General features: G+C 48.0%; 1 protein-coding gene across 3 annotated transcripts; it reads right to left on the reverse strand.

Moving 5' to 3' along the window:
- Positions 1–887: 887 nt before the first annotated feature.
- On the reverse strand, positions 888–50300 carry B4GALT1 (beta-1,4-galactosyltransferase 1; the record flags this gene model as incomplete). 3 transcript variants are annotated; one of them, XM_082656555.1, is made up of 6 exons in its annotated part: positions 888–3820; positions 4057–4161; positions 6780–6902; positions 9342–9529; positions 23131–23366; positions 49877–50300. In XM_082656555.1, the coding sequence occupies 6 exons, from the start codon at positions 50298–50300 to the stop codon at positions 3688–3690; spliced, it is 1209 nt and encodes a 402-aa protein (XP_082512681.1). In that variant the 3' UTR covers positions 888–3687. The 3 variants fall into 3 exon arrangements, with proteins under 3 accessions (XP_082512681.1, XP_082512682.1, XP_082512683.1); XM_082656556.1 differs by lacking the exons at positions 888–3820; positions 4057–4161; positions 6780–6902 and adding an exon at positions 16848–16926 and having other exon boundaries at positions 9348–9529; XM_082656557.1 differs by lacking the exons at positions 888–3820; positions 4057–4161; positions 6780–6902; positions 9342–9529 and adding an exon at positions 21234–21458.
- Positions 50301–72089: the final 21789 nt, after the last annotated feature.

Here is a 72089-nt window from a genome sequence, read left to right on the forward strand (position 1 = left end):
GGGTGGAGACAGCCAGATGGCCCTGGTGGGGCTACAAGGGGCTGCCCTTCCTGCTCTGTTTCCCAACCGGTCCCACAAGCACAGCTCCATCCCAGCAGGGCCTGCAGCCCCCTCAGCCTGGACGGCGGGAGTGACCTCTCCTGCACACTGGTTTCCTCCGGCCCATTTCTTCCAGATGCCAATTCAATCGAAGCAGCATGTCAGAGGCTGCTGATGCCTGACCCCAGGGGCGCTGCAGAGGAGGAGCAGGTGGTGCCCAGGGTACTTACTGTCTCAAGTCCTTGGATCACAGCTAAGACCTTTGAGAGCGTCTGGTTAAATTTCCTGGGGCTGACAAGAAAGCTTATTTATCTAAGCTACCCTGTGAACACCTTGTGTAAGTGGCTCTGAGAACTATCTCAGAACCATGCTGGCGTTGGTGGAAAACAGCAGAATGTGGCCGGAGAACTGCTAGGGAAACTTCTACTCTGAAGTGGCACCAGCTGCTGCATAGTGAGTACCTGTGAGGTGTCAGTCATTGTGTTTCAGACACATCATCCCTTTTAAGCCTCAAAAAGTCTCTACGTGTTATTATTCCCATTTTACAGATATGAATATGAGGCTCAGATGGGGGAACGGCTGATCCCAGTGAGGTGCGTGCACCCTGTGTGATCCCAGTGAGGTGCGTGCACCCTGTGTGATCCCAGGCAGGGCTGTGGAGCGTGGCCAGGTGAGGCGCCACCTCCTCCCCCCACCCAATCCCCCAGCCTCCCACATGAGGCAGGCACAGGAGGCAGACCTCTGCTTTCCTCACATCCTCCCAGCAGGCAGCCCCAGTCACTGCCCTCCAGCTCTGGGAGAACCCAAACCCCTTACATCAGAAGAGAAACCACCTGCCGTTACAAAGATAGGGTCATTTATTCACGTTATATTACTGGCTTTTAAAGGCAAAAATACAGTTCTGTTTTGAACACCAAGGTCAGACATTCCTCCACTTACAATGGTAAATACATACATTTGCATACACGGGAAATCGAAATACACAGCACAACAGGTCTCTAGGACAGGGACGCTCCCCTCCCAGCCGTGTGGGGTGGACGCTCCCCTCCCAGCCGTGTGGGGTGCCCCACATCCAGCCCTCAGGTCAGCAGAGATCCTGCCCAGGCTGAGTCAGCACCAGCATTTCCTTTACCCTCTTATGCCACCTCTGCCCTCCGATCTTTCCCAAAGGCCACTTTACAGGGTCACCAGCAACAGAATGGACAGAAATAGAGAAAGTCACAGCACATGACAACTTCATGGTGACAACTTCCAGGTGAAGGAAATGGTCCCTGAACCCTCAGCCCTGAACTCCCCAGTGAGGAAACAGGACCTGCAGCATCTCATGAACCAAGCAAGGTCCAGGCCTAACCTTGGGACCCCATTAGCGCACCGGAAGATCAGCAAATGGGGAAGAGGTGCAGCAGGATTTCCCTTGGTCCTGAGAATGAACCACATACTTGACTATTACAATGGAAGATGAAAGAAAATGCAATAGGAAAACAAAAAAGAAAAAAAAGTCAGAATTTTGTTTTAAGAGTAAAGTAAGTAACAAAGAGGTTACCACCCAGGATATTTGTCTCCTCTCTTCTAAGGCACTTTGGAAAAGTCAGGATCTGGGGATAGAAAAAGAGGCCTTCATTCTTTGCACTTCCCAAAACTCCCTGACAGTACATTCCTGGCTTTATCAACATCACTGTTAAGGAGTGGGGAACTGACAGAAGGAACACTCTTTGCATAGCCCAGCTGCTTCTGCAGTGGAAAATAATTTGTAACCAATACAAAGGCTTCTGGAAAAAGAACCACATTAGCATCTGAGATGCTCAAAGTGATAAAGGCACAGGTTCAGACTGGGGCCAGGCATCAGCTCAGCCTCTACACTGAGGGCTGGTTTCCAGGCTGCCACCAGCTGTAAGGTCCACTCTGAGGTTAGAAAGCTGAATTTTAAGCCCTCAGCCCAGGCTGGACCCAGCAAGGGCACCCAGTGGCAGGAACTGCCTTGTGCATCTCAACCCAGGCCGGCTAAAACCTCTGGCAGCAGAGGTGGGCTTGGGGAAGATACCGCTGTGGGTCAGCCTCCCAGAAGTGGGAGCACCTGCTAAAAACCTGAGGGGGAATGGGAGGCTTTAGGCACCAGAGTGGTCGTGGGGGACTGTGGGTGGTTTCAGCCGAACTTCTTTCTAGATCTCTAATGAAAAGGCACATTCACGCTGGAGAATGAATGTTTGACCCTGAGCGCCACAGGCCAGTTTTAGGGAACAGGCAAGAGGCAAAGGAACAAAAAGGGGGAGGGAGGGAAGAGAGAGGCAGCAGAAGGGAGGAAGGAGAAAGAGGAAGGAGAACCGGTCTTGCAAGGTGGGCCAGGCAGCGTGGCCATCAGAGCCCAGGAGGCAGCACCCAGGGGCCAGAGGGAGGCTTCCTCCTCCTGCCTTGGCTAAGGGCCAGTGAACAACCTCATGGCTGTCATTTACAGCTCCACAGCCTAGGGCCCTAGCGGGAGGTCTTGGGGTCAGTCTGAGGAGGTGAGGGTTCCCTCAGCCCTGCCCACCGGGGGGAGGGGAAGGAGGTGGAGAGGTCAGCCAGGCAGGCCGAGGCTTCTGTCTCCCCCAGGAGTCCAGCTCAGTAGTGCTGATGTGGAGGCCTAGCTCTCATCAAGGGGCCCAAAGATGACTCTGCTCTTCAGAAAACCTGGCCTGCCAGCTACATCAGGGCCCATGTGTGGCCACTATAGCATACATCATTTTTTCCCTTAAAAAATGCTCAGTCCCCTCCCCACATTTAAAACACCACAATAAAAATACATGGGAAATTCAAGTTTATATAGCATGCTCAGAAAAATAAATTGCCACGGCTAAACACTATGCAATTCTGGATCAACACAAAATCAAGCTAGCTCGTAATTAGAACCTGATTTGTTCTTTCTTTAAAATATTACAAACTGCTATTTAAAAAAAGGATTTACATTCAGGAATCAGACAATCTGGAGAAAGGCCACTGAATGTGAGAACACCCAAGGCTTTTGCTCTGGTGGCTAAAGTCGCCTTGGAATTTACACGTTAGCAGGGTGAAAGGTCCAAGGCTCAAGTTTTAAAATTCTTTTGCTAAGGAAAGACACACACACACACAGTGATTGTAACAGTTGCATACCACGGAAAGAGGGTGGGGAGAAGGGGGTAAAATGAGAATGGTTGAAATCGTGTGTTTTTCTGTTATAATGTGACTCCGAAAAAACATCACAGCAATCCAATTTCAGCAGCACTCTCCAATTTTTCATAAAGTAATAATACCACAATTTAAAGCAAAATTCTTACCTATATCACGACAAATTAGCAGTTTTTCACAGGGAATGAGTCCCACAGTCACCAAATTTGGGGCTGTGTATAGCTCTGATTCTTTGGGGTGACACTGTGAACATGTTGAGAACCCCCCAAAGGCTGACAGTTGCTATGCTTACATACACCTCGTGGGGCTAAGAAGTCACATGCTGAGCCAAGTTGGGGGCAAAATATCCCACTCGTCCTGGTCGTCTGGAAAGGCGTCTGAATGATGAGCCGAGAGGGTCTATCACTCTGATTGGTAAGAATGAGAGGGACCAGCCCAGCAGGTTGGCAGAGACACACAGCAGAGGTCCCTGGCCATTTTCAGGTCTCTTATCATTGCACCAAAATGCTAGCTCGGTGTCCCGATGTCCACTGTGATTTTGGTATACAACGGGTATCTCTGCACGTCCAACACCAGGTAGGTGAGTGTGTTCAAACCGTCGGAGAGCATTGTCTCCTTTGTGTGTGCAATTCGGTCGAACCTACAAGGAACAAACGGGCAAAGGGTTGAAGCCAAAACAAAAATCTTAAAAAAAAAAAAAACTTTAAACATTTGTACTTTTTGGCCCCTCCTCCCCACTCCTACTCCAATCCTGTCCCGTGGATTGAACCCTCAAGGCATGAAGCCCATTCCAGAGCTTCATTCCTACAGCCTGCCCCACCTGAAAGGGGAAAGAAGGAAACACACACAGGGGAGAGAATAAAACACAGAACACACCTCTGAGGATTAGGTTCATTTTTCTTGTCTCTTGAGTGGCGGATCATCCGACACTTGCCGATCACAGCACTTGGGCGAGATACAGACATGCCTTTAAAAGCTAATCTGTAAGGCGTAAAGAGACAAGTCGTCATTACAGAGCTTCCATAAGGCTCGGGTCCCACAGTCCCAGCTGCAAGACTCTTGTCCTGTCCACCATCCTGTCAGCTGTTCTCACCCAGCCCACGGCCCAGCCCAGTGTACAGGCATTGCTTAAAACTCACATGCCTTTCCCATAACATTTTACCACTGGTTCTAGATCGTGTTGGTGACCACCCTGTGCCAAGCACTGGGGGTGTCTGCCCTCACGGACTTTATAATGTGGGTGTGCTTAGAACACAGGGCCATCGGTGCCAGTACGGAGGGGACGAGGGAAGGGTGGCGATGCGCGCAACAGAGGGAGAAGCAACCGACTCTACCTGAACAAGACTAGGCACAGCCAAATCTTGAAGATGAGTGGGTGCTTTTGCCAGAGCATTTCGGGCAGTCAGGACAGCACAGGCAAAGGCAGGGAGGCGAGAGCAAGCACAGTGCCCTCAGGGAGTACCACAAGCTTCTGGGGACTGGTGAACAGGGTCTGGGGTAGGAAGTGGCCGGAGATGAAGCCGGAAGGAAGGGCAAAGACGACATCATGGAGGCCTCCTTAGAGCTTTTAGCATCCCCAAGAACAGTGCCAGTGTCGGACAGGGATATAACAGTCATCCCTCGGTATCCGCGGGGGACTGGTTCCAGGAAAACACCCCCCCTTCACAGTGGATGCTCAAGTCCCTTATATAAAATGGTGTAGCATTTGCATATAACCTATGCACATCCTCACCCTCCCATATACTTTTCTTTAAGCCTTATGTATTTATTTAATTTTTATTGGGGTATAGCTCCCATATACTTTAAATCACCTCTAGATTACTTATAATACCTAACACAGGGACTTATCTGGTGGCGCAGTGGTTAAGAATCTGCCTGGCAATGCAGGGGACACGGGTTTGAGCCCTGGTCCGGGAAGATCCCACGTGCCGCGGAGCGGCTGGGCCCGTGAGCCATGGCCACTGAGCCTGCGCGTCCGGAGCCTGTGCTCCGCAACGGGAGAGGCCACAACAGTGAGAGGCCCGCATACCGAAAAAAAAGAAAAAAAATTGTGAATCACTATGGTACACCTGAAACATATACACTGTACATCAACTATACCTCAACTTAAAAAATAAAAAAAATTGAAAAAGGAAGAGAAGAAAGCTCCCCCACAGACCACTCATCTTCTAGTCCCTCCACCCTCGGAAGTCCGTCCTCGGGGCTCGCTCCTGCCAGCCTTTCTGATCACTCAGGTCTGTGCATCACAGCAGCCCTGTACACCATCATACGGGCCCAGCTGCCAGGTGTGGTGCTGTGAAAGCAGCTTTGTTTCTGTCTGGACTCCCTGCTCAGGGCTTCAGTGTCCTCCTCCTCACTGGGCCTTCCTGGCCCAGTGCTCTGCGTACTGATAACAAATCTGGACACTCCAAAACGTTTTCTTCAAGGCCTGTATTAAAGACTTGGGTTGATGTCAAGTTCCCACACGAAGCTAACCTTAAATGACTTTGGGTGCTGCTCTGACAGACACCTTCCGTTAATTATCCAATTAACGTACTCCAATTCAGAAAGGCACTAGGGTGTATTCTGATATCAAACTCAGTGACAAGTTCAGACTGGCTCCCAGAGGGAGAAGGTGCTTTCTGCCTGCAGCTAGCAGGGTTGAAAATTCCATTGCCAGGAAGAAGTGAGCAGAATGTGGTTTCAAATGCCACGGACAAATGGTTTTTTACCATCTGTGATGACAACTCACATGATAAAGGTTTACCAGCTTACAAAGAGGCCCAGGGTGTGGACGGCCATATAGCATGAGTCAAAGTAAATTCACCCCTTCACATGGTTCTTATTGTACATTTTCCAAAAGGGTAATGCAAAAATCACAGAAGCTACTTTTCCTAAAGACACTTTTTCAATTTATTTTGGCTGCGTTGGGTTTTCATTGCTGGGCGTGAGCTTTCTCTAATTGCGGAGAGCGGGGGCTACTCTTCGTTGCGGTGCGCAGGCTTCTCATTACGGTGGCTTCTCTTGTTGTGGAGCACAGGCTCTAGGCACGCGGGCTTCAGTAGTTGTGGCTCGCAGGCTCTAGAGCGCAGGCTCAATAGTTGCGGCGCACGGGCTTAGTTGCTCCGCGGCATGTGGGATCTTCCCGAACCAAGGCTCGAACCCGTGTTCCCTGCATTGGCAGGCGGATTTTTTTTTTTTTTTTTTTTTGCGGTACGCGGGCCTCTCACTGTTGTGGCCTCTCCCGTCGAGGAGCACAGGCTCCAGACGCGCAGGCTCAGCGGCCATGGCTCACGGGCCCAGCCGCTCTGCGGCATGTGGGATCCTTCTGGACTGGGGCACAAACCCGCGTCCCCTGCATCGGCAGGCGGACTCTCAACCACTGCGCCACCAGGGAAGCCCAGCAGGCAGATTCTTAACCACTGCGCCACCAGGGAAGTCCCACCTAAAGACACTCTTTATCACCTATAGCACCTAGAGCAGGGCACACCTAAGAATTTGGGCTGGGCGGGAGCTGCATTCCTCCTGAGGGTCAATCCTTGCAGAATAACCAAGCACTGGTAGAGAGACCAGAAGTGAAGGGAGACACGGAAGAAAGAGATCTAATTCGTGACCATTACCTGTTAAAAATGTCATCATCTTCACCTCCCCAGCCCCAGTAGTTATTAGGAAATCCATTGATGGTGAGAAACTGTTGTTTACTTAGAGCAGAGACACCTCCAAAATACTGCACATAAGGTAGGCTGGGGGAAAAAAACAAAAACCAAAACACACACACACACACACACACACACACACGACCAGTGGTTAGTAAGTTTTGACTTTTTGAAATAAAGCTTGTTCAAAATAGAAACACTTCTAAAGTTATTTTTATTCTCTGGAACTTTTAAATTAGGGATTTATGCGGGTTCTCCTTGTTTGTTTTGTTTTCAGATCAGACTCAAGATTATCTTAGAGAAGACACAGATACCAGAAAGTAGAATCTTGCTCTTTCTAAGAACATTGTGTTGCCCCTGTGGTTATCTAGAAAATCAGTCTGTGACAAGAACATAAGCCCAGTTCTGTTGCACCACTCAGGAACCTGCTTCCCATGTGTCTTGCTTGCTCCTGCACAGGAAATCCTTGTCCAGAAGGTCCTAGAAACTGCAACTGCTTTAGAGTCTCCTGTGCCCACCCTGCCAACCCCCCCTTTCCACCCCCAGCCCATCTACAGTCTAGCTTTCATTCTTCCAGAGATATACTGGCTTCAACACTGACCCCAACAGTCAAGACAGCATTTCTGAAAATTTGCTAAAATAAAATTTTCTTGGAAAATTCTACCATATCCTGACTTAGCAAAATGTATAATGGTGAATCTATTTTGACACATTTTCAAGGAGTAGGGCATCTGGGCTCTCATCCTTCCAAACCTTTTTGTATTTCAATGTTTTAGTGGTTATGAATTGTGGACTCCTGAGGGACGCAGAGGAAGAACTGACAAGAAATGTTAAGAACCTGGACATGCCTAGAGGCCAAGTAAAGGCCTTCCTGTGGGTCTTTTAAAGCTTGCTGTTTTGTGACAACCCTGTGTGCAGCTCCAAACCACACTTGGGCTCTTACTGTAATCCAAAGAGACCAAAACCCATCACACTAATGAAGGAAAACTCTAACTCAGACTTTGAGGGGGAAGTCAGCCAAACCATATAGAACATATGAAAAAAAGATGCAATTATTATTTTCAAATATATTCCGGAATTCTGACTGTAAGCATACACAAGCAAAGATCCCTGGGAGCCTGCTTTAACAAATCAAAAATAATCTACTTGTAAATAGGTGTCATCATTTAAGTGCCAAGTCATCCCCCTTTGGCATACCGCACATTACAGTCTGCACTTGTAATGTGAGGGTTTGAACCAGAGGTAGCCAGGCCATTAAGGCTTCTTCATAATCAGTGTTCTTATAGAAATGGACTCTTAGCCACTGCAAGGGGGAAGTATATGCTATTTTGACAAGGTTTGGTTTTCTTGTCTCTGCTGCTTTCTCTTATCTACCTGCCCCGTCTCCCAAGCCTAACTAGTTCTGGGTAAAACAAACACGATGCTGTGGTAAAGAATTAGGTAAGCACCACCACGCTTCAAGGGAGGAACTCAGAAGAGCTGGTGTATCTCAAAGGGAAGAAGATACACAAACAGGGAGGGAGAGAGGGAAGATAGGAGGGTACAGAGTGCCGTTTGTAGTCAAATTTCCCCCCTTTAAGACAGTAAGTTTATGGTCTGAATGCCTTTAATTTGGAGGAAGGACTTCAGAGCATACCTACATTCATCTCACAGCTCTCATGCTCCCAGCAAGGGAGGACAGAAAGGAACGATGAGAATAAATGAGTCTGAAAGAAGTTGTTGTATCTAAACCAAGGCATTGCTGGGTGGCAGAGGCCCGCCACACTGCGGTAGTCAGCCAAGGCCAGGGATGCCTAGCACACGGGTACCCGCAGCGCAGCTTCCCAGAGCTCCCGTGTTGACTCAGAACAGGGAGGGAGAGCTCAGGGTTCTCAACTGACAGGTGACTTAAAACAATTTTGTGTTGATACAAACGTGGCTAAATTATGGAACAAAACGCAAATTTCTTTTTTAAGATTAAAAAAAAAAAATGGACTACCAGGCTATTTTCCACCTGTGACAATGTGCTTTAGATAACACTGCTGCTCCTGGGGACAGGCTTCAGCCAGCTTCCTCACAAGAGGCATTTTGGTGGAGAAGTTTGAGCCCCAGTGTTTGAGCAGAAGCCTGTGCTTTGCAGGGACACCAAACCATGTTCCTTCTTAAAGTGCCAAGGAACATCTACTGAAGTATCCAAGCCCAAGAATTTACTGGGGGAAGATGATTCCAATTTGTTTCCCAAACTGTGTGGGGAAGGGGAGAGAAGAAAGTGAGGTAATACAGCTGCTGTTTGGAGCCTAAAGACGAACACCATCCCAAATATAAAAACTCTTCTTGCCTGGATGTGCAGAGGTATGGGCGTTTCTGGACTCCATTTTCCTCCTTAAATAATAACTGACTATGGGCTTAAAAAGCACCCAGTTCTCAGAGGAGGCATTCTCCTCCAGAGCCTAAGAGGCACTCCTCCTGGGCTGGAGGAATTGCGTTCCCTAGTTGTCACATAAGAGACAAATGTGTTTTCTGCAGATTCCGGTGAACATCTCTTACCTAAATCCAAACTTATCCATTGCTACAGAAATGTGCCGTGGCTGTGAAAAACACCTGTAGGTGTTATGGTCGTTCATTGGAATGAGGTCCACGTCACTAAACACAAAGCAGTTGTAGCCATAGTCCTTCAAGGCCTCTTTAAAGCCAACGTTGAGGAGCTTCGCACGGTTGAACATGGATTCTCCAGCCTGGTGCAGAAACAAAAAAAGTGGTATCAGATGCTATAAGGCCTTTGAGCAGAACGCTCATGGGGACTGGTGACTTGTCCACTCCATGTGGTCATTAGACCAATCTTGGGCCTCATTTTCTGCCCTCACTTTACAACTCAATACCAAATGGCATTCCCTGAATCAGCAATCCCACTTCTAGGAGTTATCCTGTAGGACTTGCAAGTGTGCAAATGACAGGTGAACGTGTTCACTCTGTTCATCACACGTTCACCAACACAAAAGATTGCAAGCAATGACGTAAGCATGACCAGGAAACTGCTTAAATAAACCATGGTACAGCCATACAATGGAATAGAGCTGTTTACAAAAAATAAGGAGGCTCTAAAAGGAAATGATCATCAAGATGGTATTGTTAGGTGAAAGGCATTTAAAGATACATGTCATTTATTCATATAGTATATAGAAGCTAATTGTGGGTCACTCAGGTAACTGGTGACCATGGGTCTTTTTCACTTCTACCTGCTTTGTGTGGTTGACTATGGTTTGATCACCACATTGTGTGCCTTCCAGGTGTTTGTCACTAAACTAGGTACCAGAGAAATACGGCAAACCCAAATCAATCTCTGCCCTCGCAGTGCTCAAAGTGTAGAGTGGGGAGCAGTGTGATCCTCGGCACGATAGACACAGTGTGTACGAGCGAGGAGGACACCTGCTTCAGGGTGCCAACCATCGGGTCCCCCAGAATCAAGTGTGTTGGTGCAAAGGTACTTCACATTTTATTTAATTCTCTTGTTTATTTCCAGTCTCCCCCTACTAGAACATAAGGTCAATGAAGGCTGGAATTTTTTACTTTTTATTCACCCACTGCCTAGAATACTGCCTGGCATAGAATAATATCTCAGTAAATAACCACTGGATGGATGGATGGATGGATGGATGGACGGATGGATGAGTAGACCAAAGATGGACTTCAACATACAATGGCAGATGGCAATCCTTTTGGGAGACTCCGACCTAAGGGGTCCCTCAGGGTCACCACCATGGGTCTCTGTGCTCTTACCAATTACCAATTCCCATGACCCCAGGTTAGTAAGGATAGTAACAGCATCGACACAGCCACCCTTACACTTAGTTCACAAGCCCTTCCATACCCATGCTCTCATTCTGGCCAGAATTCTCCCAATGTTGCCATGAAGAAACTAAGGCCACATAAATGACACAGCTGGTGCTGGAGCCCAACACCCTGGAATCCTCACTGAGTGCTCGTTCCCAATATCTCTTGGGATCAACAAGATCAGGGCCCTCTACTTTGAGGAAAAAATGTGCCCCAGAAGGGCCTGCAGTAGCTATACAGTCTCAAAGGTAGAATGCTGAATATCCTCTCTCCAGGACTCCACCAGGCTGCCTGTGTGAGTATGGAGAGCACAGACAGTGCCACAGCCCCCTGTCTCAGGAGGGTGACTCAGGGAAACAAACCACTTGAGAAAGACAAGTACCAGAAAGTCAGAAAAAGCAGCCCAGAAGAGTAAATGAAACATCTTACACAAGAGCTCCTTTCTTCAGTCTGTGACAAAGCTTTCTCACCATGCGTGGTAAAGGGAGAAGGCTGTGCCCTGTGGCACTCAGGGTGTTCTCTGGCTGCCTCACCAGTTAAGAATCATTTAGAATTCTGCCTTCAGCTAATTCTGTGTAAGTCATGAGGTCAAAAAAAAAAAAAAAAAAAAAACAGCCGAAGTTTAGGAAGTGCATATGAAGAATATGAAGTTGTTGGAATTATTACAATAACACATTGCTAATATTCTCTGGGGGATATGATACACCAGGCACAGGTAAGTACTTTTCAAGCATGGTGCATCACTTAATCATCTCAACAGTCTTGTAACAACCTTCATCCCAAATCAGATTAACTTCATTCCTCCCACACCCTTCTACCTCCCAGCGATGGGAGAGAGGCCTGTACCATCTTCCTCCTGCTGCCCCATAAAGACTCTAAAAGAGATAGCGTTCTCTAACATTGTGAGATAAAATTCAGCCCCATTGAACATTCTTCCAACAAGTGAAAAGGCAATATTCCAACAAAGCCTTTTCCCAGCTGTGTAGCAGGGCCCCAAGGGTGGCTGCCCAACGCTCCCTTCTCTTGGTCCACTCCCCAATAACAGGAGCAGGGTGTTGGTGGCCATGTCTGAACCACAGGACCTGGCCTACTGGCCACGACTGTTTGATCTAAGCAGATGCCTGAATGAGACTACGCTAAGCATTCTCCTCTCTCGGGAACTAGAAATATGGAACTATGAGTGGGCACCTCTGGTGCCAAACCCCAAGACCAGTGGAAGCCTGGAAGAGAAACCTAAGGAGCAGACCTGTTCTACCCCTTTCCACGTGTGTGGCGTAACAACTCCTTCAGCTCAATAAGGTGCTGCAGTGTCTGGCCCACACTTACAACTAGTGAGGCAGTTTTCCAAAATACTCAAAACTATACATCATTCCTCCCATCCTCCCTCTTAGCCTAGCCTCACCTGTGGGATCCTGGGAGCTGGAAACGGCAGGGTACACTTTTGCAGGTGTACCTACCAGGGCCCCTAGGAACACCAGAGCAGCAGAACGGTAGATTAGGAAAGTGTGTGTGTGTGTGTGTGTGTGTGTGTGTGTGTGTGTGTGTGTGTGTGTGTGTGTGTGTGTGTGTGTGTGTGTGTGTTTCTCTTCCTCCCCTGGGATTATAGAAAAGTCAGTTCTAGGCTTCTTTGGATGAAATGGTACAACACCTTGGGTAACTTTCTGGATAAGAAAGGCCCTGGGCAGTCTGCCAATCACCACGATTAACAGGAGGTTCTCGTTCCTCTCCAGGGAATAGGAAGACACCCAGCTCTCATTCCTGCCCCTCTTCATCGGGCACATTCATCCAGTGCAGCCACTACTTTATGCACTCAGGGAAACACTGGTCAAGCACCTACTGTCTGGCAAAGCCAAATACACAATTGTGACAGACACATGCACTCTTATCCCAGGAATGCCAGCTTCTTCACTTATTAGCTATACGACTTTGGGACTAGGCCTCCATTTCCTCATTTGGGCACAGGGATGAAAACAGATGAGTTGTGTTCAAAGGGACAATGCATGAAAAGGCTTTAGCACACTGCCTGGCAATGAACGAATGGCAGCTACTCTCATTATCACAGGAGTAGGTTTTCCCATCCACCTTGAACAGTCAGACCTTTTCAGATCCAACCTGGAGACTCCTCCTTCTCTCATGTTTGTATGTGTCCCTCCTAATCAGCTTTAAGATTCCTCCCAAATCCTGCTTCTCTGATGGGGGAATGGGTTTTTAAAAAGGATTAAGGCTCAAGTGAGTTAGCCTGTGGCTCATATGATCAGGACCTCTATAGCAGCAGAAAAAAGTCAGAGAGACCTTGAGAGATGTGTGATAAGCTTGGGAAGTCATACTCAGCATAGAGAAGTTGGTGCACTGGGAGCAGGTGTCCCTCTGAAAGGCCGAGCTTTTTAAGTGCAGGCTTCATCTTACACTGATAGACAAGAGTTAGTTATACTTATCCATTCCTTCTAGGAATGGCCCCGCTTAACAGAGGGAGAGAACAGGGAGAAAAAAGAAAGGCAAAAAAACAATATGACATTCCCACAGCTGGACAGGGCAACTATCTCACTGACCAAAGCGCGCAGAAAAGCCTGTAAACTGTTTATGACGGGGCACACAATCCTGACAGTGGGTGTATCAGTCAAGCGAAGCCAACAACGATCAATCCAGAGAGGACAGAAGCCTGGGCCTGGTCAGGCGTGCTGGCCTGGGGTAGAGGGAGGAGGCGTGAGGTGGGAAGCCTGGCAGGGTCTACACCCTTAGACTCTTCACGCAGCAAACCCAGTGCCCTTCTGGCACATCTGGGCGGCAGGGACAAACGTCTTAAAAAACATCAGATGGGGCTTCCCTATTGGCACAGTGGTTAAGAATCTGCCTGCCAATGCAGGGGACAGGGGTTCGAGCCCTGGTCCGGGAAGATCCACATGCCACGGAGCAACAAAGCCCGTGCGCCACAACCACTGAGCCTGTGCTCTGGAGCCCCTGAGCCACAACTACTGAAGCCCACGCGCCTAGAGCCCGCGCTCCGCAACAAGGGAAGCCACCACAATGAGAAGCCCACGCACCGCAACGAAGAGTAGCCCCCCCCCCTCGCCGCAACTAGAGAAAGCCCGTGCGCAGCAACGAAGACCCAACAAAGCCAAAAATAAATAAATAAATAAATTTTTAAAAAGCATCAGATGGCTCTCCAGGGCATTAAAACCTTTTTCTAGAGCCCTCATTTATACTAAACATAAGGGAAGGCAAGTAGTATGTCCACTGAAAACAGAATCCTCATACACTGCTAGTGGGAATATAAAATGGTGCCGCCATCTTGGAAAACAGTCTGGAGTTCCTCAGATGGATAAACAAAGAGTCACCATATGATCCAGCAATTCTACTCCCAGGTATATACCCAAGAGAAATGAAAACACATCCACCAAAAAATTTTAAACACCATGCTAAGTGAAAGAAACCAGTCACAAAGGATCACATATAAGATTCCATTTATATGAAATGTCCACAACGGGCAAATCCATAGAGACAGAATGTAGATTAGTGGCCACTAGGGCTGGAAGGAATGGAGGAATTGGTAGCTAAGAAGTACAGGGTGTTTTTTGGTTTTTTTTTTTGGCTTAATGAAAATGTTCTAAAACTGATTGTGGTGACAGATGCACAATTCTGAGTATACTAAAAAGCCACTGAGTTATATACTTTAAATAGGTAAATTGTATGGTATATCTCAATTAAGTGATTATCAAAAAAGAAAGAAAAGCCAGCTCCAGAGACAGGAGAGGACCAGAGGGTCCTGTTTCTCCCTCTTTCTCATATATCATTCTTGTCATTTATTGGGTGTCTAGTCCATGCTTAGCAGTAGGGAGACAGAAAAAGAAAAGACACAAGCCTTGCTTTCGAGGAGTTCCAAGTTAAACAGGCAATTGTTATGGGGCGATGAGCTCTTTAGGGTGGACAGTTACCCGAGAGGGAAAAGAAGGAGCTCTGAAGCCCGGCACATATGGAGAAGTGGAGGTGGAAACACAAACCCAATTCTAGAAAATCAGAGAAGGCCTCGAAGAAGTTAGCCAAGTTTAGTTGGGTGGCATGAGAAGAATATTCCTAGAAGAGCGAGCAGCATTTGTAAAGGCTGTTAGGAAAAGAGAGCATTCAAGGAACTACAAGAAATACAGACTGAGAAAGCCAGAATAAGACATGAAGGTGGACGTGGACCAAAACATGGTGGGGGAGAGGGAGGCTGGGAACTCTGCTAAAATACTCAAGGTTTCATCTTTTATTCAGGAGCCCTTGAGGTTTTAAACAAGAATTATGCTTTGTGCGTCAAGGAGGGATTTGTGCCCTACTCCCCAAATGAGGGCAGTTTGGAAGCTGTTGCATGATTCATGTGAGAGACATCGGAGACGAGGCAATGGCATTGGGCAAGCAGAGAACGCCTCCCTGGAAGGGCTAAGGCAAGGATTCCACTTCCCCATTTCATGCGTCACCTGCTCCCTCGGCCTGTGTACTGCACCTGCAAGCAGCCTTTGTGGGGTTTTCAGAAAAGGTAGCAGAATCTGGTCTAATCCCCAGGCAAATCTTGTGGTTACGGCAAGAGCAGCCTTTCCCTGATTGCAACAGGAGACAGATGACCAACTACAGAAAACCACAGCCCCAATTGTGCAAGTTCTAACAGTCTCTAGAAGATCCACCAAACCACCCTGGCCTCCCTGGATGTCAGGCCCCAGTGTGTACACCAGCACACATATCCCCCGACCATGATGGCTTGGGGGCTGACTATACCTGGCCCCTCCTCCACCAAGAGACACAGCAGCAGTGAGGTTGGAAACATCAACCGGAAGCCCAGGGTCTCAAAGAATCAGAATTTCTATGTGATGGGAGAGACAATTTTGCTGCTGTACACGTGCCCTGCCCATCACAAAGCCACCCCCGCAACACCGACAGTAACCCACAGGCTCTCAAGCCCACAGATCCAGAGGCAGGTCTGCAGGCAGTGCAAATGTTTGCAGAAATACCCTCTTTCATACTTTTCTGTGCCCACTCAGATGCCAAAAGGAAAGACCTAGGCCGAATGGGTGGTAGGAAAGCAGAGGAAGCTCTGGCTGGGCAGCCCTGCGGCAGGACTGACCTGCAGGCCTTGGGATGGTAGACAGGCTGGCTGAGAGGTGATCTCCAGAGAATTACTGGGATTATACAAATGCTGAGTTTGTGGAGGGCAAATATCCACTCACCCAGGATTTCACAACAGCTGGGTCTCTGGCTTTGAACCATAATAATATGGTAGCCCTGAGCTTGGACAGGGCCCTCAGTAAAACCTGATCTGAGACTTAAGCTCTTCTCCCAGCAAGTGAAGGAAACGGGCCCTTTCAGGTTCAGGGTGCTGAGGGGGTGGTTCTCTGTTTGCCAAAGTAATTAGTCCCAAGAGTGAGCACACCCTTGGCCTCTCCTGGACTAGGACACACGTCAGAGCCATAAGGTACCTTCAGAAAGAACTGAGCTAATAGAACAGCTTAGCAGGGATTCTGGGCAAGGTAAACACAGAGAACAGTTTTAAAACCCCAGCTCAACAGCAGCCACAGCAGGATGCCTGCCTCTCTCCCAGGGCGCAAGGCACTGAGACGATATTTTCTGCAGAAAAACACTTAGAAAATAAAGACTTCTTTTTCAGAAAGCAATTTGGCCACTTATGTTACGAACCAGAAAAATGTTTAAACCATTTCTGAACCCATAGTCTCGTATCTGAAATCTAGCCTGGGGAAATGAATCTAAATGTGGAAGAAGCAAACACAGAATAAGCTGCAGACTGAAAGATGTTCATTACAGTATTATTTACACTAGTGAGAAAGTGGAAATTATCTAAATGTCTTCTAATATAGGAATGCCTATGTTAATTATGGTAGCACTACATGTTCAACTACTATGACGGCATGGAAAGTGATGATTATGAAGACTATGAAATAACATGGGAAGATGCTGATGATATAGGATTTAAGAAAAAGAGCAAGATACAAAAGTATATACACATACAGTATGAGCACAACTGTGGCTTGATTTTAAGGCAAAGTCTCTTCGACCTCTGCACAACAGGCTGGCTCCCACCAGCCTCAGCATTTCTGAGTGAGCCCACAGAGGCCGTGGCCTTGCCCGGGAGACCCCAGGGCTCGAGACGGCATCCTCTCAGGATTATTTACACAGCTTCCCCCTGACCAGCAGGGCCTGGGCTCTGGGTTGGATTTGGGGGCATGTGGACATTACCAGGGTGGCAGCAGTGGTGGCAGCAGCAGCAGCAGTCACAGCAGTAGTTAGGTCGGCATTCCTCTCTTTCTTTCTCTCTCTAGGAGGTGAAGGGCACAGAAGAGGAAGTAGGTGGAGAGCAAGAAGCAGATCACAGAGAGGAGGTCCTCCTTCAGCTTGCTTTGCTACAAACAGGATTAACAAATAAAAGCAAAAGGCCCCCACTAGAAGGAAAAAAAAAGAAAAAGAACAAAGAGACAAAGATGGCTGCAAGGGAGAGACGTAAGGAGGAGAGGCAAACGTCTAGGCTGTGACCACCCTTGTTCCAGGGCAAAGGCAAATTCCTAATAAGCTGTCATTCCCTGTCACGAAGTCAACGGTGAACAGAGAAAATGACATTTCCCAGAACAATGCCCAGGGAGGCAATTCCCCAGCTCTGCGAGTACCTGAAAGTGCTTCTACACATTCCCCAGGAGACTGGAACGAGCCACACGACAGAGAGAGGGGAAAAAACACAGCAAAGGAAACGACCAATCACTGGGGCAGCAAGCAAGCAGGTAGGGTACAGATATCCGCAGCAGGGGCTGCTACAGAACAGGACTGGCCTCACCCCTCCCGAGCCCCACTCCTGCACACATCAATCTGGGTGCTACCAGCTCGGGCAGGAAATGGAAGGGGTGATGGTAAATAGACACAGTCAAGATGAAACCAAACCAGGGGGGCCTCAGGACCAGGCAGCTGTCCTCACGAGCCTGCGTCACTCTAATTCGTCTTGGCCTCATTTAGGAACCAGCTGCCTGGCCCAGTGACAGAGGTAAGCTGCTGAGGGGTGGTGACAGATGCTCTCACTCACTGAGCGTGCAAAGGGTGGTCTCCAAACCTGCCCAAACCTGGTCTCAGACGAGCAGCCTAGAATCACCTCACGACAGTGCACAGATGAAAAGGAAGAGGGAAAAAATTCCAAAGCTAGACGGAGACTCCTCAGGTGCGAGCTGGGGCTCCCTTTCAGGCCAGGTTTTACCTGTAAGCATGACAATTGCACAAGCCTTCCAGAAGGTTCTGAGGCTGCTACTCCAAAGCTGCTGCCCCCCCTCTCGTGACCCAGTGGCACTCATGGGGGCATTGCCAAGTGGATGTGGAGCTGTTCCCCAGTGAGGGGAATACACGTGGCAAGGTGAAGCATTCCTTAGGCCTCGGGTGATTTCTGTCCAAATCTTAGCTCTGCCACCCAGCCGTCACGGGACCCCCAGCAACCTGCTCGCCTCCGAAGCCTTCCCTCAGCAGGGACGGTGGGGGTACCCTTTGCCTCACTGAGGGGCTGTTAGGGTCAAAATTCAAAGTGAGACCGTGAAAGAGGTTCAGTCCCAAAGACCACAAAGTTTTATGACCATCAAATACCATAGGGCTTAGAGTAGGTTCTCTGCATTTTTCCTGAAAAGGGAGGTCACCCCTGGTCCACTAGGGACAGGAAGCTTTGGGGAGAGGCCCGGGGGAGGGAGCAGAGGGAGAAGGCTGTGCAGGTTCCCAAGGGTCATGACCCGGCCTGGAGGGGAAAGGAGGCTTGACTTCTAAGAGACACAGACCTCTCCAGAGAACCCAGAGCAAGGGGTCCTGAGAGCAGGTGTAAGTAAAAGGGCAGGAGCCATAGGAAGCAACTCCGTGCTCCAAACCCTGACCCTGCGGTGGACCGTGCATGGAGCTGCGTGGTCAGGGAGACGAGCAAGTCAGACCTGAGGGTCTAGGGGCCGCTGGGCGGGGAGAGCACGCACACAGGGAATCATCCCTCCACTCTCCCCGCCTCACTAGAAAGCACAACGTGGCCTGGGACAGCTCGGATGGAGAAGTCGGCTCCACTCCAGGCCTTCACAGAGCTAATAAGGCTGGGGAGGGCCTCCCATAGTGGCCAGAAAGAGAGCAACCAGAGGAGGGAAGGGGAGGCATGCAGGGGGAAGGTGGACGGTGCAGCATAAGCAAAGGGGCAGGAGGGCAGCTGGGCGTGTCTCGGGGATGGTGGCGAGTCCAGCGTGGCTGTGGCCTAAAGGTGTGAAGGAGGCCTGAGAGGAGGTGGCCGGAGGTCGGTCAGGGTGGGCTGCAGAGGGCCTCCCTCAGATGCCAAGCTCAGGCCTTCAGGCCCTTTAGACCCTCGCCTGTGGACAGCAGGGACATACTAAAGAGTTTAGAGAGGGCATGACACGGCCGGAACTAGAAAAATTGTAGGCAGCTGAGTGAGATCAGAGGCACCAGGGGATACACAAACAGAATCAGAGAGACAGATCCTGGGCACTGCTTCTGGGGCAAAGGGCTGCCATGGTTATTACGAGCCCACCTGGTCAGCTGGCCTGCATTCCTCACCTGTTTGTTAATTCCCATGGCAGCTAATCCCACAAACATCCTGTATTTCTTATTGAGGGCTAGTGCTGCTGGGGTGACAACCTGCCTTCCCCTTACCTTTGGTGGTTTTATGGTTTCCTTTCCCAATTAAAGTATGAAGGAGTGTAGTGTGCACCCCACCTCCCATCTGCTACGACGTCTTGATGTCCTCCTCCGCACCAAGGTCCCAGTGCTGGATCTTGGGCAGGACACCTGTGCCTCAGAGAAGCACCCTTGGCTCCGAGAGGCTGGACCTGCCAGAACGCTAATGGGATGTTCAGATGCCAGCCGGCTAGGGCAGGAAGAGAGCTGGACACAGAACCAAAAGCAATGCTGCTGCTTCTCCAGGTTTACTCAACCGGTAAAGCACACCACCCACCTCTACCCCGCTTATTGTGAGATGGAAGTTATTACGGTGATTGGAGGGGACTAAGCCAAACGAAAGTGGTTAATAGCTTAGTACGGACAGGGTAGGAGCCACAAAAGCCCATGAAAGCTCACCCCTGTGTGTGGAGCTTGAGACAACCCTTCTCTGAAGAAGCTGGTGGGCTTGCCGTGGGCCCTAAGTCCACTATCTGACCCCACGGAAGCCACACAAGTGGGAGGGAGGGTCTCAACGCAGGTATTGAGTGGGGGTGAAGCAGGAGGCGGGGAGAGAGCAGTAAAGAGTTTATCACCACAGTCCTGGGCAGAGAAAATAGGCAGGAAGAAGGGGACAGGATGGGGCGGGGGGGGTGGGGGTGGGAGAAGGAACTCAAATCAGCTAATGTTTACCAAGGGTTCACTGTGTGCCAGGTGCGCCACAGCCCTGTGTGCTAAGGAGTAAAACCTTGCCTTCCCACTACTGAGGAAACCAAGGTGTGAAGGACTCAAGCCCAAGGTCACTGAGCTGGCAAGGAGCAGAGCCGGAACCCAGGCAGCCTGAGCCTTGTGCTCACTCCCAGCCCTGGACACCCAGCTTTGAGAAGGAGGGACTAAATGGCCTGGAGGAGGGAGTTAGTGCTGATGCACTGAGAGGGCACTAGGAGACGGGGACTGGCCTCTGAGCTGCAGCCCTACTGTGGCTTATGTGGCTTCCTACCCATCACTTCCCCTCTCTGAGCCTCAGTTTCCTCACCTGCAAAATAGAACAGTTTTCACACTATCTGGCCTCAGGGGTACACATGAATCCCAGCAAAGACTGAAGGGGAAGTCAGGGGACAGAGATGGGGACATGGCCCCCACTGCAAGTAGAATAGCACCATTGTGACCCACTGTGGATGGGGGCTGTGGAGGATTTTAAAGTGGCAGGAAGAGGTTTTGTTCTTAAAAACCTGTCTGAGAACCCCTGGACTAGATGTCTCAGGGGCCCCTCCTATTTTAAGCACTTTCTTATCTTAAATGGGGTATGTGTTGGGGGTGGTGGTGAATGAAGCATCAAAATGACAGCAGGGTGTCTGAGACAGGAAGACGCTGAGAAGCCTATTTGCTCAACAAATGGTACATAAAGCCCAAGCCAGATGCTATGAACTCCCTTTCCCTCACTATAACAGTAAAACAGAGAACACAGGAAGGTCCTAATTTGTAGACGGGGCACGCTCCAAATGTTTCCCCTTCCACCTCTTTCTTTTCAAGGCTTAGGGTTCTTTATACAAAGATATTCTTCACTGGAAAGGCAGAGCAGACTTCAAGTTTCTTTATGACTTGGTTACCTGGAAGTCAGATCATATTTTCCCCAAGAAATAATCAGGGCGGAGCTGGAGCAGAAGAAGTTAGATTAACTGGGGGAGAGGGAGATAAAGAGGAAATTATTCACCAAAGGTGAAAAGTTAACCCTTGGAAGAGAAGGAAAAGATGAAGAAGCAAAAAGACATGCACCGGGGCAGGGGTAGGGGGGATGGGGTGGGGGAGAGATGACAATACAGACAAGACTAAAGGAAAAAAAGAAGTAAATGTTACAATGCTTTTCTCTTGTAAAAATAAAATACAGTGTGTGTGTGAAAAATAATAATAAAGTTAGATGTTGACAAAACTAAACTCTTTTGTTAGGGATGCATGCAGGTTAAAGGAAATGATTGTCAAGAAGTGAGGATGGTGTTTAACCGGGAAGAGAGAAGGAGCTTTTGATGAGAAAAGGAGATGGGAGGTTTTTAAGATGCTGACAAGTATCAATACTTTCAGATTCGAGTAGTGGTTATGTAAGTGTCCTCTTTTTATTTGTTACATTGACAGTTTTGTTCTGTGCACTTCTCAGTAGGCATATCGTATTTTACAATTAAAAACCTGCATAAAGAAGAAGAAGAAAAAAAAGACGTAAATGTTTGAAAAACGAAAAATAAAATACTTCCGATGCTGAGATACATGTGGGAAAAGATAGGAATTGGGGGTGTTTCTCAGTATCCTAGGGAAAGTAAGAAGGTGGGAGGGGAGGAGGTGTTAATGTAGGCCTGCTTTCCCCAACGTTCAATTCACGGAACACTCTTCGCTTGAGATGGTTCTTGGAAAACGGCTCTCCAGTCAGATGAGCTCAGGAAACACTATGTGCGGAGTCCTTCTGGAGGCTGTAATGTACACCAGTACTGAAGGCTCTGCAGGAACGAAACCTGCTTCATGTTGTTCAGTCCAGCATTCCTCAGATGCATTTGGCCTCAGATCTCCGTTTCGGAAAGCACACTTTGGGAGAAGCCCCATCTTAGGCAGTGTCCAGTGTCAGCCGGCACAGCGGGGCCACTGGTCCAAGCTGGCTTGCTTAGTTGTTCTGCCAGCTTGGACTGGGGCGGGCAGGAGCAAAGAGCTGGTATAGGACATTTGGAAATCTGTTATTGGAAACGTGGGGAATATCTATATAAGCATGTCATAGGAATTTAAGATAGTGGCTAAATTTCACTGGTCCAATATTTGTTTTGACTTCATAATCGAAGGGAAATCTCACATTCACCTAAAATACAAGCTTTCTATAGATTCGCGTTCTCCCCCCGGGCGCCCACACCAAGTCTTCCTTGACCACAATCACCTAAATTCAAAAACTTGGCATCATCACTAACTATCTTTTACACTCTTTACCCAAGTATATATTTTAATCTAGTTTATATGCCATCCAGACCACAGCTGTCTCTCCTCTGCTCAGGCAGATTTGTGGGAGGCCACCAGATGCCTTGATGAATAAGATCTGACACGGTGTCTACAGTGTATCATTCATCTACTGGTAAAACAACTGTCAAAGGCGGAAAGGGGATGCAGCTGGCGTGGCCTGTTCCTCGTAATCTCTGCTGGCCCCTGGTGCTGGTGGCTTCCTCTCCCAGGCGCTCACTGCCGTTGCTTTAATAACGGGCTCCTGAATCTTGCCATGGTCAACACGTGCTCACTGGCATCAGACAAGTGTTCCTTGATGGCAGGGTTTCTCTTAAGCAAGTCTTCTGGTCCAAGGAAGGCCCACCAAGTCCCTCAACTTTGATGGAAGCTGTCAACTGCTAGTAATCTTACTACTCAAGCTAACTTACTACAAGCAGACCCAGAGTTTAACTTGAAATGAAATGGACACTGGACCTTTTAGAAATGGAAATGCATCCTGTCTCTTCAGATGAATTTCAAGGGAATTTGGTATACAGATAAGTTAGATGTGTTATTCCAACTGGGAGGTTATAGTCTAAAGATAGGAATTTAGGTATTCAGGATAAACTTGAAACACCAAAGTTATACTCTTGGGAAAAAACAAAACAAAACAACACTGTATGGCATTTAGCTCATTTGCACCAAGATAAGGAGGGGGGTGGGGGTGGTAGTGGAGTTGCAAAATGCCAGATGTCTAAAAAATCACTTCCATTCCTTCACCCCTCATTACTCACATATTTGAGTACACAAGCACGCGCATGCACGCGTGCACACACACACACGCACGCACATGCACACACGTGTACACTCCTTCCCTTCCTCCCTCCACCTTCCCAGACCTCACCTGGTTGATAACATAGATGCCATAGTCCAACTGCTGACGCTGTAGGATTGGGTGCAAATAATACAGCCAGTACTTGAGGTGTTCCTGCCGGTTGCGGAACGGAATGATGATGGCCACCTTGTGAGGAGAGATGCAGTCCTTGGGGGTATAGCGACCACCCACCTTCACCTTTGGGTTCTGTTCCTCCACAAGCTTCAGGTCCACAGCTTTGTTAAACTCAATCAGCATGGGGCCAACTAGAGAGGTGGAGGGAAGGAGAAGATATCAGGCCACGGGACTCTGCAGGTGGCCAGGCTGCTACCGCTGGAAGCATCTCCTCCTGGGAGGCAGTGTGGCTGTGGAAAAGGCACTCAGGCCCAGCACTGGGTACCATGTCCAGAACTAGCATGACTGACCATCCCAGGAAACCCTTCAGTATCAGGCAAACCCAGACAGCTGGTCACCCTGAAGCACTTCACCTTCCTAGGACCCACTCCTCTCAGATTATGTTGCTCAACTGAAAAATGGAAATGGAGTAATTCCTGCTCAGACTTCCTGACAAGCTGTAGTAAGGATCAGAAAGCATGGCTGAGAAAGCACTTTGTCAGAAATCCTGAGGTTGAAACTCTGCCACCTCCCAGCTGTGTGGCCTTGGACAAATGACTTACATCATCTCTCTGAACCTAACCTAGTCGGGGGAAAGTGTGCGTGTGTGTTGGGGAGGTCCCTGTGGAGGAAATGAGCCTGAAATTACAAGGCGGCAGAGAGTGGCATGAGTAACCCATGTCTCAGGAAGGGAAGTGATGCACAGATGAAACAAACTCGACGGGTAGGGACTGGAGGAACTAAGGGGAAGCAGAGAGAAGAAACAGCCAGAACAAACATCAAAGAAGAGTGCTTAGAATAAGCAGGGGATGAAGAAGGGAGGAAAAGTCAGGGGCAACTCCAAAGTTTCTGGCCTAGAAGAACATGGCTCCAAATGAGAGAACTAAGTTAGTAAGAGAGCTCTGGGCTCAGAAGACAAATTGATGAGATGTGGGTGGTGGCTTGTGAAGTAGTAGCAGGTTAGGAGTAGAGGAAAAGGCAAGGGTGAAGATCCAGATACAGGCATGAAAGTCCCCGTCTCCCAAGTAGAAACAGGTGGAGCTGAGAGAGGACCTCACTCCTCCAAGTCTGACAACCACCCCTGCCACAGCACACGTGGGGAGGGCAGGAGAAAGATGACTAGCCTAGGGACACACAGGGAATTGGGAACAGAGTCAACACTTGAACCCAGGTCCCCAGTATTCCCTGTAGGCCAGACTTTCTCAAAGTGGGTTCCAGGAAACACTAGTCCCAGTGAGATGCTCAATGGAAGAACACGTCCCCTGGTCAAATAAGTTTGGGAACGCTGCATACTAAATCTTGCTTCTGGGAAGTCATAATGCATACCAAAAGCTCTGAGAAGCTGTGCAGTCAAGAAGTTCACTTTATCTATCTCACCACTTCCTAAACTTATTTGGCCATAGAATCATTTTATCAGGGAACATACTTTAGGAACCGTTACTCTAGCATAACCAGCTTTACCTATGGAGAAAACTATCCACAGGAACAAAGGAAGGAACCTAAACACTACAGAACAGAAGCCAGACCCAGGCCACAAACTCAGAGCAAGTTCACCTGAAACATGCTGGTGAGAACCACCCAGGGTCCAGTGTGCAGCCCTCTGTCGCCCTGTTTGTTTGTCAACAGTATGTAGCTCTCCAAGCACCTCTTGTCTTCAGGGATCACTCACCCTCCTGAAATGAGGCAGCCCAAGAAAAGGAAGCTGTGACTCTCGCTCCCCTTGCCTATCAGCAGGTATGGACCTGCATCTCCTCCTCTTCTCCCCTCTCCTGGATCCCCAGGACTCCTCACACCTTCCCTGCCACTGACGCTGACCCAGTTCTATCATCACAGCACCCGCTCACGTTAGTTCATTTTCTTCTGAGACACAGCTCTGATCCTATCACTTTCCTGCTAAAACCCTCTGATGGCTCTAAGGCTATAGCCTTGGACAAGGTAGGGCTAAGCCTCTTAGCTTGGCAACAAGGCCCTTCAGTCTCAGCTCTACCCTCCTTCCCGTTCCAATAAACTGTGCCTATGCCCACACTTTTCCCTTCGCCAGAAACGCTCTTCCCTCTTCCCTCTAACGTCATTGAGAGACTAGGATCTTAAAATCAAAGCCCCAGTCTGGCCTTGTCCTTTTGCTCTCCTCATTCCCACAGAGCTCAGACGGCAGACCCCGTGCGGCAGGAAGGGGGTCTTCAGGGATCAAAAGCCCTAGTCTCTGCCTGGCCGTGCACCTCGGTCTCTGGAGGAACAGAGGCCTCACAGATCAGTCCCTCACGTGACTGCCTGCTGACCCAGCTCCAACCTCCCAGGGTGCCCTCAGGTGAGTAGGTACTATGTCCCAGAACCAAGTAAGGGGTCAGCCTGGCCATTGTCTCTACAGAAAAATGTGAGGAGTGTGAACACATTCTATCATCAGAATCATGTGAAGTAATCAGTAAAAATATGGAATCTCAGGCCTCTCCCCTAGAGAACCTGACTCGGTAGATCTTGGGAAGGACCCACGTAAATAACAAGGAGCCCAAGGGATTCTTATCGGGCAAGATGGGCAGAGGGGAGCCGGACCGCCCATCTTCACAAGCCTTGGGGCTTTCATGGAGGGAGCCCTTTCCCACAGGGTCCAGCAGGCCTGGGTTGCTCTACTCCCCAACCTTGGGCAAAGCCTTTTGGGAGACCCTGCTGCACAGGGTGCTTGTGAAAAACATGAAAAGAAGACCTGTCATTGGGCTCTTCTCACTTCAGAAGGCCCCACGACATCTGCACCCCATCCCCAGCCTGCCCCACCTTTGGTTCTGAAGATGCTGCTAAACATAGCTCCATTTTGGGGAACTCAAGAGGCATCTGGACTGTCACCCCACCAAACTTCTCACAACTTCTGAAACCAACCCAGAAAACAGGAATTCACACTTGGTCTGCCCACCCTCCCTGGAGCAGACACCTGCAGGCTAGAAGCGTCTTAATTTCGCCCCTTCAGCAGTTCCAGAAAGATGGTCCTGAGGTAGTTTCCTGGTCAGGAGAAAGGCTGCCTGGGTCCTAGTTCAGCTCTACAAGTGACTTGTTGGATGATCTTTGGGCGACTACCAGCCAGCCGCTCTCAGGATACTGGCTTCCGTTTGCAAACTGCAGGGACTGGAACTCACATGAACACTTATTTAACCTCACCACCACCACCACCACCACCACCACCTATGGCCAATCCGCTTCTGCTCCAGAGTTCCTTCAGCAACTGATAACACTGTCTACCCAATTATGGGAGCTGATAACCTGGGTGGTCCATCTTCTATCCCCCTCCTCTTCCTTCAGCCCCCGCATAGGGGTTAACAGCATGTGACCGTCCATCCACGGGAGCCTACTCAACCATCAAGCCAGAAGAGTTTGTTTAACATAAACGTTTTCTGTGGTGTGTCAAGGCCGCTTTCAATTCGTTTCAAACAATACTTTCTGGACACCTACTGTGTGCCAGGTCAGGGAGGCGGGAGGTGATGGGATGGACAGGACAGTTCCTGACTTCAAGGAGCCCCCTGCTGAGCGTGGCAGGACCCACGTGAAAACCACCCTGGTTCAAGGCTGTCCGAGGGACTTGCTGCCCCAGTGGCTCCATGCAGAGCTTGATCACCAAACAGCCTCTTTCTCACTCCCCTACTCCTCCCTGTGCCCTCTCACAACCCTGCCCTGTCTCCCACACATCTAGAGCACCCTGACCCCCATCTTGCCCTTCTGGCCCAATCTGGCAATTCTTTTCCCTGCCTGCTCCCCTGGAAGCTGCCACCGCTCTGAGAACCGCCCCTCCCCGTTCACACCCCTGAGACGGGTCAGTGCTTGGCAGCTGTGGTGGCTCCAGATCCGGGGCTGAATGTTTTCCTGGAGCCGGCGCTAGCCGGGAGGCCTCCCTGCATGCCCAGCACACCTCCTGCCACGAGGCAGGGGACGTCCTTCATGGCACACCTGGCTTTGCCCTAATTAGAAAGTCCAAAGAGCTCAGACTCCAAGAGGGCAGTGACCAGCTCTGCCTAGAACCACACTGACCTGCCAGCAGGTCTCAGAGCCACCGTGGGGGCCTCGGGAGAGGCGTGGGGGAGGAAGCAGAGGGCTGAGGCTTCCTGACGGTCCTCGGGCCGAGCCAAGGCCCCCTTGCTGTGCAGCGCGTGGCGCGTGCTACCACAAGCCCTCGGCCCTGCTGGGCCGGCTTGTGTGTTTTCTTGGCTCTAAGAGCTGGGAAGCAGGGTTACGTAAGCAGATGAGCAGATGTGAGCCTGTCCTCGGCTCCCCCCACTAAAGCCCTGCCACGTGGGCCTCTCAGCTGGGAGTCTAGGTCACAGCCTTGCATGTAAGTCGCTCAATAACTTCAATGTGTGAACTCAACTCAGACAGATTCCACTGCTCCCTCGCCCAGCACGGCAAACCCAAACACACATATGCCCCTCCATCAAAAGCCCTGTGAATCCAGAGCCAGCCCAGCACAGACTCCCTGCCTCACTTCCAGGCTGGCTGAACCACTCGTTCATTCCTCTAGCCTCAGCCAAAGAGGCTGGAACGTCTAGCCACTGCTTCCCAACTGACCAGCCAATGGGTCAAGACAGTCCTTGGCCTGTTGTGGAGTGGTGACAATGTTTCATGAGCCTGAGACAAAATGGTCAAAGATAATGTAAGTGGTCCTTCATTAAGCTCAATGTAATCAATATATCAGAATGCCCATTCTTCCAAGATGAAGTGCTTCTTACTCTTTAAATGTTAAAATCCCCTTTCTTTTATGAAATGATCACAGTGGATTTTGATGCTGGATTGATCTTTTTTAATTTAATTTTTTAAAAAACCCTTACTTGCAGCCATGGGTCAGGCCTCCAAGTTTAAAAACAATTTTTTTCTTGAGCAATGAAATTCACTGATTTGGGAACTAGCTTTGTGGTTCAACAAGCTGAGATGTTGGAATCTCTTCCTTGGTCAAGCCTCAGACCTAACAGTATGGCATAGCCCCCCTTCAAGCCATTCCTCCCACTGCCCACCCCTCAGCCCCACTACAGTGTTGTTCCTCAGGCTCTTGTGGGTGAGCCATTTTTCTCTGTACCAGTCTTCCGGCGGCCAGATGTATGCTGGAAGCCAAGCCAGGCACTACTAAATCCCCAGATTTGGGAATGACAGTTGTCTGCATTGGTCCCACCAACTCATGATGCCCCTTGTAACCCCTTACACTAAAAATGAGAAGCACTGTCTACTGCATGGGGCTCATTCCAAATCTTCTCCCCAGTCCTTCAGGGAAGAGAAGCTCTCCAGAATTCTCCAAGGACTTCCTTATCACCAATCCAACAGCTGCCTGGCCTCAGCTCAAACATCACCTCCCCTAGGAAGCCTTCTCAGACCACTCAAGGTTGGTTCTTACTTTTCCTCTGCCTTCTTTAAACACTCATAGCACCACATCCATTCAACCATGCACCTGGTTAGCACACACCACATGCCAGTTGGTGCCAGGCATGCAGCAGTGGGGCTGGGTTAAGAACAGGTCTTTGCCCTTGGCAGGGGGGAGACCAGCAAAGCAAACAATGACATGAGGGTGACAGTGGTGAGAACAGCTGAAATGGCACAAAGGAAGGGGAGTCAACTCCGGGGCCAGGGAACAGAGTCAAGAAAAGCTTTGCAGAGAAGCAGTTGACTCCACTGGGCCCCTCAGCTCCTCTCTGGGAGAAGAGTTGTGAGTGTCCACTTGGCTGCCATGGACACGGAGTACGCCAACAACTCTGAGCTGAGTGAATGGTGCACAGCTATTCTCCCTGCCACCAATGCAAGCAACCAAGAGGATTTCAATAAATCTCAAGAAAACCTGATGGAGGAGCGCAGGACAGAGAGCCACCAGATGGGACTGCTCAAGGCTCACGTTAATCATGTCTTATTGGGTTTTAAAATCTAAATCACAAAGGCTTCAAAAGTACTGGAAATGATTTATTTCTTAAACCAGATGTTCAGGGTATTTTTCTTTATACCTTTCGGTATATCTTTAAAATTGAAAAATAAATATTTAAAAATATAACCCAAGGACAACAATTGTGACCCCTCCTTCATCCCTTTCTCAATGAAGAAGTATCTTCCAAAATAAAGACTTCAAAACATACAACTCCGTGACCAGAAAACAGGAATAATCTATTCCAAAGGCTGACTTGATATGTCTTGGGCACAGTGCGTGCAGAATACAATTTCAACACCCACTGTTCTTTCTGCCAACTCACCATCCAAGCCACTATTAGACCCTGGGGGGAAAAACACTTTTTCAACAGGAAGCAGAGCACATTTGTGGTCTCAGAACCCTGCATTTGGGGGCACAGAGAAAAACAAAATATTTGTTCAAAAAATAAAAGATCCTGCCAGAGGAAGGCTGCAGAGCAGAACCCAGGTGGCCAAGGGGAAGCTGGGCCAATAGGGCATAGTGGGGCCAGCTGCTCCTTCATCCATCTCTGCGCTGAGGCGTGGCCCTGCCGTGTGCCTGGACTGCCACACTGTGTAGGTCTTCCAAAATATGACCTGCAAGTGACCTGGCGAGGGATGAACCTCAGGGGAACTGCCTTTTCTTGTGCACTGCTCTCGCTCCCATTAAATTCTCACCTGGCCTTCAAACAAGGGCCAAGCACCCTCACTCGCTTTATTGCATTTGCTTTCAAGATACTGTTGAGGTTTCCATCTATTGCAGAGGTTCTCAAATTGTGCAGTACACAGAGAATCATCTGGGGAAGCGTGTAAAACTGCAGATTCTTGGATCCTCCTCCCCAGAGCTTTTGACGTGCAAAGTCTGGGGCTGGGGTCCCAGAGAAAACCACGTTAAAACAAGAGCTTACCCAGGGACTTCCCTGGTGGTCCAGTGGTCCAGTGCCTTTTTACAAGTACTCTGTGTAGCTTTAATGCAGGTCCCTAGAGTATATTTTGAGAAACACTGGTTTACAGGCTCACCTGTTCACCACCACCTCCCTCCCACCCCCATGAAGCTCTTTAAGAGTGAGGCACCAAGAAAAACAACTTACTGTGTATGGCTGCTCTCTGACAATGTTTCACTTTTGGCTTTTGCAAAGGGACAGATGTAATAGCTATTCTGGGCTGCAGAGCCTGAATATCTACATTTTAACTCTTCCCGAATCTTAACTTTTTAAGCCACATTTTCGCTTTCTCTTGTTTTAATTTATTTATGTTGACCCTTTTTATGGTGTGTATTCTTATAAGTTACCTCAAAAACCTTTGTGAAGTAGGTAAGGGAACAGTCCTTCAAAGTTCAGACTTTGAACTTCAAAGCTTCCCCCAACTCCCTCAGGCCAACTGGTCCCTGCTCCAGTTGCCTACAAACACCCCTTACGTACCAACATCACAACCTTCACAAGCACGCATCCAAACCCCCCCCCAGGGGGCGGGTGCCAGTCTACCTCCCTGCTTCTTCCAGCAGACCCTCGTCTCCTTGAGGGCAGGAGTTGTACACCATTCCTTTTTGTACTTGGGACAGTTTCTGGCAGAACAGGCTGCACAAACGTGTGGTGACCCCACAGCACTTATTCAACTACGAGGTAAGAATGTGAACTAGCAGAGTAGGGAACCATCTTGCCTATGTGATGCTTGAGAATCTAGAGTGCTGTCCTAAGTACACACCTACACCCAAGGCGACCAAGGGCAAGAACATTCTCCTTTCCGGGCTCCAAAGATGCCTTTGGTTTCCAGGTATAGCACCTGATTCATGATCTACAGGCACATCTCCTGCCCTCAATTTTAAATGAGTTTCCTCCAGATTCTAGACCTATAATTTGAGACTGTGTAGCAGTGGACAGCCTAACCTCCTAATGAAAATGTTGCTATTTCCTCACCTAAACCTCACACTGCCAGAGCAAACAGGCATTTCACCAAATACCACTTGTTCCTTGAGAGAATAACCCCAAAGCTCAGTCTAATATGGGTCATTAAGATCACCAGAAAAGCCTTGGGTGGTCACTCAGTCCAGGATCCTGTTACCAAGGGTACCAAGGCCTAAACCTAAGGGAGCAAAGTCAAGGTCAGATTCCATCACCTCGAAGGGTCAGGATCCACCTTGAAACAGACCTGTGGATAATCCTGTCAGATCAGGGCTGGAGTGACCTCGAGAATTATATTTCAACCCCAGCATTACACATAAGGGAAACTGAAGGCCAGAGAGACTAACAGCCTTCCTCAAGGACACTCTTGGATTTGCAAAAAAGCCATCCTTATTTTTTCCTTATTAATCCTTTAGGGTTCTGATGTTCATGGATGCATCTACACAGCAGACAAGATTACAGCTCATGTGCCCCTCCACTCTCCCTCCACTGTGCCCATGGGGATTCTATCTCAGAATCCTAGGGTTCAGAATCCATGGGGATTCCAGCAAACCACCAACTGATCCAAGGAGCCTAAAAGTGAACCTGATGTGACATCACTGATCTAAACCCTTCTCAAGTGCATTTCTATACATACATGGTCATGGCTCAGAATTCAAGGGGGCAGTAGAAACAAGGATAGAGCACTGGGAAACCCTGGGAAACCCCAGAACTCGGGGCATAACAGTACACGTCTGTCCTGGGGTGACCCAAGGAGGTTTCCACCAGCAGTGGAACCACAGAGATGCAAGGCCTAAAGTCAAGAAGCAGTGCCCAGGGATCAAGGCTTTTAAAGCCCAGTAAACAGGCTTCCCAGTGTTTGTCCTCTGGGGAAAAACTGTCCCAGGAGGAATTTCTGCTTTGTTTGGTTACGGCCCAAACGCAGATTTCCTCCTCACCCAGCACTTCTCCAGACTGGCTGCCCTCCCTCCACTGGAATTTGTGAAAACTGCGCCTGCCCACAGTTATCACTACCAGGAAAGGCTCGGGAGGCCAACTTGCCTGGAAATTAGCCCCAGGATGATCGTGCTGTATCTCTCGCCCCTTAGAACTAGAGCACTTCTGGAAAGGATGATTTGAGCTTCTCAGGAAGGATTAGATGATACAGGCCTGGGAGTTATTTAAAGACCTTCCTCTGCAGGCTGAGGCAGCCTCCCAGTCTCCTCCGGGTCTTGCACTCTCAGCCTGGGGTCAGTCACCAGCAGGTAGGCCCCGGGCCTGCCAGGCCCAGGATGGCCAGAGCCACATTTACCTCCATTCCTTTCCTGATTTTCCCCTCCTCAGGATGCTGCGGGAGAACACTTTGCCCTGCACCTTCTTAGGCCATTTGTTAGAAAAGATGTAGAAATTTGACACACAGTTCTACAGGAACCAAATGCAATTTGCAAGGGAAGCAGCATGGTAGGAAAGGTCACAGACCAGGATTCAAATCCCGGCTCCACCTCTGAAAAGCCACAGGCACGTTTCATAACCTCTAAACCTTGTCTGTAATATAGCACAGTGCCTAACACACAGTAGGTCTACAACATGTATTTGCTGAGTAAATATATGAATAATACTTGCGTGCGGGCCTTACACTCTAAGAGGCAAAGTCATTCTTAATAGAATTTAATAGAGGCTAAAAGTCATAAGACAGACTGCTGAGGAGAATCAGCAGAGTTAAATTATACCAGCACATTTAAAATGCAGAGGGACTAAGGGTATTAACATAGTTACAGAAAAAGAGTACTGGTGAGAGAATGCACAAAACAATGGGGAAAAGTCTTCTGTTCAAACAAAAGATAGCGTGGGCAAAGCAAACAGAGAGCTGACAGATTGAGAGAAGAGGTCTGCAGTGTCTGAGACCCGCAAGGGATCAGTATCCAGGATGTATAAGGAAACCTCCCATGTCATCAAGAAAAATATGAGTCCCTGTGAAAAAACAGCCAAAGAATTATTACGAATAAACAATTTACCAAAGAAGAATCCCAAAGGCCATCAAGCATATGAAAAGATGCTCCAGCTCATTTGAAATCAGAGAAAACCACGTTAAAACAAGAGCTTACCCAGGGACTTCCCTGGTGGTCCAGTGGTTAAGAATCTGCCTTCCCATGCAGGGAACACAGGTTTGATCCCTGGTCGGGGAACTAAGATCCCACATGCCGCTGGGCAACTAAGCCCGCGCGCTCCAGAGCCCGCGTGCCACAACTAGAGAGAGAGGCCTGCGCACCGCAATGAAAGATCCTGTGTGCTGCAACTAAGACTCAACGCAGTCAAGTAAATTAATTAATTAATTAATTAATTTTTTTAAAAAAGAGCTCACCCATTGTATCTACGCGTTTGGCAAAAATTAGGAAGTTGGTTAATGCCAAGTATTTGTAGAGTCGCTCTTGCTCTGTTGGTGGAAACATAAATGGGGGCAGCCATTCTGGACCCATATCTGGCACCCTCGAAGCAGCATAAATACACACATAGGTCCATAAAGGACATGTAGAAGGCCATTCCTTACAGCATTATGTGTGAAGGCAGTGTTGAAGGCAGTGTGGGAGTCTACCATTAATGGAGAGAGAAAATTGGTATGAACACCACAGACACTAGATTACACACAGCAATGTGGATGGACCTTATAATCAAGGGTGAGCATCTGCAGCCCAGCTCTTAGTTTCTAAATACCATTATCTACTAAAAAGAAATAGTGCTCATCGGAGAAGTGGCTGATTCCAGGGCTGGGTCAGAGAATTAACAAGAGGAGCCTGGAACATCTTGATTTGCCTAAAAGAAAGGAAATGCTCAAAGAATGAAGGGATATGCCAAAATGACACAGAAGCCAGCTCGAAGGGGATCTCATTGGCCAAAGCTGGGACAGTCTGAGCATCAAAATAAATAATGTTAGTAAAGGATTATGAACTATTGAATAAAGTAAGAATCCACAACTCTGTACTAATATATGAAAATAGGGAAATGGGAAAACTCTTCCTCACAGGAAAATGCCAACTAATAAATGTAGAAGCAATGATAGATCACCAACCACCATGATAATAATAATTCAGGTAAGAATCATCAATAGGCACTAAAAATCAATGGATGAAAGTATGAGGAATAATAAGGTATTTACATAATCTCAAAGTAAATGCCCATAAGACACATTTTAATTAAAAGGGGTAAAATAGGGCTTCCCTGGTGGCGCAGTGGTTGAGAGTCCGCCTGCCGATGCAGGGGACGTGGGTTCATGCCCCGGTCCGGGGGGATCCCGCATGCCGCGGAGCGGCTGGGCCCATGAGCCATGACCGCTGAGCCTGCGTGTCCGGAGCCTGTGCTCTGCAACGAGAGAGGCCACAGCAGTGAGAGGCCCGTGTACCGCAAAAAAAAAAAAAAAAAAGGGGGGGGTAAAATAGCAAACTTGATAATGGAGAAACAGCAGGCACCACCATAATGAAATGATCAAAGTTCACATGGCCAGTAAGGAACGAATTAACAGCATGTGCCTCCAGATATTATGTACCGAGAAGAACTCAGCGTCGTTCACTGGTATTCTTATTCAAGGCATAACCTGAACCTCATCACAAGGAAACATCAGACAGACTCAGACTGAGGGGCCTTTACAGAACAACTGGCCCACACTCTTCAATATTTTCAGTGTCATGTAATACAAAGAAGTGTCAGGCATTGTTCCAGATTAAGAGCCGAAAGAGACATGATGACTGAATAAAATGCGTGCTCTTCAATTTTCTTTTACTACAAGGACATTCTTGGGACAACTGACAAAATCTTCATAAGGTCTGTAGATGAGATAATAGAAAATTTTCAATGTTGATTTCCTGATTTGATCATTATACTATGGTTATATAAAAAATCCTTGTTTTTAGGAAATACATACTGAATAATTAGGGGTAAAGGGGCATGATTTGGAATATCACACAGGCACAACCGTGGAGAGAGAGAAGAAAAAGCAAATATAGTAAAATGTTAACGTTTTGGGAATTTAGGGGGATCCAGGGATATCCAGAAACTCTTTGTATAATTTTAGCAACTTTTCTGTAAGTTTGCAGTTATGTCAAATTTTTAAAAATTGAAAAAAAAAGAAAAAGCAGATCTGGGTTAAAAAAAATAGAATCAAAATGAGCTATAAAAAATACCGTTTACATAAGTTAAAAATACGTATATACATATACTGTATGATCCATTTATATGGCCTTCTCAAAAAGACAAAACAACAGTAATGATCAGTGGTTAACAGGGGTGAAGGGTGAGAGGAAAATGTGACTACAGGGGGATTTTGGGGGGTGATAGAACTATTCTGCATCTGGATTGTGGCGGTAGTTTTATATATATGTATATATACACACATATATATAAATTCATAGAACCAAAAAAGGGCCAATTTTACTGTATGTTAATCTAAAAAATTGAATTTAAATTAAAAATTGCATATATATGAAGCAGTGGCTCCCATTTAGCAAGAGCAAAAACAGATACACATTAAACACTTTAGAATCGCTGCCCATGGTGGGGTTGGGAAATGGAAGGGGGAATGAGGATAAAATAAAACAAGAAAATAAGGCAAGAGAGTCCTTGATGATAATAGGCATGAAATAAAAAGTTGGATGGCTGGATGGAAAGGAAGAAAAGAAGGAAGAAAGTACACAAGGAAATAAATAGAGGAGTGGTGGAGGCTGGAGCTGGATGTGTCCTTCCAGGGGTGTACAAGGGAGAAAGGAACCCTGACCTCTGGATCAGACCAAGGTCCCTGAAGGAGTTCTGCAACACTGTGGGGATGGGTTCATCAGCCTGACAGCCTGACACCATCCAACATTAGAGTACAACTCACCTCCCTGCTGTGACTTCTGACTTAGCAGCTGCCCTGATTATACTATGGCTTCCCTTATAGTGCTGCCAGCAGCCAGAGAATTCTAAGCCACCTGACAGTTCCAATCTTGCAGTAGTGCAGAGATTTAGCATTCCAGCATGTAAATAAGTTTTATTACTGAGTCAGCTGACCCTCTGATCAGTTTTGGAGCCCTGACTGCATTTCTGGATCTGCAATGCTGGTTCCAAGTACATCCTTCTCTCTCCCACTAGACCCAGACCTTGCACTGTGGAAAGCCTGCTGCCCTATAGGCCACCTGGGCAGTCAGCCAGCCATGCACTCCTAGCAATACCTCTCTGGCATCAAGACCTCTTTAAATGCAGCCAGTTCCAATTTCTTCCTCTAAGGACTGGAGATAATAATGTGTTCTCTTTACATGGTAAATGAGATAACACATATACATTCCTATCACAGTGCTTAGCACTAACAGATGTTCAATAAGCATTACGTTGTACTAATAGATGTTCAATAAATACTACTCCGCCTTCTCCCCTGATTCCCTAGAACTTCAAAGCCTACAGATTATTACAACTCTATAATCACAAGCAGCTAAAATTTCACATTTCTATTCTAAGCCACCAGCGTAAGTGATAGATTTGGAAAAAGAGTCCGGGACCTCAAAGGGTCCTGTGGGTATGATACAAGGTTTCTTACAACATATGAGGGTTGAACAGTGATTCTGTTCATCTTTTACTGTCAGGGACAAGTACTAAAATGTTAAAGAACCAGCTTAGAAAAGAATACAGGGCTTTCCTGGTGGCGCAGTGGTTAAGAATCTGCCTGCCAACACAGGGGACACGGGTTCGAGCCCTGGTCCGGGAAGATCCCACATGCCATGGAGCAACTAAGCCCGTGCGTCATAACTACTGAGCCTGCGCTCTAGAACCCATGGGCCACAACTACTGAAGCCCGCACGCTTAGAGCCTGTGCTCCACAACAAGAGAAGCTACCTCGATGAGAAGCCTGCACACAATGAAGAGTAGCGCCTGCTCACCGCAACTAGAGAAAGCCCGCACACAGAAACGAAGACCCAACGCAGCCAAAAATAAATAAATTTTTTTTAAAAAAAGAAAAGAATATAAAAGAAAATTTTTACAATCTTGGGATGATGAAGACCTTCCTAAGTGCAAAACAACCTGAAGTCATAAAGGAAAAGACAGACTTAAATACATAAAACTTTTGTATGATCGAAGATACCAGAGGTAAAATTAAAAGACACGTGACACATGGAGATCATATTTGCAAATGATATATAATAAGGGAGTAATATCCATAGTATTAAAAACTCCTATAAACTTATTTCAAAAAATAATAGAAAAATGGGTAAAAATATTAACAAGTAATTTACAGAAGAAATACGAATGGCCAACTAACACATGAAATTTGCTCAACACCATCAGTAATCAGAGAAACAAACTAAAACAAGATGCCACATTTGACCATCATATTGACAAATGTAAAAAGACTGATAACATCCTGTGTGGGAAACAGGCACCTCTCATACACTGCTGATGAGGCTAAATTGGAGGGCAATTTGACAGTATGTATTAAAATGTTAAAAGTATGTGATCTTTAGATCCCAAATCAATAACCTAAACTTCCACCCTAAAAAGGGTTTTAAGAAAAAGAAAAGCAAACTACACCCAAAGCTAAAGCAAAACAGAAGGAAGAAGATAATAAAGATTAGAGCAGAAATTAATGAAATAGAGAACAGAAAAATAATAGAGAACATCCATGAACCCAAACTTGGTTCTTTGAAAAGATCAACAAAAATGCCATACTTTTGGCTAGACTGACCAAGAAAAAAAAAAGAGAGAAGACCAAATTATCAAAGTTGGGAATGAAAGCAGAAATATTCCTAACAACCTTAGAGTAATAAAAAGGATTATAGGGAATACTATGAATAACTGTATGCCAACAAATTCGATGACTTAGATGAAGTAGACAAATTCCTAGGAAGACACAAACTACCAAAACTGACTTAGGAATAAAAAGGAAATCTGAATAGACCTGTAACAAATAAAGAAATTGAATCAGTAATCAAAAAGCTTCCCACAAATAAAAGCCCAGGCCCAGATGGTCTCACTAGTGAATTCTACCAGAAATTTAAAGAAGAATTAATACAACCCTCACAAACTCTCCCCAAAACTGAAGAGGAGGGAACACATCCCTACTTATTCTGTGAGGCTGTGTTACCTTGATACCAAATTCAGACAAAGACATCATGAGAAGGATGAGAAGGAAAACTACAGATTTATTTGCCAATTATACCTCAATAAAGCCGGAAAAAAATCCCTATAGTTCAATGTCTCTTATGAATAAGAATTCTCAACAAAAATATTAGGAAACTGAAGCAAGCAGCATAGAAAAAGGATGACACACCACAACCAAGTGGGATTTATCCCAGGGATTCAAGTGTGATGTATACCTGAGAAACACCGTATCAATAGAATGACAAAAACCACATGACCATCTCAACAGACACAGAAAAGCATGTGACAAAACACATCAACACCTATGCATGATAAAAAAAAAAAACACTCAACAAACTAGGAATAGAAGGGAACTTCCTCACCTGATAAAGAGCATCTGCAAAAATCCCACTGCTAACATCATACTTAAAGACTGAATGTGAAAGACTGAATGTTTTCCCCCTAAGATCAGAAACAAGACAAGGATGTCCTCTCTTACTGCATCTATTCAACAATGTGCTGGAAGGTCTAACCAGGTCAATTAGGCAAGAAAAAGTGTTGCTGTGAGAGTTACTGAAAATAATGCATATGTAGTACTTTTCCCACACTTGGCATGTCAGTAAGTGCTGAGTAAGCATTACCTGTTGTGGGAGTGGTTGGTATGATTATTGCTGGAGCCTAGAACCCAAGATTCACAGCAGCTCCCACTGATTGGGTTTTCAAGCTGACCAATTTACTTGTGACTTGGGGCCTAGAAACTGGAATTGCTGGAAGGGTCAGCTGGGTGTGGATTTGTCCAGTAACTGACTCAATCCTGGCTCAGGGTGCACTGACAGTCACCCAGCTCTACACGGCTGGCCCACCTGCGGCCAAGACATTAAGCTGTATTAGGCAGGAGTACAAGGCTACATCAGAATTCCCAGGCAGGAAGAGACTCCAGAGAATATCCAGGCCAACCCCCTCATCTCGTTTTATAGATGCGCAAAGTGAGGCCCAGTGAGAGAACGTGACTTCTTTCAGATCACTCAGTAGGTTGATGTCAAAACTGAACTTCAGGGCTTGGCATCGTGGCTTCCATCACCAGCCCCTGGGTAGAGTAAAGACAGGTGATCTACAGGCCTGTGTCTTAGGTTTTCTAACAACACCGGTATAGGCCACTGGGCAGCCCAGCCTAAGCCCACCTATGTCCAGCCCTCATTTTTTTTTTTTTAACACAGCCCTTTTCTTACCCCCTGAGACTCCATCAAATATCCAATGCTCCCTCCAGCTCCTCTCCCCGACCACTCAGCTACATATAATCTGTGATGGCCTCTCCCCAGGACGCTGACGAACAATGGCCACATGGAGAAGGGAAGGCTCTGGACGACCACAGAATCCTGGCATGCCTAAGACACAGCAACCTGCACTCCAAGTTCCCAGTGTTGTGGATTCAACAAGATGGAGGCTTCTCCTTGTGGCCTGGGGTCTGCTCAGATAAGCCAGGCCAATATCTCTACCAAACTATGGCTCCAGGCTAAATCCTGTCCCTAAACTGTGGTTACAGTCTCAGACCTCTTCCTCCTCCTCTTCACTGCCCCAGGGCAGTGGGGGAAAAAACTTCCTTTGAAAAAACTTTTACCCTGCAGTCTACTGTATTGAATGTATACCTTTGCTGCCCAAGGGGATGCATTGATCAAAAGACAAAGTACTGCCATTACCAAGTACCTCATCTCGTCCAATCCTCTTATCAAACCTCTGAGGTAGGAATTACCTCTCCACTTTACACAGGAAGGAATTCTTGCCCTGGGTCCCCCAGGAGCAAGATGCTTCTTGACAGCAGCTCTGGCCTAGCTCCAAATGGACCCCTGAGAGTACCCTGTTAAGTCACAGCTGATTGCTGAGGAATGCAGCAGAAGAGAGGACACGTGGAGGGGCTACAAGATGAATAGAGCAGCTGTCACAGGTTGAATGCACTCCGTCTATTGAGTCTGTAAACCTTTGGTCACTGAAATCACTAGCTCTAAAGCCATTCCTACATTTATGCAAGTAGCAGGCTCCTGTGTGTCTACAAAAGAGGCATGTGCATGGGGGGTGGCTACAGGGACAGAAACGGCAATTCATGCTTGCAGACCTTGGGCTACTGATCAACTTATTTATACCCAATATAATTTAAAGGCCTTTCTTCATTTGGGCCCCATGTCTGGATCCCGTAAACCAGGGCTGTCAGATCAGAGTTCGTCCGCATGGGGTAAATGGTCAGGTGCCCAGGCTAACCCATTAGAGTCAAACATGGGTTCTGCATGCAGTGTTTCCAGCAACCAACCTGCAAAGTTTTAGATCAACAACATTTTGAAGCCAGGCTTTTAAAGCTAGGATCTCTCCACAATCTACAGGTTTGACTCCACAAATAAAGGAAGAAGGAAAGGTCCTTATGCTGTGTAAATCAACATTTTGGGCAAAGGTGTGAAGTGTAGAAAGAGCCACCAGTAAGGCTCCTTTGTGGATACCCAGTAACCTCAGCAGGAACTGCCCAGAAGCAATGGCTTGTAGGAAAAGCCTCATGTCCAGAGCAGGTGCAGTGTCCTACACAGGGAACTTCACACACGCTCACACACAGAGAGCTGAGAGTATAAGGGTGAAACTCCAGATAAATCTGACTCTCTCTTGGAATCTACACTCTTTAAAAGCCCATACCCCTGTCCCTGGAATTTACAGTTTAGGGCCTGTGGATTATTCCAGCCCTCCAGGAAAGCAAAGTGGCAGTGTGAACCAGTGTCCTAAAGATGACCATATCCTCTGGCCTGGAAATTCCCCTCTAGGAATTTATCCCCAGGAAATAATTCAACTGAAGCAAGGAGATACATGCAGCAAAGATGTTCAAGATGATCTGTGACGGTGAAACGTGACGTTGAGCGCTAAGGGAATAACCATAAGGATTTTAGACAGCAGCTACTAAAGATAATTCTGATAATTATAAGCAACATAACAGTTTATAAGATAATGTTGAACAAATATAGCAGAAGGCAAAATAGCTCACACTATGGTTGCAACAGTGTAAAACATGTATGCATTTGGAAAGTAATGGCAAGTTTTGTTACAGTGATAGATGCATGTTTTGTTACAATGGTAGGGAGTAAAATGATACATTTTTCAACATTTAATGTGGTGACATTGCATTTTCAATGGAAGAAGAAGAAATCCTACAAAGCAAATGCCAAAATCTTCACGAATAAGAACTATTAGTACTACCAATAAAAGACAACATATATTTGGAGCTTATTCTGTGTTAGGCACTGTTTCAGGCCCTTTTGTGCTTATTAACTTCACAACATCTATGAGGTACTTTTATTATCCTCATTTTACAGGTGAGAGCAGTGAGGCACAGGGAGGATAACAGCTTTCCCAAATCACACAGCTAGTCAGCATGATAGAAAGAAACACTACCCACGCCATTTCAAAGGTCACCCACCTAAAAATCTTTATGCCTGCTTAAACAGAGATGACAAAATCTTCAGCAGAAGCCTCACCACGAGACCCCTGAAATGGGTAGTAGGTAACGAGCCTCACAGGAACTCTCAGAGGGCTTTAACGTTGCAGATATGACCAGGATTTCCCTCCACCCCAGCCTAGACTCCAGGAGGAACAAGAGGAAGGGCACTAAAGACCAACAGGTTTAGCATGACTCAAACTTCAGAGAGGGGAGAAGGGACCAAGGCAGCCGGGGTTTGCCCTAAATGATATAATGAGCTAGAACCAGAATTCAGAATCCTCGCTCCAGAGGCCCTCAAGGCTCGCCCCCATGCTCTGCAGACCACAAGCACCTCCTTCTGACCTCTTCCCTTCTCCTTCCTCCCTTTGGTCCCTCAGTCTAGCTATCCTCGGCCTTCCCTCGTCCAGCACAGTCCCAGCTACACCATCTCTCTCTTTTATCATCTTTCCTTCATGCCGCCTCTACTTCCTGTCCTCTCCTGCCCTGCCGGCAACTGCATGCAACAGCTGGGACTTCTGTTATGGCAGTCCCCCCATGTAACAGCAACTAGAGGAAATGACAGGCAGTAGACCCCTGCCCCTCCCAACCAGGGAGACTGTTCAAACATGCTGAGAGACAGGGATGCTAAAAATCAGTGCTTGGAAGAAAGGCCCTTCATTTTGACTCTGGCCCTGGCCCAGGCCACCCATCCAGCTCCCTGTACCTCCTTAGTGCCCTGGGAACACCCACGCTTCGTCCTCTCTTTGCCAGGATCTGCCCACCGCTGAGGGGCTCCCCGAGAGTGGGCGCCAGCCCTTGGTCATGTCTGTCTCCTATGCTTCATATAGCGTAGTTACCAAGAAAAGTTTGCTGAATGAGCAAATGAGTCCCCATTCATCCTCTTCCTCAGGGGCGAGTGCCCTTCTGACTTTGGAGGGAAGATTCAAGTCTACCCATTCTCAGCCAGGGGGGCACCCTGCCCAGGCTGCCTGAAGCAATCATCTGAATGACAGGAGCTACCTAACACCTCCATGCCAAGTGTCTGAGTTCCTATATTGCAAATACCAGTTTCCCTAGGTCCACCCTAACTGGGAGTCCTTTCCTGTTTTTTCAAGCTGGTGGTGTCCTGAAACACAACGACAGCCCTGCAGTTCAGTTTCAGGAACGTCAAAGGCAAAAGGACATTATGCAAAACAGGAAGAAACTTTTAAAGAAATGTTTAAAGGCATTTTCAGAATGCAACCTGTTATGAGGCCAGGTAGTTACTGAAACCCCTGCCAGGGCCCCTCCCCAGGACCTGGAGACCCACGTGGTGAGGCAGGAAGGAGCCTGACCTCACACCCTACTGGTCACGCTGGTCTGACATACCCTGCCCCTTCCCACAGTCCAGCCTCCCCCTTGACCCACAGCCTCTGGGCCAGTGACCCTCGGCAGAGTCCCAAATCCAAAGTGCCCCTCAGAAGAGGGGAATTTAGCTCCAGTGAGGACAAAGTGGCATAACTTCAAAACAGGTGCCTTGTGAAGAGCCTGAGTGCCAGCTCTGCTGGTCTCTGAGGCTTCTCCTGAAAGGAATTCCCAGAAACCTACAGGTTCTCACCTCCTGGCCCTTCTCCAGATCTCCGGACCCTCTGGAGGTAGGAGAACTGTGCTGTATGTTTCAGAACCTGGTTTGCTAGCTTGTTCCCACACCTCCTGTGGACACGGTCACATCTCAGTCACATCACCAGCACTGGGTTAGCACTGGTGCTCACCCAGCGCCATGGCCCCAGGGCCATGGGGAAGCTGAGGAAGCTGACTCCTAGGGCATCACCCTCGCTGCACAGTCCGTCCTGCAGCCTGGCCCTCTGCCCCTGCCCCAAGCGCTTCCTGCACCTAGTTTTTTTTTTTTTTTTTTTTTTGCAGTATGCAGGCCTCTCACCGTCGCGGCCTCTCCCGTTGCAGAGCACAGGCTCCAGACGCACAGGCTCAGCGGCCATGGCTCAGGGGCCCAGCCGCCCCGCGGCACGTGGGATCCCCCCAGACCGGGGCACAAACCTGCGCCCCCCACGTCGGCAGGCGAACTCCCAACCACTGCGCCACCAGGGAAACCACTGCACCACCAGGGAAGCCCCTGCACCTAGTTTTTAATCAGAATTCTAGACACATCTTTTATTCAGCAATAAATGATGTTCATCTGCCACCACTAAGCAAACCTGAAATTTTCAATGAGTCTATCCTTTAGTAAGACTGGTTTAAAAACCAAGCCCTTCTCAAAAAGCATTCATCCCTTTTCTTCCTTTTTAAAAAACTCTACTACGGAAACAATCCAAAAAGTACCTAAAGCTTTAGGCGTGAGCCTCACTGGACCACTAACAAGAAAACAAAAACTATCTGTATGTGTTCGGCAACAGCTGAATAATAAAAGTTATACCCTTTGTTGTTTTTAAAGGTGTAGGACCAAGCCTGTGACAGAATCTTAAGGGAAAAATCCTGGACACCAGGCTATCTATATCGATATCTAACTATACCAATCTATCTATCCATTTATAAAGATATCAACTAAATTCTGAAACATGTACAAGAAAAAAGGCTAGCAGGAAATTTGCCAACATGCGTCCTCTAGGTGATAGGAATATAGATGTGCTTTTCAACCTCTTTTAACTTCTCAAACGGTTTTCAATGAGCCTGCATTACTTTTTACAAAAAGGAGGAAGAGATTACCCACTCCTTAAAAAAAGAGGCAAAAGCAAAGACCCATAACCCTGGCCTCCCTGGCATCCCAGGGAGACAAATCCTCCTCCTCTCTCTCAGGGCTTTGTGAGGGGCTTGGAGAGGCGGCAGGGGGAAAGAGAAGCAGCTACATTACACACCCAGACCAGACATTAAAATCACTGCCCAAGAATTCAGCAACAGCCAATAATACAGCCCCTGGCCTTCATTTGTGCAAGGAAGGGGCGGGCTGAGCCAGGCTGAAAAGTAGAACCTGAAACACTGAGAGTGTGACTCAGCCCTTCTGCCTCCTAAGGACGAATCCCCTTAGGCCACGTTCTCCCAGAACCAGCTCCCCGCCAGACCCTGTCCCCTACCCGCCAAGCCACCACAACCTTCCAACCTGGAGGTCTCTGACCTTTAGAAAAGTATCCAAGATCTCTCCCCCAAGCCGGCGACCTGCGTAGGCCCAGGTAAACACAGAGGGCCTCACAACTGAGACTTTTGCAATCACAGCCACAGTCTGGCTCTCAGGATCCCTCGCCAAGTTAAGGGACAGGAGGGACCCTGTGGAGATCACCGAATCCAATCTCATGCCTTGCTAACTCCCCAGGAGTCAGGGTCTGTCTTACAGTGACCTCATCACCTGGGCCACATGGGCAGTACCAGAGGCAAAGGTAAAATGGCCACAGCGGAAGCCCTCAAGGGAGTTAGACTATCTGTCCTAAAACAACTGGACTGCTGCTTAACCAGATAAGAATAACTGGAATTTCCAGGTGGACACGGATTCAAGCAGAATTTCAGTCTGCTTCTTATCAAGTACAGGCAAGGAACACTGAGGAGGGAATAAGGCATAGGAGGCACTGGGTAAACGGTCAGTGAAGAAATCACCAGGTTTGGCTTGGCCCCAGGATGCCTGGGCCCCTTTCACACACATCCAGAGCCCAGCTGAGCCCGAAGGGTATGAGCCTCCTGGCCCTGCCCCCAAAGTCTGGAAGGTCCCCAGGGTGGAATCCACGGAAGGGCTGGGACTACCTGGGCATTAACTGTCCCGTCTTTCCCAAACCATAAATTAGTCTAGCCCCAGCCTGGAAACCCCTACTCTGCTGCTATCCAAAGACCGTAATACCCAACCATATGGCTGCTGATGTATCATTATAGTCATTATAAAGCAGCAAGTTAAAGATTACCCCCAGAGCTAATGCACGGCTTCAGAAATTAGAGGAACATTTTCACACAATCAGATAAAACCGGAACTGGAGAACTTTAACACCAACTCTGGGTTTCTGAATAAGGGAAAGAAAGAAGGAAGAAAGGAAGGGAAGGGGATGGCTAGGGAGGCAGAGACTAAACATACACACACACACACACACACACACACACACACACACACACTCTGGCTTCCCTAAATGACATCGGCATGGTTTAATTATGCCTCCTCTGCCTAAACTGTGAGTTCCAAAAGAGAAGGCATTTTGTCATCTCCCTCTCTGTAGCTCTAGCGCCCAGACTAGGACAGGCATATTGTTGAATCCAGGAAAGCTGTCACCTTATCAGACCTCTCAGATGGACCCACAGACACACCTAGCAGGGATCTTCCCAAACTCAGTGCCACATTAGGCCACCCTGAGCCTCTGCACTAAGTGTCTACTGGGCAATAACTTTAAGGAAAAGCATTAGACTGGGAAAAAGGAGACCTGGTTTTTCCAGCCCCAGCTGGCTACTGCCTGGCTGTATGGCCTGAGGCAAGACCCTTCCCCTCTAGCACAATGTGGGATGGGGGCCAGGGAACTGCAGAGACCCATCCTGGGATGCTGTGGTTCCAAGATGCTGCGGTTTGAGTCCAATCTCACATGTGGCTCTTGCAACCTGTAACCCAAGGAACTTGCACCTGGTTCATCAGGTGGAGGCCCCCGTGCTTGCTCAGAGTCTGGGACAAATTACAACAGGCAGGAGACACTTCTGCGACCATCAGGCTGAGTGGAAAAAAGTGAGCCAAATAGTCATGGAGGGTATTTCTCCACCTCAGACTGTTAGACAAGAAGGCATGTCAGTGTGTAGGTCAAGAAATTATCTTCCCCAGGAAAAGCAACAGGACAAAACTGGTTTAAAAAACTAGTTACCTAACGTCCCAAAACTTAAAGATCTGGACACAGGGGAGGCTCCTGGTGCCTCCCCAACCCCCAGGATGAGGCTCCACCGCAAGCCAGAAGGTGATGAGGCTCTAGGACTCATCCCAAAGAAGAGAGAGAGCCCCTTCCGGAGCTGAGGCCAAGACAGATGTCCTCAAAGTACACTATGTCCCAGGCAGCGTGCTTGTGTCCACATGTGTGCATATGGGGGAAGGGGGAGAAGCGGGAACAGCGTGCTGGTGGAGAAACACCTGACAGCCGAGAGCCCGGCAGACACCCAGCAAGTGCTCTGTCTTGCCAAGGGTACAAACCATGGCAGAGGCTCGGCTGACACCCCCCATGAAACCTGGGGAAAACGGCTCACGGATAAGTGCTCTCCCAGGACCCTAGCTACCTGTGGCTGTTTGCTGGCCCAGGTGCCCATGACTCTCTAGTGCCCGTGACTCTCTGGTGTCCACCTCTAGATCAGAGTCCTTTTCTGAACAAAGGAAGAGGCTCTCTTCAAAGCATAGCTGGGCAAGAGCGGCCTCAGGTTTAGGCAGTCTTATACTCACCACCACCCGCCTCCCACCCATAGACTGTACCAACTGTCCAGGTCAGCCCAGCCTCCCCTAACCAGTCCTACCTGAGCTACTGACCCCGCCCCGCCCCCAGCCAGCCCCTCTCTGGGCGGGCAGCGCCAGTGCTAGTCAAGTCACATGGAGCTGCCGCCAAATCTAAGCACAGATAAACATTCATTCCGGGAAAAGTAACTCAACGCAAGGCTGCTGCTCCTCCCAGGCTGACTACATCTCAGGCAAACACCCAGGCTGCCAGAAAGGGAGCCTCACTGCCATGGTCAGTGAGATGCCGCACAGCCCAAGGGCCAAGACAACAGCGCCTACAGGCCTGGACTCCCCGGGAGAACTCCCTGGGGAACTTGCAGGAATCCTCAGGAAAGACCCATCTTTCCCCTGCAGCCCTCACTCCTGAAAGCCTCACAGCAGCCCAGCAGGTGTCCCGGGGCAGAGCCTACTATGGCTTCAAACACTGCAACCTGCCCTAATGCACAGTATAGACACAGGCAGGATTCAAACCCAAGTCTATCTGAAGTCTATCCTGAGGCTCTAACAACCCAGGACAGATCCAACAGTGACCCGTCGGCAGCCCAGTCTGGTGCCTGGCTCCTGCAGGGAAGGGCATGCCCGTTACCCACCACCTACCAGCCCGGAGGGATCACAGCATCTGGCATAGACCCTTGGACACCAGAAAGTACAGCCCAGTTGTGGAAAGGAACTGCAAGTAGTGAAAAAGCCACAGCTTTAAACCCCACGGATGCTTTCTCCCACCAACCTCGAAACCAACACGTAATGGCTTTGGCTGACACCTGCCCAGCTGAACAGATGGGCTTGACTCCCCCAGCCCACACACTCCCCGGGAGACTTTCAGCTTTCTCAAGGCTCTCTTCTACCCAGGAGCCTCCACTTAGAGAGCACCCAAACCTCAAACCCAAGGGCTCAATAAAAGTGAAGAAAAACACTCCACCCTCACCTTCCGGGGCTACCTCCGCAGCAGCTGAAACATCACGGTCCCATGCATGTCACACAAAGGCGGACAAGCTACAGAAAGCCTAGGGCCTCTCCCCTTACCCTCCAAAACTGTATCTCTCAGGAAGTCTGTTCGTGCCGCCAGTTCAGAGTCAACGCAGAAACAGCAGTAACTCGTCACCCAGTCACTGGGCAACACCAAGGTGGGTCACCACTGCCTCTCATGATTCATTGAGAAGATCCTACACCTCAAACACCAATCTAATGAACTTTGGGGTACTTTCCTTTAACTTGCTAATTAATTTCTCTTTCCTTCTACATAATATCCAGGCAACAATTAAAAACAAAAGATCAAAATCTGGCCTCTCTGGGGTCTGAGAACTCACCAACCCTCTTCCTCCTTCTCTGCTGTTCACAGCCATCTCCAGAGTCTGAGAAAAATGAAACTTCAAGTCCCAGGTCCTATTTGCCATGTACTTAACATACACAATCTCATTTAGTCCTGAAAATAACTCTGTGAGTTAAGCATGGACAACCCCATTTTACACAAGAGAAAGAGACTCTGAGGAACTCAGAGTCTGAGTTCTAACATGCCTGAGGTCAGACACTTAGCAGTATGGCAAAGATTCCATTTCATTTTACAGGACCAGTCTGCTTCCCAGACTAACCATCAAGTCCAAAAGAATTCAAGTTTCTGCTTTAAAAAAAAAAAAAGTCTCCTTTATTACCACAATTCATGTCTGACCAGTTCCAGGAGCATCCTCCCAAACTTGATATGAAAATATTGAAGTAATTATTGGAGAAATTGAGCAAGAGTGGGTAGGAGGCCTGCTCTGTCTGGGCTCTGTGAAAAAGTGACAGAGTTCCCACTGGCAGGATGCCTGCTCTCCTGCCAGGGCCCCTCACTCAGAACAACATTCTCTACACCCTGGCATTGAAACTGAGCAGCCACCTGTCTGGTAACCTTGGGAGCAACCTGTGGCTGCCTTGGGCCTGACTGCTTGTGGATTACAGGTCAAGGGGAGGTCCCGGTGGGCATGGGCTCAGCCTCCTCGTGACATAAGGAATGCAAACCCACCGACCCAAGCTCTCTGCTTGTGCTGAAACAGAGGCTGGAGTTCCGGTTCAAAACATCTGGGCAAGATACCTGAGACTCCAGGCTGCTGCTATCAGGAAGGGACAACTTGGTGCTAACTGATTATATTTTAGCCCTCCAGCCCCCAGGGTACACACATTATACTGGTACAAATACCCTCGGCCCCTGGGAGGGCCCTACTCTTGGGAAGCTACAAGGGCAGGAAGCAGGGTAGGAGGGCCCCAGGGCAGGGATCTAAGCAGAGGAGGAACTGAACACAATAGTGACAATTTACTGAGGGGTTACCCTCATCCTTGTAAATGCTTGTTTACACTGTTTGGTCTAATCTTCCAAAACACCCCCCTCAAACAGGTACCACTTATTATTCCCATTTAATAGATAAAAAACCAGAGGTTTAGGGACAAGTCACTTGCCCAAAAGCTTAGGAAAAGGGTTAACCCACACTCAGGAGACAGTGGTTCTATGTGAAGACAGGAGATGTGACCTGGGAGGTCTGCTCCCTTCCCTCCTGGAGGCCTCATCATCAGCGTTCCAAACTAGAGAGAGCGGGTTACTCTGAGCTGCCTCGTAGTCCCTACCAGAGTTAGCAGAGCGAAGGCTGCTCCGAGTTCTAAGCAGACTCAAACTCCCAAAACTTCTTGAGGCTTGGGCCAGAGCAGGGAAGTCTCCAAGGCCTTCTCTGGTTCTGGGATCGGGGGTGGGTGGGTGGCGGTGGCTACGGCTTACTTAAACCGTCCCCGACCCAGTCTCCAGCATGAATCCGAAGGGACTCACCTCCCAACCTCTCACCCCCATCCAGCCCGGAACCTGTTTGGGATTAGGGGCTCTGATCCGGAATAGGGAGACTGACTGGCTGTCGAGGAAGAGGGCATGGGCGAACGCGCATGGTACCTTACCGAGCAGCGGGGACTCCTCAGGGCATGCGGGCAGCGACAGTGCTGTGGCGGGGGGCACTGGGGCCGAAGTCAAGTTGCTCCCGAGGCCGGGGCCGGGGCCGGGGCGAGAGTCCGCGTCGGGGTTGGAGGCGCCACCCAAGCGCGGCTTGGAAGAGGTGCGCGAAGGCGGTGGCGGTGCGGCCCCTCGGGGCTGGAGCTCCCCAGAGGGCTGCCCGATGGCGGCGGCGCCGTTAGAGCTGCCCTGCAGCGGTGTGGGGACTCCGACCAGCTGAGGCAAGCGGCTCAGGTCGCGGCCGACCAGGTAGTAGACGAGGGTGACGCCAAGATGCAGCGCGCAGACAGCCACGAGCAGGCGGCAGGCCCGTTGCAGGGACGCGCCCGGCATCGCGGCGCTGCCGCCCAAGAGCGGCTCCCGAAACCTCATCTTCCCGCCGCCGCTTTAAGAGGGGGGGTGGGCTACCGCGGGGAGGGCGGCCCGCCCGCGGGCCTCCGGCCAGACACTGCCACAAGACTGCGACTGGGGGAGGGATCGGGGGAGGGGGCGAGGGAGCGGCGCCGGCGGGCAGGCGGCGGAACTCAGACTCTGGCCGACTCAGCAGCCCAGCAAGCAAAGTGCAGACTAGGGGCTGGCGCGGACGGGGGCGGGGCCGAGGCCGAGGCCGCCGGCGGAGCGGGGGCAGGGCCGCCCGTAGGAGCCGCGTTTTCGAGACAGGAGCTGGGGGCGGGGCCGGTATGGGGCGTGGCCGAGTGCGGGGCGGGGCCTGTGGAGGGTGGGCCGCAGGGGCGGAGCCGTTCGGGGCGGCAGTTGGCAGCCCGCAGCCTTGGAGCTGAGCTCTCAGGTCCTCACGCCGCCCTCCTCCGCAGCCTGCCCCATGGGGCTTCGGTCCCTACTAAGCCACGCTTCCTCCTCCTCCTCCTCTTCCTCCGAGCTGCCCCCGAGAGGAGCCGCCACTTCCTGCGGTGCTGAAGGGCTGGGTTATGCGCCTGGGCCTGCAGCGCGGCGTCAGAGAGGAGGGAGGAGAACAGAGCAGACTGGTCGTGGTCTTGAGGGGTCGGGGACCGCGGCGGCTTTCCTGACGGTGGACCTCGGTAGACCTGGGGGGAGGGTCAGGAAGAGGGGCGGAGAAGGGTTGCCCAGCAAACGGCCTCGACGCACAGCCCGAGGTAGGACAGCGGAAGAGGGAGTCTCTGGGACGTTCGGAACCCCCACCCTTGGCCGAGCTAGGCCCCTCTACCGAGGTGGGGGCCCAGCAACTAGGCGCGGCTCATCCGGCGCCCTGCGGAAAAGAAAGTGGACGAGTCTCCACCTCTCTGAGCTCACTGTCCTACAGCGCAGGTTAGGGGATCCCAGAGACCCGCCCAGCTAGGTTGTGGGGATGCGTGGGAGGGTGTCAAAGAGCCCCAGTGACTCCCACGCCGCCATGCAGGAGGAGATCAGCCGGCTTTATTTACAGTCCGCGCGGGCCTGGACACAATGTCATGAAGTAGGAATTGTTCCCATTTTATAGATAGAATTCAAGGCTCAGGAAGGTTAAGAAGCTTGCTTAGGATCCCATAGCTGGTGAGAGGCAGAGGCAGAATTCTGGCTCTAAAACCTTTATTTACCACTTGTTGATTTGCAAGTAAGGGCTGGAAGCTGTGTGGGTGAGAGGTTTAGGCACTGAAGTCACTTGGTTCAAATTTGACCCAGAGGCCACTCGTCAGGCCCACCTGGTTGCCTGAGTGAGCAGGGACACTTCATTTCTGAGAAGGACTCATGGAGGTGCTGTCACTTATGTGGATGGGGAAGCTGAGGGCTGTGGCAGCCTACTCTGAAGTGGAGGAAATAATAACAATGCTACCATAGGCTGAGAGTTTCCTATATACCAGTCAGACACAAGTGTTAACTGCTTTACATACATTGCCTCAATCCTAACAACACCATGAAGTGGGCAGTTGTTACTCTCACCATTTCATGGATGAGAAAACTGAGGCTCAGGAGTTGACATGTGGTTGTGATCACACAGAATCTACTTTCTTCACTTGGCTTCCTGGACATCAGGCTTTTCTGATCTTCCTCATTTCACTGGCCACTCCTCTGTCTCTTTTCTGGGCTTCTCTTTTTCCTCGTTGTTGAAGGCCCCAGGCCATAGTCCATCATGCTCTTTTCTGTCTACACAGAAAAGAGTGTGATTTATATTCAGTAATACCTGTATGCTGATGACTGCAAAATTTTCCATCTCCAGCCCTGACCAACCAACTCATATTCCACTCCCTCTTACTGGCATCTCAAACTCAGCACCTACGCCCTACACTCCACTCCCATTCTTACTTACCTCAGAGAATGGCACGGTTGTTCATCCATTTCCCCCAAGCCCCGAACCTAAAAGGTGTCCTCAATGTGCTTTTCTTATTCTTAAATGCCATTTCCAATCCCTCAGCAAGTCTTGTCAGTGCTGCCTTCAAATTATCAGAATTAACCACTTGCTAATTCTGCTCTAACTGTCCTGGACCAAACCACCATCATGTTGACCTGGGTTATAAGGTAGCCTCCTACTTGGTCACCCTGCTTCTACCTCCACCATGCCCCCTCCCCAGTCTATTCTCCAAACAGCAGCTAGGGAGATCTTTGTAAGCGTAAATCAATTCATGCCATTTTATTGAGAACGAACTCCAACTTCGTAGAAGCCCCGTCTAATGTGTTTTCTATCTCTATTCCCCACCCTCTTCTCCTATCACCCTCTACCACGCTCTATGTACTTTAGCCACACTGACCTAACTGCTGCTATTCCTTGAACTTGCCCTGTTACTTCCTGCCTCAGGACCTTTTTACTTGCTGTTCACTTAGCCTGAAACACTTATGAAATACTTAGCCCCATACTTCATTCAGATCTCTCAAATGTCACCTTATGGGAGAGGTCTTCTCAGACTACACTATGTAGAATAGTCCCCCAACCAAAGCTGCTTAACCTGCTTGATTTTTTTCAGAGTAGGTATCACTACCCAGAATTATACATTTAATTTATTGTTTGTTGTCTGTCTGTCTCAATAGAAGATCAGCTGCATGAGTGCAATAACTTTCTCTCTTGTTCACTACTATATCCTCAGCTCCTAGAAATGAACCGGACACGTAGTTGGCACTGAATAGATATTTGTTAAAATACTTGTTAATGAATGCTTATGATCATCTTGATAATGTGGGAAGGGAAGAGGGGAAGAACTATTGTAGTTAGAACACAAATTCAAGAGTCGTTCACCAGGGAACTGGTGAGGGTGAAGCTGGCCCCAACAGTCTATGCCTAGACTGTCATACAGAATGAAGTAAGTCAGAAAGAGAAAAACAATGTGGAATCTAGAAAAATGGTACAGATGAACCAGTTTGCAAGGCAGAAATAGAGACACAGATGTAGAGAACAAATGTATGGACACCAATGGGGGGAAGGGGAGACTGGGATGAATTGGGAGATTGGGATAGACATAGATACACTAATATGTATAAAACAGATAACTAATAAGAACCTGCTGTATAGCACAGGGAACTCCACTTCGCTATACAGTAGAAACTAACACAACATTGTATATGTATATCCCAATTTAAAAAAATTATAAAAGGAACAGAAAAAAAAAGCAATTCACTGCCATTTAAAAATAAAAGAATAAAAAAAGAGTTACATATAAAAAAAAAGAAAGAGAGGGCTTCCCTGGTGGCGCAGTGGTTGAGAGTCCGCCTGCCGATGCAGGGGACACGGGTTCGTGCCCCGGTCCGGGAAGATCCCACATGCCGCGGAGCGGCTGGGCCCGTGAGCCATGGCCGCTGAGGCTGCGCGTCCGGAGCCTGTGCTCCACAACGGGAGAGGCCACAACAGTGAGAGGCCCGCGTACCGAGAAAAAAAAAAAAGAGAAAAACAAATATCATATGTTAACGCATATATGTGGAATCTAGAAAAATGGTATAAATGATCTTATTTGCAAAATAGAGACACAGATGTAGAGAACAAATGAATGGACACCAAGGGAGGAAGTGGGTGGATGGGATGAATTGGGAGATTGGGATTGACGTATACACACTATTGACACTATGTGTAAAATAGATAATTAATGAGAAACTACTGTATAGCTCAGAGAACTCCACTCAGTGTTCTGTGGTGACCTAAACGGGAAGGGAATCCAAAAAAGAGGGAATATATGTATACATATAGCTGATTCACTTTGCTGTACATTAGAAACTAACACAACATTGTAGAGCAACCATACTCCAATAAAAATTAATTAAAAAAAAATAAAAGTATTTGTCCTGTTGGGCCATCACACACACAAAAAAAGATGATAGTAACATATAATGTTTATTTATTTTGATGATTGTGGTTATGTTGGAAATATGCACATAAGGTTTTGGGTAATGTGGCATCATGTCAGAAATTTACTCTCAAAGAGTCCAAAAAAGTATTTGTACTAAACTTGCAACTTTCCTGTAAGTTATCTTTTCCCGTACAGATCCAACATACAATGGGAAGACAGAGACAGGAAAATCATAATAGAAACTCCCACTTAAAAAGGGGTAATAAAAGGTACATAGCGGTCCTTAGGTCTTTAGGAAATCTGAGATCCAATAGCGCAAATGTCACCAATTCCCCCTGCTCCAGGAGCAGGGAATGTGATTCTCTGTGGCTCTTCACCCTCCGGGCTCTTGGCTCCATCCTCTGGGTCATTCCTCCTTTCCCTTGTTTGCAGCAGGGTAATTTGTTCAGTCTGCTTCGCTAAGTGCCCAGTGTCCTCATTTCATTTGAACTGTCTTTGCCTATTTTAGTCCAAGCTAGTGGTACTTATGCTGGTACAATTCTCTTGGAGGGGAAGAAAATAAACAAAAATATTGTGCATTTCCCATGAACCTTATTGAGTTTCACTCCATTAGACAAAAACTATATCCCCAAATCTTAAGATAAGTTCCTACCTTCTTTAGGCTGTGAGTCGGGGTACTATGGGACAAATCCTTAAGATTCTTAGAAGCACTTTTGTCTAGCTGAGAGGTCTATAAGACACTGCTTGAAATCTATGAGATCGTAAAGAGTCACAGTCACATTCTTGACTTTATCCAAACTTTACTGGGAGTGCCCTAGAATTAATCTTTTCTCTAGGTTTTAGTTTACTTTGAGTAAGCTGGGGGTTTTTTTTGTTTTTTTTTTTTTGCAGTACACGGGCCTCTCACTGCTGTGACCTCTCCCGTTGCGGAGCACAGGCTCCGGACGCGCCGGCTCAGTGGCCATGGCTCACGGGCCCAGCCACTCGGCAGCATGTGGGATCCTCCCGGACCGGGGCACGAACCCGTGTCCCCTGCATCGGCAGGCGGACTCTCAACCACTGCGCCACCAGGAAACCCGAGTAAGCTGTTTTTGCAGTCAAAAACCTTGATTGGGGTTTCTTAGAAAAACTAGGTGGTTTTCTGCTTCATATAGTGTCAGCTGGCGTAATAGAATGTCTGGAAGTTATAGATGGCCTCATTCACATGGCTAAAAGTTAGTGCTGGTTGCTGTCTGGGTGTTTAGCTGGAACCCTTAGCCAAAGGTCTCAGTTTTCCTCCATGTGGACCTCTCCACATGACTGCTTGGGCTTCCTAACAGCATGGCAGCTAGACTCTAAGAAGGCATATTCCAAATGCATAGGAGGGAGTGGAAGATCTGTTAAGGTCAAGTCTTGGAAGTTATTCAGTGACACATTCTATCATTCATATGCCACATTCTATCAGTCAGAACAATTCACAGAGCCAGCCCAGATACAAGAGGAGGGGAAATAGACTTCACCTCTTGATGAGAGATGTGGTAAAGAATTTGTGCTCATCTTTAATCCACCACAACACAAACTGTTTCTCAGGATGGTACTCCCATCCACACTTTCTTTTGAGTGTCCAGCTGGACTTCTTCCCATGACCTGAAGTGAGGTTGGCTTCCTCCTCTCACTCTTTACCCCAAACCCACAAAGTGCCTCCAGCACTGGGTCTGTGCCCCACAAAGTGGCCTTGGCCATCCATTCCCAGCAACATCTATACTCAGGACAGGATATACCCACAATCTGTTGGGATGAGTTCCTTCCCTCAAGTGCTACTTCCTCAGATCCTAGAAAGGCCAGCAGAAGCCTGAGAACTGCCTTCAATACTGTATCTGAAAGTCTGTTAGAATGTCCGATCTGTCTTATTGCCATAATGATGCTACATAGCAAATAACCACCAAATCTAAGTGCTATACAACAATAAAGCATTTATTTCTCTCTCATGTGTCCATGTGTTAGCTGGGGCAGCTCTGCTTAAGGCTATAGGTCTGTAAGTTGGCTAGATGAGTCTACTCCATGTGTCTCTATTCTGTGATACCTACCAAGGGCATGTTTTTCACATGGTAATGGCAAAAGCACAAGATGGGTGAGCAAAAAATCCATTGCCTCTTAGAGACTATGCTTGGAGTGGTCACTTCTACTCACACTCCGTGAGCCAAAGCAAATCACTTGGCCAACCCAACATTAGCAGGACAAGAAAGTGTATTCTGTCTCTAGTGGGAGGGACTTCAAAGTCACATGGCAAAGGGATTGGGTACAGGGAGTGGTGAAGAATTCAGAATAATGCAATCTTCCATTCCTTTTTTTTTTTTTAATAACTCACAATTTGTAATTCCTCTGGTCTCCCCACCTCCAGTTTCCTGCCCTTCCCAACCTGTCCTATGGACTTGATCAGATTTAAGAATTGGAGAGAAGTTGGAAGGACACCAACTCTTCCTTCACCCCCACACAGTAGGATCCCCCAACACAATATACTCTCTGAGAGTTCATCCAGTTTTGTGTGCACACCTCCAGCGACAGTGAACTCACTATACTATGAGGCAGCCTGCTCTGTTGTGGATATCACAGACCCAACAATTAAACCCTTCTCGTTTTAAGCTGAAACTCGCTAGTAGCAGTGATGCTAGCTATGTTCCATGGAGCCACAGAGGATAAACTGAATCCTCTTTCACTTGATGGTCTTTATTTTTATTTTATTTTTTTCTGCGTTGGGTCTTCGTTGCTGCGTGCAGGCTTTCTCTTGTTGCGGGGAGCAGGGGCTAGTCTTCATTGTGGTGCGCGGGCTCTAGGCACGCGGGCTCTAGGTGCGCGGGCTTCAGTAGTTGTGGCACGTGGGCTCAGTAGTTGTGGCACACGGGCTTAGTTGCTCCACGGCATGTGGGATCTTCCCAGACCAGGGATCGAACCTGTGTCCCCTGCACTGGCAGGCAGATTCCTAACCACTGTGCCACCAGGGAAGTCCCTTGATGGTCTTTAACTTATTTAAAAAGATCAGACATATGCCTTCTCCCAACCTAAAGACAATTCCTCTCTAGGCTGACTAATACCTATCATTTCTACTGTTCATGCTTCATAGTTGAGTTCCTTCCCTGTCTTGATCATTCTTCTTTGACCAGGCTCTAGCTTGTCACTTTCCTCCATAAAAGACCAGTGCCCAGGACTGAATTCAACATTCCAGCTGGGGTCTCAGCAACGGAAGAGAACAGGACCATCACTCACCTCCATAGTCCCAAATACTGTACTTTCACCAATGCCTTCTAACACAACTTTCACTTTTTGATGTTCATGTTAAAGACAGAGCTGAAGGGGCTTCCCTGGTGGCGCAGTGGTTGAGAGTCCGCCTGCCGATGCAGGGGACACGGGTTCGTGCCCCGGTCTGGGAGGATCCCACATGCCACGGAGTGGCTGGGCCCATGAGCCATGGCCGCTGAGCCGGCGCGTCCAGAGCCTGTGCTCCGCAACGGGTGAGGCCACAGCAGTGAGAGGCCCGTGTACCGCAAAAAAAAAAAAAAAAAAAAAAAGACAGAGCTGAAGACAAATCCTGGAACAGTGGAAACTTGAATCCTTTTAAAAACAGTCCTTGTACCAATCAAGGTTTTTGATTGCATAAACAGTTAATTACACCACTGCTCTGCCACGGCCACCACTGCCAGGGAACACTCAACATCACCACTTCAAGACTGGTCAAGCTGCTGTTGCTGTTGCCATGAATACTTCCTACACTACATCTGCCCCTTAAATTCACCTCCTAAAAATTAAAAGTCCTTGGTGGGAGTGGCTGAGCCTAATTCACATGATTGAGCCCTGGCTGCAAGGAAGTGAAAAGGAAAATCTTCCCCTTTCTGCTTCCATGGTGGGAGCCAGGGCACTACAGCCCTCTAGTACTAAATTATTATTAGAAAATTCTTGCAAAATAAGATAGGGGTTTGCATGCTGAGTGGACAAATGTAATGACATAGGTTCACTCATTTAGCAGGTTACTTTTCCTCTTAATCATACTGTCATCTAACCCATATTTCCCATTTTATCCACACAAGGATATCATGGCAGAGATTGTTAAAAGCCTTACTGAAGACCCAGTTTACTAACAGACAGGCTATCAAATGCAGCTCTGTGATCTGTCAGTTCAGGGACCTGTCAAAAAAGAAATTTGATTGTCCTTGCCCTAAATTGTTCTGAGAAATCTCTCCTTCCTTTATTTTTTAAAAAATTTATTTATTTATTTATTTATTATTTTTTCGCTGCATTGCGTCTTCTTTGCTGCACGTGGGCTTTCTCTAGTTGCGGCGAGTAGGGGCTACTCTTCATTGCGGTGCACGGGCTTCTCATTGTGGTGGCTTCTCTTGTTAAGGAGCTTGTTGCTCTTGTTGCTCCAGGCACACAGGCTTCAGTAGTTGTGGCACACAGGCTCAGTAGTCGTGGCTCAGGGGCTCTAGAGCGCATGCTCAGTAGTTGTGGCACACAGGCTTAGCTGCTCCCCAGCATGTGGGATCTTGCCGGACCAGGGATCGAACCTGTGTCCCCTGCACTGGCAGGCAGATTCTTACCCACTGCACCACCAGGGAAGTCCCTCTACTTCCTTTATATTTAAAAAAATCTATTGTTGGATGAGAGCATAGTCTGCAGAATCAACTTTTTTGCCCTGTAATGGACAGGTGTTAATTTTGTCTTCCCTGTATTCACTCCTCATTCTGGTAAAAGATGTCCACTCTTCCCCATGTGGTTGGGATAGTCTAACCTCACCACGGTCCCCTTAATGGATGTGGGACTCATATCTGGCCAGTGAGAGCACTGTTTCCCTTCGGCCACAGTGATACGTTCAGGAAGCAAAGATCCCCTCCGCCCCAAAATTTCTGTATGTGTTGAGAAAAAAGGCTCTTCCTTTCCTCTAGGGTGGCCAGCCTGGAGTTGCTGAGGGTATCGTATTAGTTTTCTAGGACTCCCTAACAAACTGCCACATGCTTGTTGGCTTAAAACAACAGAAGTTTACGCTCTCACAGTTCTGAAAGCTAGAAGTCCAAACACAAGATGTCAGCAGGGCCATGCTCCTTCTGAAAGCTCTAGGGAAAAAATCCTGCCTTGCCTCTTTTATCTTCAGTGGCTCCCAGCAGCCTTGGCATTCCTTGGCTTCTAGCTGCGTCACTCCAATCTGCCTCTGTCTTCATACGGCCTTCTCTGTGTGTATCTTTTTCTTCTGTTGATGCGTCCTCTTCTTATTAGGGCACAAATCACTGTAAATAGGGCCCACCTTAATCCAGTATGACCTCATCTTGCCTTAACTAATTACATCTGCAAAGACCCTCTTTCCAAATAAAATCGATTCTGAGGTTTTGGGTAGACATGAATTTGGGAGGTTCACTATTCAGCCCCCTACAGCTACCATGCAGAAAGAGCCTGCCTAAGAAGCCAAAAAGGAGGCAGGGGGGTGTGCCCTGCTATGCCCATATCAGACTCTCCCTGGACTGATCGGTTATGTGAACTGGCAAATCCCCTTTCCCTTTTTCCCCTTAAGTCTGTTCGAAGTAACAGAAAGAAACTAACTACCACCCCTCCTTTTTCAAAACTGGAAGATCATTTGCACATGACCAATGTTCCAGACTTCTGCCTACTGCACTCATCCTCCAAAATCTCTGACAGGGATTGAGCAATCTCATTTGGAAGTTCTCTTAGTGCCTTGGATTGACTTCATTTGGCCAGGAAACAAATTTATTTTGAGCAGCTGGACAATCTCTTGCAATGTCTTCCAGCTTTATACAGGCCACAAAGAGAAGTGGGCCCAGAAGTGAAGAGTGATTACTACCCAAGTTCCCGAGGCTTCTTGCCCCGTTTGTCCCTCCTGAGACCTAATAGCATTTCTGCCCATGGATTCTGTGCCTCAGGATCCATTCTCCTTCTACTGGAATCTTCCAGGTGTTGCACGAGTGAATTTCAGATCTTTACAATCAAAGAGACTGACAAAGAGCCATGGTCATATAACAGGTGGGGACAAATCAGAGGGGGTGAAAGGTAAGGGCTGCTGAGCCTAGGAATGCAGGTCAACGTGGGTCACCGAGCAAGTGAGTAGAGGAGAGGCCATCCTGGCAGGAATGAAGTTTCAGGAACCAGAATAGAAACTTGCTCCCAGCAGGCAGAGCGAGCTGGGCCCTGCCCAGACTTCCTTGGAAGCCACCTGGCCTGCCTGCCAATCCTCACCTGGGAATTTCCCAGTTTCTCTAGTTGTGTAAGACTGGCCACGCCAGAAGGCACCTGTTCCCACTAGGTTCTGAGGGCTACAGTGTCCCTGCTTTGTTGCCACCTGATATTGTAGTCCTCCCCTCCTAAGTGTCTGGAAAGAGCTGCTGCCAGCTGGTTGTTATTCTGCTCACCTTCCCCATCAGCACGTCACTCTGTCAGTCTCTAGCCCGGGAGTGTGAGGAGGAAGTTGGCCTGCAGGTTGGTCCTGAAGACGATGATCCAAGCCCAGCCCTTTCGTTACAGGTAGGATGATCAACTTACCCCTGTTAGCCCTCAGTGGCCCCAGTTTTAAAACTGTAAATCCACAGCCCAGGACCCCTCTCAGTTGTGGGAAAACTAGGAGAGTTAATCAGCCTAATTATAGAGCCCCCAGGTCCTCAGTGGAAGCCTGCCTTAGCATTGTGCCTCAAAGGCACCATCCCAGGTCTGGGGTCTCCAGCCTCCAAATCCTACTCTCCTAAGAATTCTCATACAACTGGCATTTCTGAAACCACCACATCTCTCCATAGGCCTGCAGGCAGTATGGCAAGTTAAGTGCACAGATTCTGAAGCCTTCCTAACTGGGTGAGCTTAGGCAGCTATCTAACCTCTCAGTGCCCCGCTGGAAAGTCGTACCGATAATAGTACAGCTAGCTCATCGTGTTGCTGTGAGAAAAGTGAGAATAGTCCCTGACTATATAAATGTTGGCAACTATTCCCATGCCCTCACCCTGATCTAGTCAGTGCCTCTTCCCTCCAATGGGCACTCCCACCTCTCCGCCGGGCACATTTGGCGCAGACCCTGGCACAGACAGTGGGAGGACCAGCCTGACTCTAGAGGCTTCACCTGGTCCTCCTCTCCCTGGGCTCTGAGATGGGGCCTCAGAGGAGGGCCTGACTTCTTTCATTTCTGGGCAGAATCCTTGAAGAGGAACGCTCATGGGGCCCGTTAGAAGGTCCTAGCAGAAAGGGACGCGCAAAGGACCTCAACGGCTTGGCCAGCGCTCTGGTATAGATGGGGGACCCCCATGTCTCTGGTCCCCTGCCATCGTGGTCAGCTGTGTCCCTCAAACTGTTTCTCAGCAGCTGTGCCCTCACACTTGTCAGGCAGAAGTAAGAGATTCCAGGCCAGGAGCATTGTCTCCTGAGAACTCTGCGAACAATCACAGCATGCCTTGAGGACTTTCTCTGTGTGCGTGGTGTAGTAGTGTACGCAGCCTCTGCAGACAGCTAATCCCCATGACCACTGACAACTGGAGGTGGGAGCTGACTACCCACAGAGGCACCCTGGCCTGTGTTCATTTCTTCTACTCTGTTCACCATGGGGAAGTGTTTGCACCAACACCGGCTTTGTATGTCACAATGAAAGCAAATCCCAAAGCCCTGGTGCTGGGTTTCAGGCCCTTAAGAAGAAAACCCCAGGAGTGCCTGGAGGTCTCCCCACCTCCCCTCAGGCCAGCCACACCAGGCCAGCTCTCAAAGGCCTCTCATGTCTGTCTTTTCTCTCATCTTTCCCCACTCTGATAAATGTCTTGGGATTAGCCCTTCTGTGTTTATTGGACGAGCAATTTGTGTCTGTCTGAAAAGCTGCATCTGAATAATATTTGGCACGAGCTGAAGAAATGTGATCTGCCACGTTCCCCTCCAGGCAGCTCTCGAGCCAGCCCATCTCCTGCCAACAGTGCTATACAGCTCTGCAGCTGGCTCTGCAGCCTAAACACATTTGTGGGTTGAGGAGCAGGGGAAGTGGGTAGGAGGGTGAGGGAGGTGGGCACCAGAAACCCAGAGTGACAGAGCAGCCTGAGTGAATCTGCCAATCATTCTGGAGCCCCTGTAATAATTTGGGGACATCACAGATGCCCATGCTGGTCACCAGGGCACAGGCGCACCAGGGCCCCCATGCAGCTCAGGAGCCCGGGTGGTTACCTGGGCCCAGAGTCCCAGGTGTGAACAGCAGCAAAAGAGATTCAAGGGAGTCCAAGGGGTGGCATGAGGATCTCAGGCCTGGAATGGTAATCAGCGCTGGGCTCTTGAGGTCTGAGTGTTTGTGTGGGATGGGGAGTGGTAGGATGCACTGAGGCTGTTTAAATTTCTCCTGACGCTGGGACTTCCCTGGTGGTGCAGTGGATAAGACTCCACCCTCCCAATGTAGAGGGCCCGGGTTCGATCCCTGGTCAGGGAACTAGATCCCACATGCATGTCATAACTGAGAGTTCACATGCCACAACTAAGGAGCCTACGTGTTGCAACTAAGAAGCCAGTGAACCATAACTAAGGAACCCGCGAGCCACAACTAAGGAGCCCACCTGCTGCAACTAACACCCCGCACAACCAGATAAATAAATAAGTAAATGTTAAAAAAAATTTTTTTTTCCTGACTCCATCTATACGGGCCCTGAAACTTGGGAGCACAGAGCTTGCAGTGACAATCAGGCAACCCAGGCATGAGGTGCTGAGGAGCACAGAGGAAGAGGCAATTTGGTGGACGTGGATGTATCAACAACCTCTACCCTGCCCCCGCCCCAGAAGCCTCTGTTTTTCTCCTGCAGCACCCTCCCTACTCCTGTCTTAGGACCCACATTTCTTCTCCTTGAATCCCAGGACTCAGGTCTCCGTCTTTCCACCACCTCTGCCCCACTCTCCCCAAGTCAGTGATAGGATTAAAGGCAGGACATCGTCCCTGGGCCCCTAACAGCGAGCACAGAACTGGCCACCCAGGAGGCATCGCTGTGGTTTAGTGAGTAAAGGAATGAATTAGAGAAGCTGGGAGCTCAGACCTCATGGTCACAGACGCACAAGATGACAGCAGACGGCAGGTCAGACAGAAACAGCAGTGCAGGAAGTTGGTTCAGGAGTGAGAACTTATCTGTAACAACACCATCCCCAGAGTCAGCCAAGGCCCATGGAGAAGGCCAGCTCCTCAGGATGGGCCCCTTGCAGCCCTTTGTACGTCCATCTTAGTGCTCCACATGGTTCCATCCATTCAGTTAATGTGCTTTGAATCTCTCCCTTGTACCATACTCCATAGGGTACCATCCGTCCCCTCAAATAACAAAAGCAGATGTACCCATAAAAAGGTAAGAGAAATCAGTGCTCTTACAGTGGCACAGAGAGAAGGCTATAAAAGTTCAGAAGAGAAAGAAGTTAATTTCACTTGTAGGAGCAAGGAAGTCTTTATGGGGATGGGGAGATGCATAAGACCTGGACCTGGAACAAAGTGCACATGCATCCCAAGTGTGCTGTTCCTCACCACCCACTGCCTCCCACACCCATCCCCAGCACACACCCAATTTGGTGGCCATGGTAGATTTTGCTGACTGATCCCTTACTCTTTCACTGAGCCCAAGTATGTCTACAGAATCCTTCTGAACACAGAAACACAGCCAGACGATCAGAGCAGGCACACGAAACGCATTTGCCATCCCACACCTCGGAAGGTGTGTACAGCCGGGACATACGGGAATGGGAGACAGAGGGAACAGAGTGAGGACAGGCACCATGGTGGGAAAACACTGAATGCATCTGATGAAGGTGAGTGGCGCGGTTAGACTCGCGGGTAAGGTTTGTGAACGGGGAACAGTGGACAACATGGCTGAGAAAGTAAGTTGAGGCAATATCTGGTTTAGGGTTTTGCCAGGCTAAGGCATGTGGGCTCAGGCCTGCAGGGGGCAGAGGCAGTCGCACATCTGTTCGGGGAGACATTCCGGCGGCAGTGGGCAGGATGGGCCAGGGTAGGGAGAACCTCGAGGCGGGTAGATCAGCCAGACGACCATCCCAGGCAATCAGCGACAGAGCCTCCTCTAAGCTCCTGCGGCACTTGGCGAGCACATCTGTTCAACACTCACCCCACTGTCTCTCTCAGAGCAGTCTTTTGACGGCCTGATGGCCCCCACAGCCTGCGGGTTCCTTGACAGCAGGAACTGCCTCTCTGGGGCCCCAGGCCTGACTTGGTTCTTGGCAGGTGCTCCTTCTACATTTGCAAAGTTACTGAATAGGGCAGTGAAGAAAAGGACAAGGAGCGTACAGAGAAGGGCACAGATTTCCGGGATAACACCCTGTTTAGCAAGTGCAGTTCCTCGTGCCTGGGCACTGGCGCAGCTGTCTTTTGGTGTGTGTGGAGAAGTAGAGGACTGCGCGGGCAGTGCAGGCGGGGAAGGAACTACAGCTCACTCCTAGGAGCTGGCAATCGCCATGACTCTGTGTGAGTGTGTGCGCATATGTCTCAGGGAGGGCTTTTCAGAGAGAGGTGGACAGGAGACCCCATGATCTGTACTGTCCTAAGGTGCCTTAGGAAATGTATTAAAACTCTTTTGATTGCAGTGACAGAAGCTCAATGCAAGCAATCTTAGAGAAAATAGGACATTCATTGGCTCATACGGTGCCTTTGGAGACAGCCAAAACTAAGGGTTCCAGTAATGTCAGACTCTTGCCATTTCTAATGTTAGCTTTTCTCCACTGGTCAGTCAGCCTCACTCTCGAAGCTAGGCTCCTTTCACAGGCTGGAAACATGGCTGCCAGGAGCCTGGGTCTCACCTCAGGGAGCTTCCCCACCAGAAAGGCACCAAAGGCTTCTTTTCTCATGTCCCAGCTTCAGAGTTCCCAGGAAAGGACTCTGATTGGTTCTGCTTCTGTCAGGAGCCTGCCCCTGGCCTAAGACTAAATGCAGTGGCTAACCCGGAAGCAGGGCCATGGAAGAAAGAAATGCTTCCACCAAAACCACCTTAGCTGAACTGGTAAATGGGTATTTCCCAGAGGAAGAGACAACAGTAATAATCCTGTCTGAGTGCTTTGCATAAATTAACTGTTCCTCACAACAACCCCAACAGGTGTTACTATGTTAATATTGTAATCATTGTTACCCTTGAGAATTATTACCTCGGGAAACCAAAGCACAGAGAGGTTGAGTAACTGCCATAGAACACACAGCTAGTAAATAGCAAAGATGGAGCTGAGATTTAAATTTACTCAATCTAGCTCCAGACCCTATATCTTCCTGTTCTGTTATATTGCCTATTCACTACAGAAGGCGAGAAAGCAAGGTGTAGGGCTCTGAGGAAGAAACCTACACAATTTCTCCTGGGGAGATCCAAGGCCTGAGCTGAGGAGCTTGTGGAAAGTGATTGGTCCAATGTCATGGAAATCTGGAATAAGAAACACCACCACCCATCTTAATCTCACTGAAAATATCTGAAAAGGAATATTTCATTTTAACTTCTTTTTTCTTCCATCTTTATTTACTTAAAGTAGAATTAGACGAAGCCAAGAAAAGCATGAAAGAACAATGAGGTCCCATTTTCACCTATTAAATATCTAAGCAGCTGTGTAATAGTCATGCTGGCAGTGGTGGGGAGATGGTTTGCTTCTAAATGCTGGTGACAGGACAAAGTGGTCCAACCAGTGAAAAAATTATTTGGCCATGAGGGTCAAGAGCTTTAAAAGCTTTCTTTGACCTGATCACCTCACTCTTTAGAAATAGCTCATGGACTCATAAAATAAAACCTAACTAGTGCCATGTGTGAGAGACACATCTAAAATAGTGCTCCTCAGAAAGACTGAAAGTAAAAGAGAAGGAAAAAATAGAAAACAAAACAAATACCACATATGCAAATACAAGCAACGACAACAACAAAAAAAAAACCCCAAGGGTTATAGTATTAACATCAGACATGGTTGAATTCACAGAAAATCAGAAAACAAGATACAGGAGAAAATGTTGTAATGATAAAGGCTGAGAGCCACGATGAAGATCTGGCATCAATATTTATGCACCAAAAATATAGTATCAGAACTTATAATACAAAAACAATTAGGAAGTACATGGAGAAATGGACAGAAATACAGTAATAGTAGAAAATTCTAACTTACCTCTTTTAGCCCATGACTGATCAATAAATCATACAATAAGTAAGGATATGGAGGACTTGATTTGTTAACTTAGTAAGGTAGATCAAATTAAAAGATATCAAGCTCTGTACCTTGAAAACCTAGAATATACTCTTTATGAGATCATTAACAAGTGACCACATGAAAGACCACAAAAAACAAACAAAATCTCAATACATTTCAAAAAGTAGGATGAATACAGATAACATTCTCTAATCACAATGCAGTAAAACCAAAAAGTAATAGCAAAAACAGAAACTGAAGAGCAATAGAAAAGTTGAAAATTAAACAAAAAGAAACAAACAAAAAACTACACCTGAATGGAATATTATTCAGTCTTGAAAATGAAGGCAATTCTGACCTATGCTAAGACATGAATGAACCTTGAAGACATTATGCTAAGTGAAATAAGCCAGACACAAAAAGGCAAATACTGTATGATTCCACTTACTTGAGGTATCTGGAGCGGTCAAATTAACACACCACATTGGAAACAACATGTAACGGTCGTTTCCGGGGGCTGGGATGAGTGGGGAATGGGGAGCTGTTTAATGGGTATAGACTTTCAGTTTTGCAAAATGAAAAAGTTCATCTTATATTTTGCACAGTAATGTGAATACACTAAACACTACTGAACTGTACATTTGAAAACGGTTGAGATGGTAAATTTTATATTATACGTATTTTAAGAAACTTTCTATTAGTTAATTCTCAAAGTGTAAAATATCTTTTGGAGAAAAAAAAAAAAGGATAATTCCCAAGGAAATAGTGCAAAAGACAAGTCAAAGGAATGAGTATTTCTGCGGTTACTGTCTAAGTTTCACATAATCTCCAGGGGAGGATTTAGAGGGGTAAATTCTGAACAGCACAAGCTCTGAGAATGACACATTGACACTGCTCAAAAAAATGTTGGTTTTCTTCCTGCCCTTAGTCAACAAGCATGTGTGCCAGGCCCTGTATTAGGCCCTGGAGGGACCAAAAAGTATTGAGTCTGTCTCTCCTCAGTGAGGACAGACTAGGGGAAGGCAGGCTTTGGGGAGATATGTACCTCATGAACCAGAGCCCGGCTGGACCCTGCCTGAAGGGCTACAGAAAGGGGAGGAGGAGGGGGAAGAGGCCCTACCAGGACCAGGACATTAGAGGTGGCCTCTAAGAGAAAGCTAAGATTTCACCAGAGGAGAAGTGCTGTGAAGGGCAGTGCAGGCAGAGGAAACCACCGAGCAAGGGTCCAGAGAACAAAACTGAAAATTCTGTTCAGCCCCACCAGGTACTTCCAAGCAGAAGGAGAAGGAGAGGAAGAGGGAGTACAAACAGCCAAGGGTGGGTCCTTCTCCTCTCTGAAGTTAACCCCCTCCTTACCTGGGCTTCTGATTGTGGCCTCCTCACGGTGACCACAGGTAAATCATCTCATCTCTCTGAAAGTCAGCTTCCTCATTGACAAAATGCAACTGATAATGCCACCCGGTTTCATGAAGATCAAATGAGATAAGGTGTGTTAAGAGTCTGGTGCCTCACACACACTCAGCACACAAGAACGGCTGGTGCACATATTTTATAGATGAGGGAGCATTCTCCAACTCAACTTTATTCCTTATTCGCTTTGAAGGTTTTGATGGCCTTGTTTCTTCCTCTCCTGAAGTTTCTTCCAAGATTCTCTCTACACACTTTAGACACCAGGTTATCAGTTCCCTGAGGAAAGAGAAAAAGTTGATTCTTCTTGCTCTCTCCAGGACCTGACACTTGTCAAAAAGAATGGACTCCTTAGCTTCAGGTAGCCTAATCAAAGTCACAGCCATGCCATGGTGCCAACCATGGTGCCACAAACACCTGGGGCCTCAGCAAATACTACAGGGGCAGCAGCACCTTCTATCTTCTGGTGTTTTCGGTTTTGTCTCCTGTACGTGGCAGGTAGCATCCTTCATACCTGGTAAGTTAGTTTATTTGTTATCTAATAGACATATCAACAAACAATTGCAAAAGTTGCACTAGAGATCTGTGGAAAATGCAGTGGGGACCCAGAGAAGGAGCACTTATGCTTCACAGAGGAGAAGCATGAGATGGGCTTTGAGTCAGGAAAGGACATGGGGGTTAAAGAAAGAAAATACAGTTAAGGGGTAGAGCTTGGGGTCCCTTGCAATAGTTGGCAAGGCTGAGCAACTGTTTCCCATGAGGCCATGCCCAGTGGCAGGGATGCAGCAACTATTAATCTCCTCTAGAGGGTACTTTGCAAATCCTTCTCTCACTGCCTCAGCCCTCTCGGCCTTACGTCATTGGCCAGAGCTTTTTCCCTAAGGAGAATGGAGCTCTGCCAGAGTCCCAGAGTGAGCAGTAATGGAGCAGAGATTAGGATCTGACTGAGTTATAGTCCTAGCTTTTCTATTCTTAGCTCTTAGGCTTTTATGGAGCTCTGGGGGTTGGGCTGCCTTTGAAAAGCCCACACATGGAAAGCATGGTGGGTACAACTTGCTCACCATTAGGAAAAAAATTAAGTTAGAGCTCTAAGTCATGGCTGATGTTAGAATAAATTCCAGATGGCTAAAAGCTTTGAATGTAAAACGTAAAATCATAAAAATAGTAAAAGAAGAAGATAGATGAATATTTATCATTTTGCAGGGGAAGGGGAGTACAGAAGTTTAACACCAAAGGCAGATAATAAAGAGAAGATTGACATTGGTTAAAAAAAAATCGGGACTTCCCTCATGGCACAGTGGTTGAGAATCCACCTGCCAATGCAGGGGACAAGGGTTCAAGCCCTGGTCCGGGAAGATCTCACATGCCGTGGAGCAACTAAGCCCGTGTGCCACAACTACTGAGCCTGTGGCCTACAGCCCACAAGCCACAACTATGGAGCCCACGTGCCACAACTACTGAAGCCCGCGCACTCTAGGGCCCGTTCTCCTCCACAAGGGAAGCCACCATAGTGAGAAGTCAGCACACTGCAACAAGGAGTAGCCCCTGCTCTCCACAACTAGAGAAAGCCCATGCACAGCAATGAAAACCCAATGCAGCCAAAAAATAAATAATTTTTTAAAAATCATGCACAAGAAGCCTGGCACAAAAGTAGAAATATTAAGAAAGAACTTCAATATCAGACTTTCAGATTTATGGGCCCTGGGCCATTCCTTGGGATGGTTAATTTGGAAACTGAATTTGGAGTATCTAATGAAATTATCCCCTTCTCCTCACATTTGTACTAATGAGCCAGCTGCAGGGGGGATTCACCCCAGACCAAAACACTGAGCATAGGCTCTTGGACCAGAGGCAAAGTCTTGTCCCAAAAAACTAATGCCCAGGAAGGGAAAGGATTGTCGTACCCCAAAGACAAGGCAGATCCTCTTCTTCCTTACATACCCCATCGATACCCAACCAGCACGTTCCACTCCTCCCACCAAGTTGCTACATGCAGACTCAGTAAACAGAACAGACATGTAAACAGTAAACAAACTCAGTAAACAAACAGAACAAGAATGCACAATTAAAACATGGACAAACGTCTAGAAAACTACACATTTGAGTAAAGTCCAGACTATGAAAGAGGGCCATCAAAATCCACCATCAGACAAACTAACATCAAGAAACAGAATTAATAACTACTAAAAAACAAGCCTTCAGATTAAGTGTAATTAATAGGTTCACAAGAAATGTGAAAGGATATTTCACATATTAAAAAGAATCAAGTGGAGATTTTGGAAATTTAAGAACTCAGTTTTCCAAATAAAATTCAATGGACTAATCACAAAATAGATATGGCTGAAGAGTGAAAAACAAAGTTGAAAGATCAAGTGGAGAAATTCTCTCAAAATGCAGTTCAAAAGACCAGAGGTGGGAAGTATAAAAGAAAATTTAGATAGGAATTCCTTGCTAGTCCAGTGGTTAGGACTTGGTGCTTTCACTGCTGGGGCCTGGGTTCAATGCCTGGTCTGGGAACTAAGATCCTGCAAGCCACATGGCATGGCCAAAAATAATAATAATAATAATAATTTAAAAAATAATAATAATAAAAAGAAAAGAGGCAGCAGCCAGTTTGGCCCACTGGCTGTAGTCTGCCAACTTCTGCTTTATGGCTTTCAGCGCCCTCATTTGTAAGATAGGGACAATAATTATACCTACTTCATAGGGTTGTTCTGGGAATTAAATACGGTAATGTGTTAAGTACTTTGCTCATTGCCTTACACACACTAAGGTGCCAATAAATGTTAGCTATTGTTGTTGCTGATGTGCTTGTTCATGTAGGTGCTGAGAATGAAGAAGAAGGAGGTCATGTTTATTCAGCACTACTGTGCACACAGCAGGGCCAAGTCTTAAAGGGACTTAAGGGATTTCATTTAGCTATTTTTATTTCTTAATAAAAATACCTCATGTTGGCATAGAAAAAAAGTTGGGGGAGGGGGGAGAAGGAGGCATGGAGGATGGATCCAGAAGTCCTACCATCCTGTTTTACAGGAATTCCATAATGAGAGAACAGAGGGAATGGAGGGGGGGAGAAAAAGAAGTAAATTATGTCCTACTTCCTAGAGGTGAAGAAAGGAGTAAGCTTTCACAGTAAAATGGCACACTGAGCACCAAGAATAATTTTTTTTAAAAAGACCTACACCTGGATTAATTATGATGAAATTTCAAAATACCGAGCATAAGGGAAATTCCAAGAAGATTTGTTCCATCTCCTTACACTTGTAAGTGCATATTTCTAGGAAGGGGGCCCAGAACAAGTATCAAGTTCTCGAAAGAACAACCAAAAAGGAAGTCGAAAAACCACCGGCCTCTGTGAAGGCAACTTCTCCAAACAGGGGCGCTGGTGAAACGGGGCTTGACCCCCTAAGTGACACCCTCCCCCAAAGGTTTCCACATCTGGATCTTTAATAAAAAAAAAAAATACCTCATGCTGCCATAGGGGAAAAAAAGAAAAAAAAAAACGGTTAGGAAGCATGGAGGATAGATCCGGAAGGTCTGCCATCCTGTTTAATAGGAATTCCAGAATAAGAGAAGAGAGGGTGTGGTCCCTTTCACTCCTTTTTCTTGCATACCTGCACAAGGAAAGTTTGACCAAGCTCAAAACCAGACTGCCCTTAACTCAGACAGCACATTATTATATTTTCTTCTCTCTGAGAGGAACATCTACAGAGGTTTTCCTCCAGGAATGTGCCTGCTTTTTAAAAAGTCTCTAAGACTCAAGAATGCTATTGGCATTTGCTACTCTGAAAATCTAGCTGGGGAAATGGGGTGGAAGGCGGGTCCTGAGAGCCCACTGCTGCCTTGCAGGGTTGGAGATGTGGAGATGTGGGCCTGATCAGTGTTCAAGCTGCATTGGGAGGCTGGAGACTTGGGTTGGAGACTCAGCTCCGCTACTTCCAACTGTGTGATCAGTGTGATCCAGGCAGATCACCTTTACTTTCTGAGACTGTTTCCTGGTCAGTGAAATGGGAACACATTTGTTCTGCCTCTCAGCGTAGTTCTGAGGCTAAGGTGGTAAAACAACGAAGATGTTCTGAGATAGCAAATTCTAAACTAAGGGTCACTTAGGCAGATGCCTTCAAGGGCCCTGTCACTTATGCAGATGCCTTCAAGGGCCCCTCAGGTAATGCAAATTTGTGAAGTGGCCAGCTTAAGACACTAGGGAATGGTGGAGACCCTGACCTAATGAACACTCTTGGAAGCCAAATTTGGCCCTGGGTCACCAGCCTGTGACCCCTGCTCTAAACAAAAATAAGGGTAATTAGAACAAAGCAGCTCTCAAAAATTGATGTAAAATAAAATTCTTTTTTTTCCCCCCTGTTATGGGTTCAATTGTGTCATCCCCTCTCAAAAAAAGAAAAGA

This window comes from Grampus griseus, assembly GCF_964374135.1.
Source record: "Grampus griseus genome assembly, chromosome: 6".
Taxonomy (NCBI): domain Eukaryota; kingdom Metazoa; phylum Chordata; class Mammalia; order Artiodactyla; family Delphinidae; genus Grampus; species Grampus griseus.